This window comes from Myodes glareolus, chromosome 4 (genome assembly GCF_982192425.1).
Source record: "Myodes glareolus chromosome 4, mMyoGla1.1, whole genome shotgun sequence".
Taxonomy (NCBI): domain Eukaryota; kingdom Metazoa; phylum Chordata; class Mammalia; order Rodentia; family Cricetidae; genus Myodes; species Myodes glareolus.
The window spans coordinates 47,301,904-47,373,992 of NC_142029.1; the positions used below are offsets into that span (position 1 = coordinate 47,301,904).

The 72,089-nt window shown below is 43.2% G+C and overlaps 1 long non-coding RNA gene and 1 other non-coding gene across 2 annotated transcripts; both read left to right on the forward strand.

Annotated features, from left to right (window-relative positions):
- The first annotated feature begins 2,619 nt into the window (after positions 1-2,619).
- On the forward strand, positions 2,620-2,723 carry LOC125401490 (U6 spliceosomal RNA). Its single transcript, XR_007232371.1, has one exon. It is a non-coding gene; the product is annotated as a U6 spliceosomal RNA (small nuclear RNA).
- A 39,437-nt stretch (positions 2,724-42,160) lies between these two features.
- On the forward strand, positions 42,161-51,781 carry LOC125401435 (uncharacterized). Its single transcript, XR_015001818.2, has 4 exons — positions 42,161-42,856; positions 47,859-48,150; positions 50,066-50,468; positions 51,420-51,781. It is a non-coding gene; the product is annotated as an uncharacterized LOC125401435 (long non-coding RNA).
- Positions 51,782-72,089: the final 20,308 nt, after the last annotated feature.

Here is a 72,089-nt window from a genome sequence, read left to right on the forward strand (position 1 = left end):
TAGTACTATAGTTAATCGACTTTCCCTTTGACCTGCAGCTCATTTTGCCAAAATAAGATACACAGAATAGTCAGGGAGACCAAAGTTCTACTCATTGTTCAACATTATAAATCCTTGCTCCCTGATGACTGGGGATTAAAGTCGGGTCGTCAGGCTGAGGTAGCAAATGCCTTTATCCACTGAGCCATCTCGGCAGCCTTTCCTTTGTGTCTTTGAACATAGTCCCAGCTGTCTCAAACTCCCAGTCCTCTGACCCCACCAAACGCAAGAATTATAGATATTTGACATACTTTTGTTTAACCTGCAAAGCTAACTTTCTGAGGCTGTAAGGTCACTTAACTACTAGTTTTCCTCTGCTAGACCCTCCTATGGTGTCTCCTCCACCGTGCCAGCTCCACCCTCACACTTCCTGGTAAGGCCTCTCATGCTCTGCTAATAGTTGCCCAAAATTTGCTTTCCTGCTCCCTTCTTATTCCTCCACTTTCTAAAGGAGCTGGGTTTACTTTACGTTAAAGGGCATCTCTGAGCCTCTACCAAGTCTCACATGATCGTGAGTTACTAACAGGCATGCAAGTGCAACCAGAGGATCCCTGTGGAGCCCGATGTGATATGACACTGGACATGAAGCCAGAGGTGTCCACTCATCTCCTGTCTAGTGGAATGAGAATACATATGTGGAGACATTGGATCCCATATGAGGAACGTCACCTTACATGAAGAATGTGTAAGCGGGTAGAGAAGATGAGGACAATGGAAGAGAGGATGTAGCATTTGCTTGGTCATACCGACCCCTGAAGAAGGAATGTCCCCTTTCCTAAGCAGTGCTTGACTGCAGTAAATGCCAGGGGTCCCTTGGAGTAGACAGCTACAAGGTAAATGATAGGTTCCTCCTTGCTCTCCTTGATTTACCTCATGAGCAGGGAACACCAGCAGAGTTTCTGGTGGCAGGGGGAGGGAGCTGTAGGAGACGCCTGTGTCCCCAGGAACTTAGAGAGAAACTCACCATGGGCTTCCCAAAAGGAACTGAGAAGTGGTGGTCCCACCTCATGGGCTCCCCAAAAAGAACTGAAAAGTGGTGGTCCCACCTCATGGGCTCCCCAAAAAGAACTGAGAAGTGGTGGTCCCACCTGAGCAGATGCAAGCAAGAGACCAAAGATCGACATTCCAGTTCTTCCCGTGGAGAAGCAAAGCTCGAGGACATCAGTCTAGGTTTCCGTCATCCACTCATCCCACGTAGAGGCTCATCCTCGTGTTTCTAATGATCTCCTGGGAAGCAGAAATGTGAAAGGGCATAGCCCCACTACCCACCCTCTTCATTCCTCCCCCTACCCACCCAAGAAATGGTCCAAATAAACACACGCCCTGTCACTGGGATGTCATGAGATGGGGAGAGGACCTTGCACACCGTGGAAAAGCCTTGATGTGTCCAAATGCCAGAGTCATCTGTGACTTTTCCTCTCAATCTAGAACAGTAGTATCTAGATGTTTTCTTATCGTTACTTTCCAGGTGGAATTTTAATGTCATAGGTTTACTGTGTGTGTGTGTTGTAGGTATCACTGGACTTCATGCATTTTTTAACCTTTTTTTTATTCCTCTAAGAACTAATATTCATGCCTCTTGGAGGGGGGAGTGTTGACAATTCTTACCCCACAGGAGTAAGAATACAATAATAACTAGATTCCTTTTTCTCCCACAGAAGCTTGGGGCCTGGCCCTGCAAGCCTGTACACATCTGAGGCTCATATTTTCCTCTGCTGGCACCTGAGGAGTGTATACCCTTACAGGCCAAAATGTCCCATACATGCAGCTGGAGTGATATCCACTTGATTACCGCATCTTCAAACCAGCTGGCTTCTGACTGGCAAATTGCTCCAAAGTAAAGTCAGCTTTGTTTTTTGTCTAACCCATACATGCCTGCTCAAAAGCAAGCACAAGTGTTTATTTCATGTTTAGACACACAGCGGGCTTCTTGGGACACTACAATCTAATCACCAAACAACAAACAGAAGCTGGTCATTACAATATCTCAGAACTTCATGCTGGAAAGCAAAGACACAGGGATAAATGAAAGAATTTCAGAGTCTTATATTTTAAATGAACAAAGAGATCATAGAAGACTCAAGTAAGCAAAGAAATCAATTCAGGACCTAAACCCCTCCCAGAAAAAAAAAGGTAACAAAATAGATTAAACAATAAGCAATTAAGAGGAGAAATTCAGAAGCATGGAGAGGAAAATCCAACAAGGAAAATCAACCAAAGAGAAATTCTGGAAATGAATCAATCAGTGAGTAAATAACACAATGGCCAGTAGCATCAACAGATTGAGAGGAAGAAAGAATTTCAGGGGCGGAAGACAAGGTTGAGACGATACATTTAGAAACCCAGAAAAATTAATAATCATGACTGAACCTTCTGAGAACCCTGGAAGACATTCAAAACAGCACGCCTAAAATTCATGGAGTAGAAAAAGGAACTGAGATAAAATTTTTAAACACGAACAATTTTATTTAATTAAATTAAAGCAGAGAATTTCTAAGATCTGGAGGAGGAATGTGAGTACAAGAAGTATTGAGACTCCTAAATAGACAAGATCAGAGGGGGAAAAAAAGTCCCCATGACATGCTTTGACAGCCCATATACTAAAAATTGGAATGATACAGAGAAGATTAGCATGGACCCTGTGCAAGGATGACACACAAATTCATGAAGTATTCCATATCAAAATGCCCCCATGACATGTAATCAAGATGTCAAGAATACAAAGCAAAGAAACAATATTAAAAGCTGCTAATGAGATCCTTATCTTCCTGGCTACTCCAAAGGGGCAGCTTCCCCCAGCTAATCCCTCTCTCCTGCTACGCCATCCCAGCTTTCGACCTCGAACCCCTCTCCTCCTCTCTCCCTTTTTCGGGGCTTAAATTCCTCCATCTCAGCCGGGGTGGGCACCGCGGGCCGGGGCAGGCGGTGCGTGCAAAGGGACAGGAGTCCCTTTGTTCTGATAGCCGGCCTGCAGCAAGCTAAGACCGCAGGCAGGGAGTCTTCTGACCAGCAAGGGGCTCTGATCCTGTGGAGGGGTAAGTGTGTTGACTGCCATACAAGTCCGGTTAGGGAACACACAATATTCCCGGCATCCTTATCTCCCTGGCTACTCCAAAGGGGCAGCTTCCCCCAGCTAATCCCTCTCTCCTGCTACGCCATCCCAGCTTTCGGCCTCGAACCCCTCCCCTCCTCTCTCCCTTTTTCGGGGCTTAAATTCCTCCATCTCAGCCGGGGTGGGCACCTCGGGTCGGGACAGGTGGTGAGTGCAAAGGGAAGGAAGTCCCTTTGTTCTAATAGCCTGCCTGCAGCAAGCTAAGGCTGCAGGCAAAGTGATTCCTGGATAGCAAGGGGCACTAATCCAGTAGAAGAAGACCCAGCGGAGGGAAGAGCCATTGGAGAGCATCTGAAGGAAGAGATGGGCAGGCGCCAAGGCAAGAATTCCTCCAACAATCTGAAAAACAACATGAAAACACCAGATCCCAGCAATCTTACGACAGAAGTACTTGAACGCCCTATTCCGGAAGAAGTGGAAAACAGTGTCATTATGAAAGCAATAGAGTCTCTTAAACAGGGTATGAATAACTCACTTAAAGAAATAGAAGAGAAATATAACAAAAAGATGGAAGAAATGAGTAAAGAAATGGAAGACAAATATAACAAAAAGTTTGAAGAAATGAGTAAATTCGTAAATGATACCCTGGGAAACCAAGAAAAAGCAATCAAACAGGTAATGGAATCAGTTCAAGAATTGAAAACTGAAATGGAGGCAGTGAAGAAAACACAAACCGAGGGCCGGCTGGATATGGAAAATCTAGGTAAATGAACGGAGACTACAGAATCAAGCTTAACCAATAGAATACAAGAGATAGAAGAACGAATCTCAGATTATGAAGACACCATAGAGAAAATAAACGCCCTGACCAAAGAAAACAGCAAATCCAACAAATTCTCATCACAAAACATTCAGGAAATATGGGACATAATAAAAAAAATCAAATCTAAGAATAATAGGAGTAGAAGAAGGAGAAGAATTGCAGATCAAAGGTCCAGAAGATATATTCAACAAAATTATAGAAGAAAACTTTCCCATCCTAAAGAGGGATATTCCTATGAAGGTGCAAGAAGCATACAGAACACCGAATAGACTGGATCAGAAAAAAACATCCCCTTGCCATATAATAATCAAAACACAAAGCAGTCAGATTAAAGAAAGGATATTAAGAGCTGCAAAGGAAAAAGGTCAAGTAACCTATAAAGGTAAACCTATCAGACTTACACCAGACTTCTCTATAGAAACCATGAAAGCCAGAAGGTCCTGGATAGAGGTACTGCAGAAATTAAGGGACCATGGATGCAAGCCCAGACTACTTTACCCAGCCAAGCTTTCATTCACTATCAACGGAGAAAACAAAATATTCCAGGATAAAAACAAATTTAAACAATACGTAACTACTAATCCAGCCTTACAGAGAATACTAGAAGGAAAATTACATCCCAAGGAATCCAACATTGCCAACACTGTCTACAATAATTCAGACATCTAGCAACCCTTCACTAGCACAATTCAAAGAAGGAAAACACATACACTCTATTACCCCCCAAAAAAATGACTGGAGTCAACAACCAATGGTCATTAATATCTCTTAATATCAATGGACTCAATTCACCTATAAAGAGGCACAGACTTAGAGACTGGATACGAAAACAGGATCCAACATTCTGCTGTTTACAAGAAACACACCTCAACCACAAAGACAGACACCTACTCAGAGTAAAGGGTTGGGAAAAGGTTTTCCAAGCAAATGGACCTAAGAAACAAGCGGGTGTGGCCATTCTAATATCTAACAAAATCGACTTCAAACTAAAATCAATCAGAAGAGATGGAGATGGACATTTCATACTCATAACAGGAACAACTCATCAGGAAGAAGTCTCAATCCTGAATATCTATGCCCCTAATATAAAGGCACCCACATATGTAAAAGAAACTCTTCTAGAACTCAAGGCAGTCATTAAACCACACACGCTAATAGTAGGAGACTTCAACACTCCTCTCTCACCAATGGACAGGTCAATCAGACAGAAACCAAACAGAGAATTAAGAGATTTATTGGAGGTATTGAATCAAATGGACTTAACAGACAACTATAGAACACTCCACCCAAATAGGAAAGAATATACCTTCTTCTCTGCAGTTCATGGAACCTTCTCAAAGATTGACCACATACTCAGTAACAAAGCAAACTTCCACAGATACAAAAAAATATTAGTAACCACCTGTGTCTTGTCAGATCACCATGGATTAAAATTAGAATTCAACAACAATGCTAACCCCAGGAAGTCAACAAACTCATGGAAGTTGAACAGTCAAATACTAAATCACCCCTGGGTCAAGGACGAAATTAAGAAAGAAATTAAAGTCTTCCTTGAATTTAATGAAAACAAAGACACAACATACTCAAACCTATGGGACACTATGAAAGCAGTGCTAAGAGGAAAGTTCATAGCAATAGGTGCCCAAATAAAGAAAACGGAGAAAGCACACATTGGAGACCTAACAGCACACTTGAAAGCTCTAGAAAAAAAAGAAGCTGATTCACCCAGGAGGAGTAGAAGACTGGAAATAATCAAACTGAGGGCTGAAATCAACAAAATAGAAACAGAGAAAACAATTCAAAGAATCAATGAATCAAAAAGCTGGTTCTTGGAGAAAATCAACAAGATTGACAAACCCCTATCCAAACTAATCAAACGGCAGAGAGAGCACATGCAAATTAATAGGATCAGAAATGAAAAGGGGGATATAACCACAGACACAGAGGAAATTCAGAGAATCATTAGATCTTACTACAAAAGTTTATATGCCACAAAGTTGGAAAATGTAAAAGAAATGGACATTTTTTTAGATAAGTACCATATACCAAAGTTGAACCAAGAACAGGTGAACAATCTAAATAGACCTGTTAGTCGTGAAGAATTAGAAGCTGTTATCAGAAATCTCCCTGCCAAAAAAAGCCCAGGATCAGATGGTTTCAATGCAGAATTCTACCAGAACTTCCAGGAAGAGCTAATTCCTATACTCCTTAATGTATTCCATAATATAGAAACAGAAGAGTCATTGCCAAACTCCTTTTATGAAGCTACAGTTACCTTAATACCAAAACCACGTAAAGACACAACCAAGAAAGAGAATTACAGGCCAATCTCACTCATGAACATCGACGCGAAAATTCTCAATAAGATCCTGGCAAACTGAATCCAGGAACACATTAGAAAAATTATCCATTATGATCAAGTAGGCTTCATCCCAGAGATGCAGGGCTGGTTCAACATACGCAAATCTATCAATGTAATCCATCATATAAATAAACTGAAAGAAAAAAACCATATGATCATTTCATTGGATGCTGAAAAAGCATTTGACAAAATTCAACACCCATTTATGATAAAGGTGTTGGAGAGACTGGGGATACAAGGATCATACCTAAATATAATAAAAGCAATATACAGCAAGCCGACAGCTAACATCAAATTGAATGGAGAGAAACTCAAAGCCTTTCCACTAAAATCAGGAACACGACAAGGCTGTCCACTCTCTCCATACCTCTTCAATATAGTGCTTGAAGTTCTAGCAATAGCAATAAGACAACATAAGGAGATCAAGGGGATTCGAATTGGAAAGGATGAAGTTAAACTTTCGTTATTTGCTGACGATATGATAGTGTACATAAGTGACCCCAAAAACTCTACCAAAGAACTCCTACAGCTGATAAACACCTTTAGTAACGTGGCAGGATACAAGATCAACTCCAAAAAATCAGTGGCCCTCCTATACACAAAGGATAAAGAAGCAGAGAGGGAAATCAGAGAAACATCACCTTTCACGATAGCCACAAATAACATAAAATATCTTGGGGTTACTCTAACCAAGGAAGTGAAAGACCTATTTGACAAGAACTTTAAGTCTTTGAAGAAAGAAATTGAGGAGGATACCAGAAAATGGAAAGATCTCCCTTGTTCTTGGATTGGGAGGATCAACATAGTAAAAATGGCAATTCTACCAAAAGCAATCTATAGATTCAATGCAATCCCCATCAAAATCCCATCAAACTTCTTCACAGACCTTGAGAAAACAATAATAAAGTTTATATGGAAAAACAAAAAACCCAGGATAGCCAAAACAATCTTACACAATAAAGGAACTTCAGGAGGCATTACCATCCCTGACTTCAAACTCTATTACAGAGCTACAGTATTGAAAACAGCTTGGTATTGGCATAAGAACAGAGAAATCGACCTTTGGAATCGAATAGAAGACCAGGATATTAACCCACAAACCTATGAGCACCTAATTTTTGACAAGGGAGCTAAAGGTATACAATGGAAGAAGGAAAGCATCTTTAACAAATGGTGCTGGCATAACTGGATGTCAACCTGTAGAAGAATGAAAGTAGATCCATACCTATCACCATGCACAAAACTCAGGTCCAAATGGATTAAAGACATCAACATTAATCCGTCCACTTTGAACCTGATAGAAGAGAAAGTGGGAAGTAGTCTACAAGATATAGGCACAGGAGGCCTCTTCCTAAGTAGGACCCCAGCAGCACAGACAATAAGAGAAACAATGAATAAATGGGATCTACTGAAACTGAGAAGCTTCTGTAAAGCAAAGGACACTGTCAGTAAGACAAAAAGGCTGCCTTCTGACTGGGAGAAGATCTTCACCAACCCCTCATCAGACAAAGGTCTGATCTCCAAAATATACAAAGAACTCAAGAAACTAGGCACTAAAACTCTAATTAACCCAATTAAAAAATGGGGTACTGAACTGAACAGAGAATTCACAACAGATGAACTTCGAATGGCCAGAAGACACTTAAGGTCATGCTCAACCTCCTTAGCAATCAGGGAAATGCAAATCAAAACCACTTTGAGATACCATCTTACACCTGTCAGAATAGCTAAAGTCAAAAACACCAATGATAGCCTATGCTGGAGAGGATGTGGGGTGAGGGGAACACTCATCCATTGTTGGTGGGAATGCAAACTCGTGCAGCCACTGTGGAAATCAGTGTGGCGGTTTCTCAGGAAACTGGGAGTCAACCTCCCTCAGGACCCAGCAATTCCACTCTTGGGAATATACCCTAGAGATTCCCTAGCATACTACAAAAGCATTTGTTCAACTATGTTCATAGCAGCACTATTTGTAATAGCCAGAACCTGGAAACAGCCTAGGTGCCCCTCAATAGAAGAATGGTTAAAAAAGGTGTGGAACATATACACATTAGAGTTTTACTCAGCGGTAAAAAATAATGACATCTTGAATTTTGCATGCAAATGGATGGACATAGAAAACGCTTTACTGAGTGAGGTAAGCCAGACCCAAAAAGAGGAACACGGTATGTATTCACTCATAAGTGGATTCTAACCATAATTTAAAGGTCTTTGAGCCTATTATTCGTGATCCTAGAGAAGCTAAATAAGAAGACGAACCTGATGAAGATTATTTAGCTATCCGCCAGGAGGTAGGAAATAGTCAAGAGTCCCAGGTAACCTTGGGTGCATGGGGGGGGGGTGGGGTGGGAGGGTTGTTGGAAGGGGAGAGGGTTAGAGAGAAGGGAGTAGGGGAGGAATGGAGAAAGCTCGGTTGACCGGGATGGGGGGAAGGGAGAAAGGATGAATATGGGATCAGGGAAGAATATATTTCAACTAAGGGAGTCATTTTAGGGTTTATAGGAAACTTGATTATATATGGGATCCCAGGTCCAAGGAGAGATCCCCAGATTGTTCTCTGGACAGAGGAGAGGGTGCCTGAACCGGCCTTGGCCCATAACCATACTGATGAATATTTTGCTTATCACCATAGATCCTTCATCTGGCGATGGATGGCAATACAGACGGAGACCCACATTGGAGCACCGGACTGAGCCCCCCAAGGTCCAAATGAGGAGCAGAAGGACGAAGAAAATGACGAAGGACTGCGAAGGATGCTATCACCCACTGATACAAGGGGTCGGATCTAATGAGAGTTTACCAAGGGCAGTTGGACTGCGACTGAACGAGCACGTGATCCAACCAGATTCTCTGAATGTGGCCGGATTCTCTGAATGTGGCTGGCCCGGAGTCTTTCTGAGAAGCCATTGACAATGACACTGGGACTAGTTTCCTCTGCATATATTGGATTTTGGGGATCCAGTCTGTTTGGATACTCACCTTCCTGGACCTGGAGGGAGGGGGGGACGAACTTGAACTTCCCACAGGGCTGGAAACCCTGACTGCCCTTAGGGACAAAGAGGGAGGAGGAGAGGGAGGGGGAGGAGTGGGAGGGTGTTGGGAAGAGGGGCATAAATGGAAACTTTTATAATTTAATAAAATTACTTTCAAAAAAAAAGCTGCTAATGAAAATAATGTTAATTGTCAAAGAGAAACATCAAGGTAATATGTGATATCTCAGCAGCAACAAAAAAAGACAAAAAATACATATTTAACATATTTCAAGCCATGAAACTAAATTCCTGCCAAGAAAGATTACTATATTCAGAAAAGCTATATTTTATTTTTTTTAAATTTTTTCCTTTAATAAAAAAAAGCTTTACACAAACAAGCCATTAGCTTATCTCAAGAAATAAAACCAAAAATTAGTCTAAGGTCTTTGTTTTAAAACAGCTTAAGTTATATGATGTGTGTGTGTGTATTCAAAAACAAAAAATAAAACAAGAAAACACACTACATCTTTTTGCTATCCTCTTCTGCAGCTTTTGGATCCACTCAGTTCACATTCTAGAATACCTGTATTAGCAGAGTCTTCACGTAGCACCAGTTAAATGAGTGCTGTGCAAACAGTAATAATTGCTGGCATGCATATAAAATGCGTCAAAGATTGATATATGTAACAATGAGATCAGCCATCCCAACCTGCCCCACTGAAAACTATGTAACCTCTTACAGGTGTTAGTGTTTCAACTCTTATATTGTAGTATGAGGGGGCCGGCTTGTAGTGGCCTGCTTGGTCCCTTTCAGTTTGTTTGCTTATTAAGGGTTCCGTTGTTCCTACTTTAAGAGGCAGTTCTCTGTCAACATCTCAATATGTTCACTTCCCACTGAAAGATGGGATAGGTAACTATTTCCCGTAAGTCTGATTGGTTTTTTTTTATATGCACAATTGTTTAAAGACCTCCTCTGGCTTGTTGTTGTTGTTCTGGTTTTTCTTATAGATATTTTGTTTTTATTTCTGTTTTGTTTAGTTTTCTTGGGTTTTTGTTTGTTTTTGTCTTTTAAGACAAGATTTCTCTGTAACTTTGGAAACTTTCCTGGAACTAGCACTTTTAGACCAGGCCTCCAACTCACAGAGATCTGCCAGCCTCATGAGTGCTGGGATTAAAGGCGTGCACCACCACCACCTAGAGAGAAAATCTGTCTTTTAAAATTGATGGAAAGGAAGGATGAGATGGCTCTTATCTCTTAGCCTGACAACTTGAGTTTCATCCCCAGAACCCACATGGTGGCAAGAGAGAACAAACTCACACAAGTTGTCCTCTGACTTCACCACATGTGCCCATGGTGCATATATGCACTCAGGTACATGTGTGTGCATATAGACAATAAGCAAAATAAATAAATAAATGAGTGTAAAAATGAGCTGAAATTGATGGGTAAATAATAACATTTCAGGACAAGCACAACAAATCCAATTCATGGCTATAGAAAATACTTGAATAATATACACAGAGGAAGACAATCTCATTCATGAAAACACAAGAAAGGACAAATTTCATGAAAGAAATAGATGAGCAAGAGAGTTTAGGAGAAACACACCACATCCAATACAGCAAACCAACAACCCCCTAATACTTATATGGGAGGGAGATAAGAGCTACCAACATTGCAACCAGTCAGAAAACCACTGGGTGAAACATGCTATGAAATAGCAAACCACTGGGTGGGGGAATGGGAGGAGAGGAGAGAGGGGAAACTGCAGTCAGGACGTAAAATAAATTAATAAATTTAATTAACAAATAAAAATAACCTTAAGGGCATGTGGCCTTACCTCATCATTCAAAGGAGGTAGATGTCTCAACGAGAGGGTTCAGCAGGTGAGAGCTAAGTTAATTCCCAGGACCCACATCGTAGAAGAAGAGAATCAGCTCCCACAAGTTGTCCTACAACCTCCATGTTTGCTGTGGCATTTATGCATACAAACACATACGCGCACACATGGATAGTAGTAATAAGTAAAATAAATTTCAAGCAAAATTATGTGTTGTCTCCAAAATAAACTCTCCCTTCCTTAAGTTGCCTTGATCAGGTATTTTGTCATAGGAACAAGACAAGCCTCGAGGACAACTTTAACAAGTACAGAAGAATTGGAAAAATTTCTTGGACCCTATTTGGGATAAGCCTGAAAATTAATAGCAAGAAAGCATTGCTAGCACATCAGCATTTGGAGACAGAACAATGTAGCTGAAGGAGCAGTATCTTTGGAGAAATCATAGAAGAAACTTTTTTAATTTTCTGTCAGACTGGAGAGATGGCTCAGCAATCAAGTACACTGTTTGTTTTTCCAAAGCATCTAGGTTTGATTCCCAGTATCCACAAGGTGGCTCACAGGCATCTACAACTCCAGTCCCAGGGAATTCCGTGCCCTCTTCTGGCCTCCTTATGCACCACACACATAGATGGTGCATAAATATACATGCAGACAAAACACTTATACACAATAAATAAGTAATTTAACAAAATGCACTTCTAAAATCAAATGAAAATTAAAGCACGATTTTCCAGACCCTTTGAAGCACCAAAGCCATTGTAAGAGGCTAAACATGATCATATGAGAAACCTAGACAGACATCAGATAAGCAGCTAATGATGGACCTCAAGGTCCAAGGAAAACAAGAATAAGTCAAGCAAATGCAATGCATGGGAAGAAATACAAATAGCAGATCAAAAGTTAATTACTAACTTTTGGAGACTAACAAAACAAATATATAGACTAATCAAACAAATATTAATTCTTTAAAATTATTAAAATTAAAAAGGGAAACAAGATTGACAAGTTCTTAGCCAAATTTAACCAAGAAAGAATGAAATAAAATGACCCAAATTAATACAATTAGACAAAAAGGGGGAGATGCTATGACAGACTCCAATGAAATTTAGAGAAACATTATAGAATATTTTGAAAACTTATAAAATCACAAAAACTAGAAAACCTAGAAGAAATAGATAAATTTCTAAACATACATGACTACCAAAATTAAATAAAATGATATAAACAACTAGATGTGGTGGCAAACACCTTTAATCTCAGCACTTACAAGGCAGAGGCAGGTGAATCTCTGTGAGCTGGAGGCCAGCTGCAAAGTGAGTTCAGGACAGCTAGAGATACATAGTGAAACCTGTCTCAAAAAAGAAGAAGAAGAAAGATATAAATAACTTAGATCTATAACAAGCAGCAAGGCTGAAGGAGTAATTAAAAGTCTCCCCCAACCAAGAAAAGTCCAAGACTAGAGGAACTCTCTGTTGAATTCTACCAAACTTTAAAAAAAGAGTTAGCACCAATATTTGTAAAACTGTTTCACAAACCATGAGGGAGCAACATTGCCAAACTCACTCTACAGACTCAGTATTGATCTCATACCGTGACCAGAAAAGATACAAGGAAAAAAAAAAGAGGCATCTACAGAACATAGACTTAAATTTTCTCATTAAAATATGTGCAAACTGAATAAAAGTACACGTTAAGAATATCACACATCAGGACCCAGATGTTTCATCCCAGAGATGCAAAGATGGGTTCAGCACAAGCAAACCAATAAATATAATACAACACATAAATAAATATAAGGACAGATGTCAGCTGATTGTCTCAATAAACATAGAAAATTCATTTGATAAAGTTTAACATACTTTCCTGACATAACATACTTTCCTGTTTCCTGAAGAAACAGGAAAAGAAACCTCAGCATAATGAAGGCCACACAGAGGTGAGGCTTTAATCAGGGCACGGAGGGAAGGTGATGTTGACACTATTCCAGAAGAAATATGAACAATTAGCCCCTCACCCCAGACAGACAGACAGACATCCAACAACAGACTAAAGTTCAGCCTGATGAATAATGAGTTTTACTAGGGTTATTTATAGGAATGCTGGTGAGAGGGTTCCTTACAGAGACAGAAACGACTCAAAGACAATTGTTTCACCAAAGCCCAGCCCAGTATGGGTGGAGCACACTGCACAGCCTGTAGGTCATTCAACAGGCTGGAAGTGTCCTTTCCCTGTGGCTCCATCCATCTGAGCCTCTTCCCAGCAACTCACTGGTCTCTTCTTCTTCCAGGCTGCTGGGTTTGTCTGAGAGTAACACTCATGGGTCTTTACTGTTTTAAATACTATTGGGGAGGGAGGTCTAATGAATCCAATCAGTTTGGTGGACTTCCTGAAGCTGTTTTGAACTCTTGACTTCCTTTCTTAAGAAGTTTCCCTCTGAGATGGAAGATTTTAGTCTTCCAGGAAACTGATACACAACAGAAGAATACCAGCAAAATAGAGCCAGGAGGATGAAGAAAGCATATGGGAAGGGGGAATGAACGAGAACAAAATTATGTATGAAAATACTGTAATAAAACGCGTTATTTTGTATGCTAACTTTAAAAGGCAATAAAAACAAACAGATAAATACCAACAACACATAAGTCAGTTCTCTAAACTGTTCCTTGAAGGTCATTTCTTAAAGTTGCCAAAAATTCTAATTCTTTATGCTTTCATAATCTCTACTAACTGTCAAACTGTTGAAGGTGGCAGGAACAGTTCACACGAATTTTTAGCAACTCCCCACTCACCACTCAAAGAAAGTAGAGACAACATTTACCTTTCTTGCCACGGGCTCTAAAAGCCCTCAAAAAAGCGAACTTTTTTTTAATGGAGAAGGTGTTTCCCAATTATGTTAAGCACAGGGAATCATTAAGCAGGCACCTACCACTCCAGGGAAAAGTCTACACGTTCAACTCTAGTCACCATAAAATAGAGGTACTGTAAACAGAACTCTCGGGCCACACCACGGCACCTTCAGCCTTCATTTGGTGGTCTCACCTTCTCAGTAAGGCTATTCCAAGGCTGCTGATAGCATCCAATTAATCAGCCAGTATTAGACTTTGTGATACAGAGCAATGAGGTGCTAACGAGGACCACGTGTGGTTGTGAATGGCCTCCGTGTGACCAGCCATGCTCAGCCCAGTAGAGAGGAAACACTCAATATGAAGGAGCCACCAGGGGTCTTAGAAGTGGTGCCAAGTTGCAACACTCAGCATGTGTGGGATAGCATGGTCCTCAGGAAGATCCCAAAGGTACACTGATGCTTTTATTCTATTCAGTATCAAAATATTTTCAGGGTTCCTATCTACTCAAGATAATTGTGGGCCCATGACATTTCAACACTTAACAATCAAAATCAACTCATTAGGGACATTGAGTTCTTTGGAAAAATAAACATGTTAAATTATGCCATCTATCAGCTAGTGGATTGTAAACAATCACAGAGAATTGCTAGTTTGTGACCATCTGAAACACGTTTTGGGGAGCTTAAGTTCCAGACTAACTCCAAGATTCACACATTTTCATATCTTACATTTACATCAATATTTTATTAACTCAAAACCAACAGCATATTGATATTAGTGGCCCATGTAGAATTTCTGACTAAGTGTCTCTTAACCAGCTGTGTGTCTCTGAGTGGCAGTCTTTAATCATTGATGCTCATAGGCTAACTTCAGGGTCTGAAGTTGGGCTCAGAAATTCTTTTTATTTCTCTTTCTCATCCTATGTATGTATATTGTTAATGAGAATGCAGTGCTTACATCTGTAAATGGCACCCATACTTCGTTTGGCAAAGAGACGTGAGTATACATTAGGACTGGGGGGCTTGTTAGCCCACAGTTTGTTCTGCACCGAAGTTTAGGAGTGAGCACATTAGTATTTTGAGATATGATTTAATTAACATTTCACTTATAGACAAAAGAACACACACTTGTTTCTGTGAACACAACTCTAAATTGTTCTGTTGTGTAGGATTTTTTTATAACTTCATATTTGTTGATGCGTTCCATTCTGGTTATTATTGCTATATAACAAAGCACTGCAAAATCGGGGTTCTGAGTTGGTGTGGAAGCACATTCCTGAAATTTTAGCATTGGGAAGTGAAGACAGGAGTATCAAGAATTCAAGATCATTCTGGGCTAGATGATGAGCTCAAGGTCAGCCTGAGTCACAGGAGGCTCTGTGTCAAAACAGAAATGAAAGGAGGAGGATTTGAAGCTCATGGTTTCTGAAGGCCACGGATTCTCACAGACACAGCACAGATACGTGTCATTTCTCCGTGATGTCTATGGCCTATAGATGCTCTCCTTAAGCTATGGGTAAATCAAAGCCTGGGGCATCATGAACCTTTGTGTAGTTCTTTACTCACATGCCTGACACCTATACAGGGATATAGATGTTAGGTAAGACTGTGGACCAGCCCACCTCAGTCAGCCTCTCCATGGACACCTCAAGGGAGTCCATTTATGCAGCTACTATTTTTTTAATTAACTTATTTATTTATTAACAAATTCCACCTCTTCCCCGCCTCCCTTTTCCCTCCCCATCCCCACCTTCCCCTCCCTCTCTAGTCTTAAGAGCAGTCAGGGTTCCCTGCCCCGTGGGAAGTCCAAGGTCCTCCCAACTCCATACAGGTCTATAAAGGTGAGCATCCAAACAAACCAGGCTCCCACAAAGTCAGTCCATGCTGTAGAAACCCAGTGCCATTGTCCTTGGCTTCTCAGTCAGTCTTCATTGCCAGCCACGTTCAGAGTGTCCATTTTGATCACATGCATGCCCCATCACTCCCAGTCCAGTTGGCCTTGGTGAGCTCCCATTAGATCAGTCCCACCGTCTCAGTGGGTGGACGCACCCCTCGTGATCATAACTTCCTTGCTCACGTTCTCCCTCCTTCTGCTCCTCATTTGGACCTAGGAAACTAAGTCCAGTGCTCCAATGTGGGTCTCTGTCTCTATCTTCATCCATCGCCAGATGAAGGTTCTATGGTGATATGCAAGATATTCATCAGTATGGCTATGGGACAAGGCCAGTTCAGACACCCTCTTCTCTGCTGCCCAAGGAACAATCTGGGAACCTCTCCTTGGACCTGGGAACCCCTCTAGAATCAAGTCTCTTGCAAACCCTAAAATGGCTCCTTTAATTAAGATATTTACTTCCCTGCTCCCATATCCATCCTTCCTCCATCCCACCCATCCCATTCCCCCAAGCTTTCCCGAATCCTCCCCTTCTCCCTTCTCTCTACCCATCTCCCTTTACATCCACCCCCCACCCCACCCCTGTGCACCCAAGTTTGCCTGGCAATCTTGTCTACTTCCAAAATCCAGGAGGATAACTGTTGTTGTTGTTATTATTATTGTTGTTATTATTTGTGCACGATGTACATTGTGGGTATATGTGCCAGGATGCACATTCTGAGGTCAAAGAACAACTTTTGTAGAACTGCTTCTCTCCTTCCACCTTTTTGTGGGTTCTAAGTCATACTTAGGTTACCAGACCTTTACCCTGTGAGTCATCTCACCAGCCCAAAAGTCAATTTTTGTCTCCACTGTGAGTATTGGAGGTGACAATAAAAAAATAGAGGGGTTTTATCACCACCTTAACCCCCCTGCTCTGTGCAAATGCCTAAACTGAAAACAAAAATAACAGCAACAAAAGATTCAGTATCATTGGGAAGTGATTTGGCAATGGGGGACACTCAGTGTTTTACCCATTTCCACCCAGCTTTGGTTTAAGGCAAGCTCCGGAAGTTTCCTCATAGCATTCCTGACACCAAGCAAAAGGGAACACACATGCACACAGAACCTTTGCAATGTCTATCAAACTGTGGGGGACACGTGGTCAATTTTCCCACTAAGGTGGAAATGAGCAAAGGAGACAAACCCGAGAGACAAGGGGGAATGCCCTTTTTACACCTGCAAATAATTTTCACCTTTCTGTGCAGTGGTCTGTTGGGTTGTAACTGCATCAAAACTGAATTTCTACAACGCCTCAGTTTGCAGAGAGTGTTAGCCTCTTGAGGCACAGGTAGCCCCTAGAAAGGAACGGTGAGTTTTAATAGTTCCATATTGCAGATGTGGAAACAGACAGTTAATGGCATGAAGTAGCCCGTTTCCAGTCACACTGCTAGTATGTGGCAAAGCCAGGACTCACTGGCACCAACCCACTTTTCATTCCACTGGGTTCATCTCATTATCTTCACTAGCAACATCGTGCAGACATCGATGTGTGCACCTCAGCCACTCTACTGAAAGCACCTGAGCCATCAACTCAAAAAGCTGCCAACTTACATATCAGTAGTTGGAATTTATTGAGGGCTTCCTGTGTTCCATGTCCAGCAAGGCCAATTGCAAAGCTTATCTGTTATGTGTGAATTTATTCATATCAAGTAAATAAGTGAAAGTATATGTACAGTCATTAAAATACAAACAAAGTCATGATGGGCCATATATAATTTTGCATAAGGTAATGATGGTATGTCCTCTACTAGCACTGAGTAAACATAAAAATACAAAGTACAGGACTAGGGGAATGGCTCTGGAGTTAGGAGAGCATACTGCTTGTGCAGAGGGTGTGGGTTTGGTTCCCAGGACCTGGGTTGGTGGTTCATTAACTCCTGTAACTCCAGGTCCATGGAGTCCAACACCCTCTCGTGGCTCCCTGAGATACTCACATACATTTTTGTCTCACATGCACGTGCGCGCACGCACGCGCACGCACACACACACACACACACACACACACACACACACACACACAAAACTAGACCTTTATGACAAAAAAAAATGTTGAATTCAGTGCTAAGCAGGGTGTTCCTTGCCTATGACCTACCTCATCATGTGAGGCCATGCATGCAACTTCTGAAAGAAAGGGAGAAACAGAAAATCAGCAATGGCTTAGTTTCTCTTTCAAAGCACAAGGAAAACAGAACCAGCAGCAGCAGTCCCATTGCTGCCATGCTCCAGCCTACAATGGCTTCCTTCTCTGTGGCTTAGAAGCCCCCCTCCCTTGCAATATATGACCTTATCAAGCAAACTTAGGCTTTCTCTATGTATCATTGTAACGATGAGGTTGTTACTGTCATTATTGCTTTATTCTATTGGGGATTTAAGGTGTTTAAAACATCTATTAACATTTAAGAAAATGTTTTGCTCCACAATACAGGTGTTGAGTGGTCCACCCAATTCTATTTTTCCCACAAACCCGGTTATTTTGTTGTATGACATTCTGTAACGCCTTGACTGTGAGGAGCGGATGTGTTGCCCTGTATGAGAAACAACTGTCTTTTCACTGAGCCCTCATCTTAGCCTTTTACAAGAGAGAACACTATGCTTTTCCCTCCGCATCAAAACCCCACGCTCTGAGCATTTCCTAATCTGTGTCCCTCTTCTTTCTTCTGTTATACTGTTAGCCAAGTTTCTGTACCAATCAAAAGTCTTCTTCTAAGACATCATCCCAAAAGAAATTCCACATAGGGAATAACCTGCAGGGTTGATGAAAGGAAGCAGAGCACCCAGGAACCAAGTGGAGACCAGTTACGATTGTTTGGGGCAAATGTTCATAGGCACACACTAAAAACAGCCCTCAAGAAGTTCTTAAAGTTAAAAGAAAGAAAACAGAAGGAATTTCACGAAACAGATCCTAGGAGGGAAATTTCATTGGCAATCTGAACACCAAAGGCAATTTTCCTAAAGTGGCAAGTAGCCATTGAGTCACTCTATCTGAGGTCAGCAGCAGAGAAAGGATGAGAAAGACCAGCTTCTTTGCAGCCTTCTCTACAGCCTCCCTGTCGCCTGGCACATTCATGGTCGTGCAAGGCCCGCTTTGGCTTCACGTCGGAACAAGGCCAGTGTTTGTTTGGGCTGGAGTAGGGGTGTGGTGGTGACAGAAAATAACACACATGCACGTTCAGCTCAGAAGAAAGGCAGCTACCGTTCTTCTCTACATAAACTCACAGTTCGGGAGAGTCTGCCCTGTAAAGCCGTCAAAGGGAACCCCTCCCCACCTGGGGGGCTTAAAGTGGACTTCATCAAACCACAAGATCCTCTTGTTTCAAGCAAGAAGTAAGTATCTATAAACGGGGGTGGGGGTTCTGTAAGACTCTTGGATTTGGGGTTTGTTGGGGTGTGGTAATATTTCTTGTGAAGTGAATTTTAGGTGTTAACAGAGAAAATAAACTAAGTTGGCGGAATTGAGGGTGGAGGTTAAATGAATAAATTCCAATAATTACATCCGTAAGACCGTGGACTGGTAAATTTTCTCCTTTGCTCTGAGTGTCCAAGAGAGACTCAGAATAAATGTTTCGCTACCCCTGCCTCTTCAGCATGTCCTGCTGCTGTGAGTCACCACAACCAGCGAAACTGACTAAGAATCCTTATATACAGGTGTGAAAATGCCAAAGAATAAAAATAAGTCAGTAAAAAAGTTTCTGCATGGCAGAAGAATGCTACTGCCTAGGTGAAGAGAATAAATTCTGCTTGACTTTTGAAACAGAAACAGAGTAAAATGGACCTCGTAGCACATAGCAGATTCTATGTTGTGTTTGGAAGCAGGCAGGAGGTAAGTAAGGAAGTCGAGCACAAAGTGTCCAGTTAGATCCTGTTTTGTTTCATCGGCAGCCATATGTGTCTGTCTAATCTTGACCACAAAATCAGGGTGCTGCGAAGACTTTGAGGGTTCATCAAATCCACACCCAAGCCTGTGGGAAGACCTCCCACCAGTCTTCCAGTCACGTGGGGCTTGCCCTGTTTCTAAAGACCTCCACGAAGTCTCACAGTGTTCAAAGGCCAGCTCTCCTGCCAGCACTCCACTTGGCCTGTTGAATTTGCATTGGCTCTACCCCCTTTAATGAGTCCCACCAGCTCCTGAAACAGTTCCCTTCCCTCTGCTCTGAATATCCCACATCTGCCTGCAAGGGATATTTGTAGTCTTGCCTGGTTCTGGACACCAAGCCAGCAGGGGCCTGTTCTCACCTAGGCCTAGGCTGAAATACAGGTGCAGGACTCGGGCAGCTGGGACCCCCGCATCAGCCCTGGGTGAACACTTTCAGCTCTGTAGCTCCTGCAAGGCTGGCAAGGGAGAAGGTAAATTTCTAAACACTCAGAAACTTTGGAGGGTTTTCTTCTTTGCAAGGGAAAAATAGTACTTAATAATCTCATCTCAGGGATGCCATAGTGGCATCTAATATGAAATCCCTCCCTCTTCCTTACAACAGTGAATTGATAATTATCTAGTTACCTCAAATCAAACATGTCTCAAAGTTTGCAGGGCCAACATGCACACTCCACTTGAAATAGCAAGGAAGTAAACTTTTTCCCCCTGGTAATGTAATAGAATTTGAGATGACAGCCCCAAGAATACAGAAACGGTTCCTAAGAAGGTTTTCCTGAACATGTTTGTGGTCAGAAACCAGGGTTCTACATGAGGAGCCCTCTATAAGTATGGCCACAGTGTGCCTTCTCTCATACCTCCTGATCCTCCACAGAGCGACTCCTTTTCATCTCCGAGGAGAGTTCAGAGTCTTCACCAGTTAAAGGTAAACGTCCCTGAAGAGGTTCTGGGAGAGTTATCAGTAGCTGTTCCCAGCAGCTAACCGCCTCAGAAGAACTAGAAACTAAACCGCTGCAGCTTCCAGCGGATGAACCACTGGAAACAGGGCCGCCATCCCATTAGTGGTGGGATGACGTGAAGGGCTGAGTCTTCGTGCCTCGCTGCTTTGATTTCAGCGTGAAGGGCTGAGTCTTCATGCCTCGCTGCTTTGATTTCAGCAGTGCAAGCAGAGAAGCCTCACGCCACGGAGACACCATGAAGGTTACCGGCATGACTGCTTACTTCAGTAACAGTGACTCAGCCCTAAGTGGGACCAAGGTCACAGGTGAAAAAAATGAGGAGACCATTGCATCCAAACTCTCCTCAGGTGGTGCTGAGGTTCATCAAATCCAGGACAGCATCCCAGAGGCAGCACCTGCCCCACATGTAAGGAATGGTACTTGCTACCCTCAGTCGTTTGCTGCCTGTGGGCTCTCCCTAAGGTCTCACTTGAACTGAAAGCAGACTTCGACATTCCATGTAAACATTATCAAAGATCCCCTCACATGTTTATCATAAGCATCTTTCGGGCCACCGTGCATCTGCACTGACTGAGAAATCCCAGCCAAGCTCCTATGACCTCTAAACATGCAGATGACCCTGAGGTGATGTGTGAATTTGGAGCACATTAAATCAATGTGTCAAAACTCGGGTCATGCTTTATTTTCCAAGGCAATTCTCCCCAACCAAATGGAGACTTCCCTCCATTCTACCCCTGGGCCAAACAGATTGCTAAAACAAACTAGCTTCATGTGATTTTTTTTTTTTTAAGAAAGCATGTCAATCACACTATCATAAACCTTTCTCTTTTTAGGTCCAGGGCTGAAGCGTCATTAACATCCAGCTTGATCATCTTTGGTTCCCAGTCCAGATGTTTCCGTCTTCAGGAGAAAACCAGACACTTCTTAAGAAGGGTAGTAGTGCCCCCTGCTGGCTTCATTTGCAGGCTGAATTTCTACAAGGTGGAAATTTTGGGCATGAAGTCTTTTGATTCTAAAAAGCCCCTGTAGTTAAGAGGGGAAATGAGATTTTTGAATGCGACATTCTTCATTTCCTCAGCAACATACACCTCAGCAAGGAGAGTCTCCAATTTCTTCCATTATTATTCCTAGTACTTAATACAGCCAGCCAAATTAGAATTGACGGCACCCCCACACATTGTTCCTCACCACCAAGGTATGAGGCAAAGCCATGGAAATAGAAATAGTGGGGGTCAACTCTCTCTATCTTTTTTAATAGTCCCACTCATAGACAATAGGCCAGCACCATGGGCATTCTTCAAGATGATCCCTCAGGAACTACAGTAAGACAGGACAGCCACCTGAGACCGTGACCCTCCTATTTATGGGATTCCATTTGGTCTGCTATTCTGAACGTTGAGTTAAGCTTGAATCTGCAAGAAGAAAACCAACAACCATCAAGCCCAACCAGCCTGACCACTCACTATCGGAAGAATCTCTCTGAGTCCAGATAACCAAAGTCCCTCTGGATGGAAGGATATGCTATTTAGCCAAAAAGTCACTGTGTTAAACAAATATTTAGTTAGCAAATAGACTGTTTTTGAACCACATAGATATCAAAGATGATGTAAACAGAAAACAATACTTTCAACAGAATTTATTGTTGAAATTTAAGGACAAGCACTGGAGACATACAGATAAGTCTGAAGATGATATATCACGATCTACAGCAAAGGTCCTGAGAGACAAGTCCACCGTGCCCTGGGAGACACCGAGTCTAGGAAAATATAGTTTTCCTGAGGAGGTAACGTTAGAACTGATGCCAAAACTCTGGTCACGGTTCTCGAGCTCCAGGGGGAGAGGTACTCCCACAGAGCCATGAATGAGAAGGGCAACTGTCAGTCAGAGAGGCACAGTCACTGAGTGTGAACTTTCATGGTACGCATGTCTTTATGACCTTTTTTTTTTAATTGACTGCAAAATAATTACAAAGCCACATAAATCTTTCCCAGGAGTTGAACACATTCCAACACCAAAATGAGCTGCCACCTTCTGTGGGGGAGTATGAGAAAGTGACCGCGAGGCCATCCATAAGGCAGGCATTCTGGCTTCATCCCCCTACCTGGAATCACGGATCCATGGAGCTCTTGGCTTCCTCCTGGCATGCTTTTAACACGTTGTGCCATACACGACCCCAACACCAGAGTTTCGCGTTATATGGACACACTCTCCTATACTCTTACCATCCTAGGCACCAATATTCCTGTGCTTAATAGTGACCCCACACCAAAAGTCCTGGAATTTTACCCACTCTTCTTGACAATGCCTCAGAAAGATGTTGATCTTCCCTTAGACAAGCATCATGGTCTCTCTCATTTGTAGGACCTAGATTTAAATATATACATACTTACATAAAAGTAGAAGAGGGCTGTGAAGAGAAGAAGCAACCTAAAGAAAGGAGGGTAAAAGGAGAAGAGAGGGGAGTAGTGGCAAGAAATACAAAATAGTCTGTGTTTTCTTTTATATGCAGGACACAAATCTATATATGATATATGACATGAAAACAAAAAGGAAACTATTGTGGAAAAGGTGAGAACCAGTGATGGGGGAGGAAAAGCAAAAGTTGGGAAAAGGGTAGAGATGAATAGGGTACAATGACATATATGTATAAAGATGTCATAATGAAATATTGTGTACACTCAAAATATTAACGAAAGAAAGGTGACTTGCAACATTATTTTATTTCTGCTGTTTAAACAGTGCTTAGACCTTCATAATATGTGTTAATAAAGTTCCCAGTATTTACCACATAGTAACTTATTTAAGTCCGAAATTAACCCTTTAAGGTAGTTGCTAACGTTATTCCCTTGTTACAAATTAAGGAACTGACCCACTAAGAAGATAAGAAACTTTCCTGGGATAATTCAGCTGGTATGCGACCAAGCCACTCTGTGGGTGTGGGTGTGTCTGTCTGTCTGTCTGTCTGCCCAGACAGAACCCCTTCATTTATACAGCCTGATCTCAGCACAAATAAAGGTTCATCCAGAGTCGCCTTTTAGGTAATTGTAGTCTTTATCAAATGGGTGGAATCCTATTAATTAAACAGCCAACTATATATCTCTAATCCTGCTCACCCCACTCCTCTTGGCTTTCCACTCAGAATCTTCACTTCCTTATGAGTGCTGTGAACCCCACAATCCTAATGGATTTCCAGAACCCAAGTCCTTCCTTCTCATCTATCCTCCCCTTCATGTAGCTAGGAACATGATTAGTCCAGTTTGTAACCTCCATTGTCCCACCATTGCTGAGCAGGCAAAGTGAATTACCACAGCAGGTTTTAGGTGGGCTGGTCCAGATCTCCCTTTTTGGTCTCATTTCTGAAAGTTGCACCCCATCCCTCACCCCAGGCTCCAACTTTCTCCTTCCACAATCCTGACTTGCCTGCCGTCCCTTTGGGGCTTGGCTTAGCTAGGGTTTCTATGGTGTGGGAGAATTATCTGTATTCTGCCAATCATATTTTAATAAAACACTGATTGGCCAGGCAGGCAGTATAGGCAGGAAAGCCAGACAGGAAGTAGGGGTGGAGCAAAGAGACTGGGAGTATTCTAGCAAGCAGGAAGCCGCCTCTGCCAGTTCTGCCCAGACCACTGGAGAGAAAAGATGTAAGCTGCCCAGCTGAGAAAGGTACTGAGCCCTGTGGCTAACATAGATAAGAATAATGGGGTAACATAAGTTATAAGAGCTAATAAGTAGCCTGACCTAGTGGGCCAATCAGTTTATAACCTAATGTAGACTCTGTGTTATTTTCTTTGGGGTTTGCTGGCAGTGGGGTACTGGGTGGGACAGATACCCCAACAAGCCGGCCCACATGCTACATTTCTATTGCTGTGAAGAGACACCATGACCATGACAACTCTTATAAAGGAAAGTCTTTAATTGGGGCTGGCTTATAGTTCAGAGATTTAGTCTATTATTGTTATGGTGGGAAGCATGGTGGCACACGGGTCCACATGGTGCTGAAGAGGTAGATGACAGTTCTACATCTGGCCTGGAAAACAGCAGGAAGAACAAGTCACTGGGCCTGGCCTGAGCTTCTGAAACCTCAAAGCCCAGCCCCAGTGACACACTTCCTCCAACAAGAACAAAGTCCTAACCCTTTCAAATAATGCCACTCCCTGTGAGCCTATGGGGCCCTTTTCATTCAAACCACCACAGTCATATTCTACTGCGCCCGTGGAATCCACCTGCTTGGTGTTGCTCTGGGAATGTTTTCTCACTTCCCAATGCTCAGTTCAACCAGCCCCTCGCTGCCAGGTCCCCCCGATTATACTGTACCCTCTCCATCCTTGTGGCATGACTTTCTTTTTGTAGACTCTAAACCTTGCACTCAGGTTCTGGTGCCAAGAGAAAGATTGGCACGAGTGGCAAGCAGTACTTTACACAGGGGATGATTTAATGGAAATTCAAAGAACCCAATAAGTAATATTTTCCTATGAGAATATATATATATATATATATATATATATATATAGAGAGAGAGAGAGAGAGAGAGAGAGAGAGTATAAAATTCACTCTTCCGACGGTTTTATGCATGCAGTGCAGTGACATTAGCTACTCACAACTTTATGCAATTGTCACCACCTTCCTCTCCCAGAGCTTCTCATCACACCCAAACAAAAGCTCTGCGCATGAAACAGGAAGCCACCAGCCCTTGCTTTCCAGTCCTTGAAAACCATTTTTCTACATCCTCCATTTACACAAAATCACATGATATTTTTGAGGGTGTGACTGACCAAATTCACTCAGCAGAATTAAAATAAACATTTTAATAACCATAACGAATGCCAAAAATTCATGATGAGCAAAAATTTCAAAGATCAGAATCAATGATTTTTTTTTTTTACCCTTTTCCTCAGGCTCTGCTCAGCACTGATCCACCCTTTATGGAAATTTTTGAGATTTTTAAATTAATTCGGCTTGCAAAACTGTTACATTAAAATAGTTTTTTAGCTTGATTATTGTTTCTTATTGTCACTCTCTTACATTCTGCTCCCAAGGCAAAAGTGATTCACATGGGCCAGGCCCAGGCTTGGTGTTATCAAATATTTTCCAACAAAGTACAAAGCAATCTTCTCATACACAACACAACCTCTGAGCAAGTCACCTCACGGCCATCGCTGGTCCCTCTGGTGCCACTGTTGTCCTGTGGCACCACCTTCACATCAAGCACCATCTCTGGCTGCTGTCCCTAGGCCTGTGGGTCTTCTAACAGTCTGCAGTCTGGGAGCCACAAGAGGGCAGACTTTGAGTCTCATTTGCATATCCACCTGCTCTTCCACCATTGGCCTACAGGAGATGCTTAATACCTGTGTGCTGAATGAAAAGTACCTGACCCATTTTCCCATCACTAATGACTGTTTCAAGGTAGCTAAATGAGAATTCCTTGTGCCTAGCGGTTGTGTGACTTTGTAATGGGAGGAGCGCACACACATCTATTTGCCCTGGTTTGTCAGGATGTCTTACAAGGAGCGCTCTGACCCAAAGGGAACTGTCACTGAGTGGCCTATCCCAGCACAGGCCACAGCCTCCTCCACCTGGCAATTGTCCCTGCTAATATGACTTTAGGATGTGAGGTCTGTGGATCTCGTAGTTTTCAGGAGCTTCCTGGGACTTTTAAATTTCATTTTCCTCCTGAGTCAGCGTCCTTCCATGGGACAATGTTTTAATTGTGAAGAAAGAATTGCCCCACATTAACTTAATTCCAACATCCTATAATCCATATAGCTTCCAATGAAAGACTGGACAATCTAGAAAAGTCCTGGTTTTGTTGCACCTCAGAAAAGAGTATGTTAGAATTACCTGGCCTACTTCTTGCTATTGGTCCTCTGAGCAGGCACAGCCCAACTTACTTCTTTGGGCTGCCTTTACCCATGCGCTGTCTTGCCAAGCCACTGTGACAACAGAGGAAAGACATGCCCTGAAGATTAATTGTTCCAGTGTCCCTGCAGTCCTGTCTACAAGTGGCTCTGATTCCCCTGGCTGGGTCATGCCTGGCTTGCAGAACTGGCTGCGCCTCCAGCAGGATTGCCCAACCTTGTTTGGTTTCCTGGTCTTACTGCCTGTTTTGTGGTCACAACCCCAACACTAGTTTGAAGCCTCCAGCCCCAGGCTATGGGCAAGGTCCCCTGGGTTCCAGGTCTTGGCTTTATAGGCTTCTCACATTTGAATTTAGCTTGGATCTCATCGTCTGAGCTGAGACTTTTTTTTAAGTTAATGTCAGTAGAAAACAGTGTTTCTAGAGTCTGAAGTAATGGGAGTGGTTCATCCGGCACTACACTGATAGACCTTTAAGTAAAACCAAACATCACAACACCCAAGATCTGAGCTCCAGGGTCTATCACCCATCTTGGAGCCAAGCACCTTTACTCTAACAAAGTTTGCCTTGCCAGTGACCAGGGTTTTTCTTGGATCTGCTTTCTCTGTAGCTGTTGGATCACTTAACATTATAACTAGAAAATTCCTTCCTTCCTTGAAGGATGCCCGCTGCTCCCTGAGGTTTCTCCTTCTCTCCTGTTTCCATAAACAACAATAGTCAGTCTGAATGTTAGTATCAACTAAGAGTAGCTGCGATCAGGTAGAGCTCTCAAGCTCAGGATGGCGACGGTGGTCTTACAACCACCACACTGTCTCCTTTCCCGGCACTTTACGAGGAACTCTGAATTGAAAACATCTAGACTGCTCTTTCCAATGTGAGGAGTGCCAGAATTAACTTACTAATGCAAAGTAAACCTGGGAGAAGAAATGGAGGTTTGAGGAAGATGTAACACCCACATTCTGGAAAGCGTGGTTGAAAAGTCAGCTAGTTCGTGAATTTTAGTCATGGAATAAATGTCCTCAACAACCGGGCCAGCAAGATGGCTCAGCCGGTGGATGCTGCTTGCCTCCGAGTTCAACAACTGAGTTCATCCCCTGGCGGTGGAAAGCAGAGAAGAAACTCTAGCAAGTTGTCCTCTGGCTTACGTACATACACTGTGGCCCAGGTAAACACACCCTCAGCCACACACCATATGCTCTCTCTCGCACACACAGGAGCAATCAATCAATAGCATTTAAATGTTCTAATTCTCGAGAGCCTCCACAAAGGCATGGAGGTAAAAACACTACCGTTCTTCCATAACTGTTCAGTGTTCAAAGGTCAAGTGGGTTTCATGGCCCTGATCCACCATCTCTTCATACAGGTTATGATTACAAATAATGAAACCAACCATCTTCCCATTTCCTTTCATTTCTTTTTCTTTATTCTTCTCTCAACAATGCATCCCTACCACAGCCTCTCCTCCCTGTAAGGTCGTACTCTGAGGAGTTTTGACCCCAATATAATTTAGGGAAAAGGGTTAACAGGAAACTCAACTCAGCCCCTACAAAACATATTTGTGCATTCACACTTTATTTCCCTTTGGAAGGATATAATATGTATATATTATCACAAAAGTAAATTTATATATCTGCACATGCCTTAGACTAAGGGGAAACAGGGGTCCCTGCTGGTTCATCCTGTGCCCTGGACTGGTCAGAGGAACTTCAGAGTGTGCCTAGTTGAGATATCAAGGTCCAGGTAGATGCAAAAATGAAGCACAGAAATACCAGAGTGGTGATGCATCTGTTATAATAACACACCAGAGACTGAAGCAGGAGGATTACTGTGAATTCTAAAGATCAGACATTGTTCCAAACAGCTCACATATAACCACAGGATGGAAACACACATACCTTTGTACACAGGCCCAGCCTCAGACAACTTTGGGCCAGCTTTATGTGTTCTCTGTCTAGAGAACAACATGCTATTCACCAGAAGAAAGACACTTGCAATCCATTCCATTCCTGATAAGCAAAGTAGTTTGACAAAGTTGTCCTGGTTATGTGGGGTTCATTTCTTTATTTGGTAGCCCAATTAACAGGGCTGTGGAACAACTTACAGGCAAACTTTTGAGTCCCTGAGACAGTAATGGTTAGTAACAAAAGCCTAAGCATCATTAGCTTCCTTCCTCCTGCTGCTCCTTTGTTCATGGTGCTATCATGAAGTGGAGACAGTTCTGAGGACTTTCTAGTAATGAGCACCTCCAAAAGGGAGGCCATGGATAGGACAAGGAAGTGTCCTCCCTAGTTTCTCAGGCACAGATACCCATCAAATTCAGAGACTGTGTCAAGGGTCCGTATCACACGCTGTGCTTCCCTGTGTGGTTTTGCTTGTGCACTCTTATCTGAGTTCTCTGGCTAGTAAAGGAAGTATTACTGAACCAACTTGTGGCCTCCACCATTCTTTCTTGGAAATCTGGTTCTCCATTGTCATCTCAGGACAGGGTACGGAGGAACAGAAAATGAATCATATCATCCTCTCCAAAGATTCTCTGAGGTAGACCACACGTCATCATCCCACACCCTGCTCCACACTTGCTTCGTGCTCTGAATACCCAAGGCAGGAGCTGGGGTCTTCTGTCGCTGTAAAATGGTCCTTTCTCGCCTTCCTGTGTACAAAGCTCGCCACAACAGCTGTGTCCTCAGAATAAGCTTCAAAAGCAAACAGCTAAATGTCGCCTCTCCTCACACACCCCAATACACACAGCAGCGCACTAATCCCTTCTACACACCTCTGTCAGGAGTTACCCACCTCTGGGCCCAGAGAGGATGCACAGTAAATGCTAAATGAATTCAGCTAAATCAAAATGAAGTGGGACAGAGGCCAGAAGATAGAACAATAAAATGAGTGGCCACATGGCAAGGACCAAGAACTCAGAAAGACCTACATAGGCGCTCATAATTAAAGTGAATGGCTAAAGATGTAAGATGCCAGTCCCTAAGAGAAAAATCTGCCCACACTTGCCTGACATTTCAAGCCACGCCCAAAAGCCATGTAAGCCCCAAGTACATCTAGTTTCCAACATAGGGAAAGCTTTGATGAACTTGTGTAGAGTCACAAGAGAATGGGTAATTATTGAAATGAAGAAAACCCAGTACTCACAGTCTCTTTGAGCTACAAGAATAATCCTGCTTTATCCTGCGGGAATACTGGTTTCAACACTGTATAAACTGCCCAGGTCTCCACCCAGAATGAGGCAAAGTTGTAAGTCAGCACAGCTAAAGTAATAGCCATGGTGACCCAAGTAAATTCTCCTGGGAGAAGAAGAAACAAGCGTCTGGGCAGCAGACAGCAACACCAAGCTCGGGTGCAGAATCGGAGTAGGTCCAAGGGCCTGGCATTCATAATAGGCAAAGGAGGAGCCCAAAGCTAAAGAATCTGGTTCCAAGCAGACACAGTCACCTCGTAGTGCTGGGATTCAGGACCAGTAAGATGGTTCAGTGGGTAAGGGAACTTGCCACCAAGACTAAAGAGTAGATGGACAGACAGACAGACAGACAGACAGACAGACAGACAGAGACAGTTAGTTCTGGATCTCACAAAGTACAGTGAGTCACCTAACCAAAGGGCAGTATGAGGCTCCTCACCAAATTAAGAAACAGTTGTTCTTAAGTGACCCACATTTAGTGGTACCCAACAATATTGCTCCACCAATGTTGCTTTTATCTTCATTTTTATTTAAAAAAAAAACATGAAGAGTAATTCTTTAGCAGATTCTTCATACACAGGATGCCACATTTCATACGCCTTTGGCATGTCCAATGACATTGTAACGTGAGGTTGGCAGGTTTCAATATTCTGATTCTAAAGATGTTCAAACAGCCTCATTACTCAAGTCAGTTGCTGGGTTACCAATGGAGTCTGGGGCTCCTGAGCCACATCTAAAACCTCTATGGGCTGAACCCTAAAAGCCTCAATACCTGTGTGCCTGACACATGGACAGAAAACAGCATAAAGTAAACCGGTGGCTTCACTTCACGTGGGTTAGCATCCGCTCTGCTGCACTACACTAACACAGGGCTGCCTCTGCACCTGAAGAACCTGATACAGATCCACTGAGGAGCAGCACCCATCCCCACCCTCTGCCAGCAGAAAGACAGCAAAGGCGATGTTCCTGAAGGTTCATCTCGACAGTCAAGCCAGAGCTAAGGGCTTTAGGCCTCCTGTGGGGGCTCCAAAAAAAAAGAAACAAGCCTTCTTTCTCAAACAACACATATCAGAACTGAAATAGAATGTTCCTTCTTTCACAGAATAGAAAGTATGCCCCAAAAACCCACAATCCACACATGTTCCATGAAAATCTACTCACCACCACCAAAACAGAAATTCTAATTAAAACCAAGCTTTACGTGGCCTGTCTGTCTGTGTCACCCTTTCTTTAATGCTCACTGGAGTAGATACCGCCGCCACAAAAGTGCTGAGAATTTAGAGATGGCACAGTATGGCTGTCCCTGGGGTGCAGCGCCCATCAAAGATGATTCTGCTGCTTCCATTTGGCTCAGTCATTAGGAATAAATCTCTAAGTCCATCTCTGATGTCATCAAAAACAGGTTTCTCCACTGGCCTTTTTCTAAAATAGGTTCTGAAGAAAGTCTGAAACTGCCCTTTAATACTGGAAGACTCTAAAGAGGGATTGCTTTGGTAGATCAACAAATCTCTCTCTCTCTCTCTCTCTCTCTCTCTCTCTCTCTCTCTCTCTCCCCCTCTCTCTTTTTTCTCCCTCTCTCCCTTTCCTCCCACCAGTAATTGATGTTTAAAGGCAACTTGAATATATATTTAGCACAAATAATCAGTTTTTTTTAATAAACCACGGTCACATTTAGTTTCTACAGAATATTCTTCCCTTTATAACACTTTAACAACATTTTCTCTACATCCCCAGGACTCAGGGTGACCAGAGATGACAAGGGACCACTACGTTTTAGCTGTCTAAAGTAAGCATCTACTGAAAAGTTTTATTTACTACCTCTGTCACTCACTCATATTTAACACTGATAAATTTCTTTCTGGCAAAAAATTTTAAAATGTGGTATAAAAGTGGCCACTTAAAAAAGCAACTTGGCCACTGTGACACAGCTGCCTAACATTGCACTTTACTCCATAGGAAAAGGAGGCCTTAAAGAAATTCAAATTTTGGATAGATTATAAGAATTTTCTCCTCTATTTTTTCTGCTTAAACAGCTATTATTAAGTAATTTCTTAAGTGTCAACAAACAGTAGATGTATTTTAAGTTATTTGAAATGGGTTGGCTCAGAGAATATGGTTCAAGAGCTCTCTGTGATCCTTCCAGGCCCTATATTCAGTTATCATTAAAGAGTTCCCTTGAGATCTGTGGCTTTAATGCCAACCTCCTAAGCCTCCACCCGCTGGCCCCAGTCTTACTCCAAAAGGCCTGCATCATTTTCTCTTAAATATAGCAAACCATTGCCCCGGTACTCAATACCTTCTCAGTTCCCAGAATAGGCACTGGCGCTTTTCCCCTCTTGCATGTTTTCCCATGGGTTGACCACTGATAAACATCTCATCCCTTAAAACTCAAGCTTTATATCCAGTAATCATAATATAAATATGTGTGTGTATTCATATATTTTATTCATATACATATATGCAATTTACATATGCATATAATGAATTGAAATCACTGACTCATGCAAGTATTTTCACACTCACATTCATAGAAATACTATTTACAATTGGAAAAATGTGGAAACATTTTCGGAGTCCAATAGCAGGTGAATAGATCAATAAGAAATGGAATATACATGCAACAGAATGCTGTGCAACTTAAAGAAATTCTGACCCATGCAATTACATAGATAAAACTTTGGTGCATTCAGCTGAGTCACATGAACCAATCAGGAAAAAGAGCAATATGGTACCATTCTATTTGTGTGAAATACCTATGGTAGTTAAAGACATAGGAGAATCCTGGATGCCTGAGGATGGAGGGATAGGAGAAATGGGGTCCTATTTAATGGATGCAGAGTTTCAGCTTCTCACAGTGAAAGGTTTTGTAGGTAGATGATGATGATTAGTGCTTGAACTATTGAATTCAATTCAGTGGTATTTTATTTATTGCTCTACTGCTGTGAGGAAACAGCATGACCAAGGCAACTTATAACGTAACAGCATTTAATTAGGGACTGGCTTGTAGTTTCCGAGAGTTAGTCCATGATCATCATGGCAGGTAGCATGGTGGCAGGCAGGCAGGCATGGTGCCAGAACAGTTGCTGAGAGCTAACATCTGATCTGCAAGATGGAGCAGAGAGAGTGAGACTGGGCCTGATGTGGGCTTTTGAAACCTCAAAGCTCAGCCCTAGTGACACACATCCTCCAAAAAGTTCATAGCTCCCAATCCTTCCCAAACAGTTCCACTAACTGAGCACCAAGCATCCAAATATATGAACTAATGGGGGTCATTATCATTCAAATCACCATGGATGGATAGATGATAGATAGATAGATAGATAGATAGATAGATACTCAGAAATAAGGTAACTGAATATTAATCTTGAGTTTCAAAGGATGAAGAGATTCACCAATCAAGTCAGCTGAGAAGGACATGTTTGTGAGAAGGGTCACATAATTGACAATGACATTGAAAATAATCAAGATAGCAAAAATTATTATATATCACATTTTAATTTTTTTGGTAAAATGAGAACTCAAACAGCAATGTCTGTGGAAATATTCCCAACCCTATATACCATCAGGAATAAATTTGTCCTTCCACTGAGCCCCTGCTGTACTTAGCACCTTGCATAGTGGTCACTAGAATGTTCACAGGCATCTGACACTTTCCTACCTGGCACATAGTAAAATGGCATTGCCCCACTGTGGATTTCTTCAGCCAATTAGAAATGAGCAGAAATGAAGCACTTATCAAGTGCTAAGAGTTAATATAAATCACGTGTTCTTTTCCCTCTGTCAAACAGTGGCTGCTCAGTCACTTTAAGTCCCAAATTGAAGCTACTCTTCAGTGAGTAAGTAATAGCAGCAGGGGCTAAAATCTTGTTTTAGATGACCTATGCTTTAGAACTCCTTGTCACTACGACTTTACCTAAACTATCCCAACTGGCAGCTTCCTAATGCTTAGCTTAATACTTTAGCTATGAAAATTATTTGGGGAAAATGTATCATATTGATGGAGTTTACAAATTCAACAACCAACAAAATTATCAAATTTGTTTTATTCCCAGATGCAAGATGGTTCAACATACACAAATCAATAAATGTAAGGCAGCACATAAATAGAATCAAATATTAAAAACTTCATGGCTATCTTGGTAGATTCAAGAAGTGCCTTCAATAAAATTCAACATCCCTTCATGGTAAATTGCTGTAGGAGAATGCTCTTGTACACTATAAAGATTTGTCTATCGTGTTGATTTAATAAAACACTGATTGGCCAGTAGCCAAGCAGGAAGTTTAGGTGGGGCTACCAAGCTAAGAGAATTCTGGTAAGAGGAAAGGTTGAAATGCAATCACCATACAGATGCAGAGGAAGCAAGATAAGAATGCCTCACTGCGAAAAGGTAGCAAGCCACGTGACTAAACATAGACAGAGAATTATGAGTTAATTTAAGTTGTAAGAGCTAGTTAATAATAAGCTTGAGCAAATAGGCCAAACAGTTTATAATTAATATAAGCCTCTGTGTGTTTCTTTGGGACTGAAGGGCTGCAGGACCAGGTGGGACAGAAACTTCTGTCTACAGTGAGTGCTAAGTAAACTAGTTATAAAAGGACCATTGATGTAGGAGGGTCTTCTTTCTATGTGTTGCTTTCATTGGTCAAATAAAGAAACTACCTTGGCCTTTTGATAGGACAGCAGCTTAGATAGGTGGAGTAGACCAAACAAAATGCTGGGAGAAAGAAAGCAGAGTCAGGCAGATGCCATGGCTCTCCTCTTCGAGAGGGACATAGGTTAGATTCATCCCGGTACGCCACAGTCACGTGGTGATATACAGGTTATTAGGAATGGGTTAATTAAGATGTGAGAGTTAGCCAAGAAGAGGCTAGATATAATGGGCCAGGCAGTGTTTAAATGAATACAGTTTCCATGTAATTATTTTGGGTGTAAAGTTAGCCAGGAGTCGGGTTGTGGGAACGTGGCCTGCCGCTTCCCTTTTACAGACCATACCACAGCATAGTAAGAATGTCGTGCATGACCAATCTATAGCCAATACCATACTGAATGGGGAAACACTAAAAGTGCTGTCTTTAAAATCGGGTGCCAGGCAAGGGTGTCCACTTCCACCTCTCTTGTTCAATATAGCAGTTGAAATTTTAGCCAAATAAATCAGGCAATTAGGAGAATAAAAGAGACAAGTAAGAACAGAGGAAATCAACATATCACTATTTACAAATATGAGTTAATCTTGGTGCTAATATTTCCACTAAAAGTCTCTTAGAACTGATTCGGTGAAGCCACAGAACATAAAACTAGCATATCAAAACCAGCAACACAGATACTAACCTCACTGAGACAAAACAAAAGACACACACACACACACACACACACACACACACACACACCTACTCAATGAAAAGTATAAAATAATGAAAAAGAAAAAATTGAAGAAGACATTAGCCTCCCATGTTCATGGATCAGCAGATCACTATTGTTAAAATGATTTCACTAAAAGTGATTTAAAGATTTAATACACTCCTCGAAATTTCCATGTTTTTTTATTTTTTTATATATTTATATATATATATATTTATATATTTTTTATAAAATTAGAAAAAAAATCCTAGAATTCATATAGTAGCACAGAAGGCCCCCAAGCAGCCAAATCAGCCATGAGTGAAAGGTTTGATTCTAGAGGTGCCACAATTCCTAATTTCTAAATATATTACAGAGATACACTGTACTTTTGCCAAAGAAAACAAAAATGCCTGTGGAATAGAAGACCCAGAAATAAAACCGCATAAATATAGGCACCTGGTCCTCAACAGGGGGTGGCAAAAATGCACATTAAATATGGTCTTTCCAATAAAAGTTGCTGGGAAACAACAGAATCCTGAAAATAGATCCTTTATCTCACACCCAGTACAAACGTGGACTCAAAGCGGGCTCCTAATCTAAGAATGGAAACTTTGAAGCTGCAGATCGAAACCACAGGGGAAGCATCTGAAGAGACTGACAGAGGTAACGATTTCTTGAAGATGATTTCAGAAAAGGCAGAATTGGTTTATGGGATTGCATTAAATTAACAAGCTTCTTCACAGCAAGGAAATGATCGGCAGAGTGAAGAGACTGCTTACAGAACGGGAGAAAATATTTGTCAGCTGTTTAGCAGACATGGGACTAATAGTCAGAATACAAAATATACATAATGAACTCAAAAAATCCAACAATGAAAGAATAAGTACCCCCCGCCAAGAAAATAATAGTAACCCAATCTATGAATGGTAGGATGGTCTGAATAGAAATTTCTCAAAAGAATGTGAGCCAGCGAGATGGCTGGTGGATAAAGGTGTTTCTATCCCCAGGACATACATGGTAGAAGGGGAAAAACAGCTCCACAAGTTGTCTTCTGACACACACACACACACACACACACACCATCATACATTTGCATGCATAAATGTAACTTTAAATAATATGTGTAAATGGAGCTGGGAATGGAGTTCAGCTTGCACACTGCTTGCCTAGCACTTACAGGTCCCTGGGTTCAGTTCCACACTCAACCTTTATGGAGTGTCGCAGCACATGCTTGTAGTTCCAATACTGGGGAAATGGAGGCGAGGTGGTCAGAAGTTCAAGACCTTCCTCCAAATTCATACCAAGTTTAAAGCCACTCCAGACACATGAGACCCTGTATTTTAAAAAGAACTATGTGCAAATGAGCAATAAATATATCATCTTTAGCCATGAGGGAAATGTAAATCAAATCTGTTAAGATTCTATCTCACGCTGGGAAGATGGCTCAGAGTTTAAAAGCACTGACTACTCTTCCAGAGGACTCAGGTTCAATTTCCAGCACCAACATGTCAGCTTACAACTGTCTGTAACCCAGTTCCAGGAGACCTAACATCCATAACAAAACACCAATGCTCACAAAAATAAAAATAAAATATTAAATAAATTTAAAATAAATAAATAAATAAGAGTCTATCTCACTCCAGTCATGGATATTATCCCAAAGTATAAAAAATTAAAAAATGCTATTTGGACATAGGTAAAATGGAAACTTTCCTTACACACTGTGGGAAAATTATATTGTACATTAGTATATCTTCTATGGAACTCAGTCTGGAAATTCTTCATAAAACCAAAGCAAAACAATCCTATAATTCAGCTGTACCATTTCTGGGTAATATCATAAGGGAATGTGCCACGGACCGGCTCAGGGGAGCCACTCAGACCGTGGGAGAATCAGGGCGAAGGCTCAGAAGAATTCAGGAATCGGCGAGGAAATGACAGACAGATACATTCAATGTGGTTGAATATGCTGCTGCAACTTTACTTCAGTCAGCGTAAGGTTTATATTCTTTTACAATCAAAGAACTTGGTAAAGGCATACATCATCAGATCATAAAATAGAAACAGCATAAAACAGTTTACAAAGAGAATCTTTGAAAATGCTTTGAGTTGGGTACAAGGACTTTTGCTCAGTCTGTACCAGGTAGCTGGCTGGGCTAGGTGACCTTGTGCTCAGAATATCTTGGGTGGGAGAGGGAAAGGCCACTATCTTCCTGGGAAAACTTTCTGCTAGGAAATTTCATGATCTCAAACTTCTCTGAAACTTATCTTACACCATTAATCTCAACTCTCCTCCCTCCCCGACTCTCAGGCTCAGATGTTGTTATCAGCCTAGGTCTTTTCGGGTCATAAGGAAGGCTTCATAGGCCTCCTGTTTGTAACTGCACGTATCTCCCCAGGCAAATGCCTAGTGGGGACTGCTGCAATTGTTTTTCTGCAGAAGATTTCCAAGGTTTCTCCTAGTAAGATTAACTCCTTTTGCTCCACATCATTAAGAAATTATCCTAACGATGACCCCCAATTCCCAGAACTGGCTACTTCTTTAAAGGCTTTAATGAATGGTGGGGCAGAGCTCAAAATGTCCTTAGCAGTCTTGTTTGTATCTGCAACTTCCTGGAATAGTCTGATCTGTTGGCAAGATGCAAGAATCACAAAGAACAGAAAGACAAGGAAAAGACAGATATATCGGCGCCAAGGGCAGCGAGGTCGAGTCAGTGCAAATGGCGACTCAGGTGGCATCATGACCACAGCTGATTGCCAAGGAACAGCCTGGGACACAACTCCGTGGAGCGCTAGCCCCAATCTTACGGCAACAGTTCGTCCAGTCAGCATTTCTGCTACACTGGCGTGACAGCCATGGATGTAGCAGGAATGAAAACAATCTCCAGGAGAGATACATGCAGATGGGTAGGGTGGTGCACACTTTTATTACCAGCATTTGGGAGCCAGAGACAGGAGGCTCTCTATGAGTTCAAGGCCTGCCTGGCTACATAGCAAGCCCCAGGACAGACAGGACTGTTTCTATAGTGAGCCCCTGTCTCGGACAGAGAGGCAGAAGGAGGGAGCTTCAGTATGGGCTGTTGTAGCTCTAGTCACCATAACCTAGAATAGAATCCTCCAACTTCTCTACCAGCGAACGAAAGGAGAGAGAAAAGATGAAGTACGCAAACACAGTGGTGTATTCTCCAGCTGCCCAGAACAAAGCCATGCAATCCACAGGAAAGGGGGGTAAGAAAGTCATTTGGGAGGTTGGACCAAAGCAAAGCACACATCTATATGCACGGAAATGGCACCATGAGACCCACTAATATGTACAACTAATTACATTTTAGAATATAACACATTGGTGACTTAATTAAACTTGATTTGTGAGCAAAGGTAAACACTTGTTGGTCAAGAACAATACAACAGTGAATCTTTAGTACCAGCTCCAGCCCTTTCTAACATTACTAATTAGAATAATACTCTGTGTTCTTTTAGCTACTAGAGTTTGTTATACACTTTACACGAGTGATTTTATTTAATAATTGCAATAATTTCACAGCTGGTAAACCTAAGACTTAGCAAAGAAATGAATGTTACCAAGACCATAAAGCAAGAAATGGGCGGAGGCAGGATTTAAAACAGCTTTAGTCGTTTCCAAGGACTAAGCCTGTAAACCAGAGCCCAGGAGACTTTCCAAGACCTAGGAACAATTTTAAAGGTTAAAATGAGAAAAACAAGTGAATTCGGTGAGGCAGAGGATCGTTCTCTCATGCGGTTGGCAAGATACACGGTCATGTGTTTGGAAAGTAACTGGAAATACGATCTATGTGTATGTTCTCTCCTGCCAATCAGTCCCTCTGGGGAATCTACTGCTACAAAAAATTAAAGACACTGGTAAGTACAAATGTTTGTACATGGAGATTTTTAATAGTAAAAATCTGGATATGAAAGCTCAATATTTTAGGGGGAATAATGTTCAATGGATTCCTACAAGGGATGGTTAGGTGGCGATTAAATGCAGTGAACGTGATCCACATTCATGTTGCTCAGACATCCAAGAAGTACGGCCGAGTAAGCACAATTTTTCCGTCCTATTTGCAGTATAATTAGTATTAAACACGTCCAGAGAGCTCAATAGCAAGGACAGCAAATGGGAACGTGGGTTCCTATGTGGACAACGGTTACTTCCAAACACCCGTACAGATCACCCTCCCGCCCGCGGGAAGGGCCATCTGTTCCTGCCTGTCTGCACAGCTGTTGGTGCCAAGGATAAACAGCAGCCACCGTTTACTTGGTTAGCTTGGGGGGAATGAGAGAGCAAGGGTAAGAGAATATCCTTCACCTGTTCTTAAAAACAGATTTAGACTGTTTGATAGGATTTCATGACCTAGACATATAGTTTAGGGTTTGTTTGTTTGCTTGTTTTTAAGTGGTATAATGGTGACTAATTGCCTTTTCATTCCTCTCCTTAGTACAATGATTGTTGCCGGACCAGTTCAGCCTCACTCCCGGTCCCCAGTATTAGACTCTGCCCTCCGAGGAGGACAGTCACTTCGGGAGGGGGTGGTTGCTCCTCCACAACCCCCCAGCTCCAGTTCCTGACACTAGGCCTAGGTTTTCTTTGTCTTGCTCTCCCAGATAAGGCCCAACACTTGCTCAAAATCAAACCAATCAGCATTCTGGCTCAAAGAGAAGGGCTCCTAAGGCCCCACCCCTAGCTGAAGAATTATTGGCAATTGGCTTCCATGTGAGAAGGAGGTATTTTTCTTCAAGGGCTTGACCTCTGGCAGGTGCCCACGCTACGATGGAGACCTCCACACTCATGCACATGTAGGCAGAACTCACTGCGTTGAGAAAGAGAGAGAAGAAGGAGGAGAAAAAGGAGGAGGGGGAGAGGATAGGGGAAGAAAGAGGAGAGCTGGTGAACTGGCTTGGTGTGTAATGGCACTTGTCACAAAAACCTAGAGACCTGACCCACATAATGCCCCAGACCCACATAATGGTGAAGGAGAAAACCAACCCCACAAAGTTGTGTTATATTCTCCACACAGGCATCACCCAGGCCCACACACTCATGGTGCACACAAACACATGCACACACGCACACACACACACACACACACACACACACACACACAGTAGCAATAAAGAAATATTTCTAAAGAAGAGATGTGAAGAGGAAAGGGGTGTGTTGGGGACCAGAGTGAGTGGGGGACAGGGATCTGAGGTAGATGAGATCAAGATACTGAATTTATAAACTATTCAAAATATAAAGTAAAAATATTCTAAAATGTCAGGGCTAGCAAGACAGCTCCCACCTGGCAACCTGGGGTCAAGCCCAAGACCTGTATGACACTAGTCGCTGAATCTAGACAGATTTCATCTCCAGATTCTCAGCTAACAGTTTGTTTTATTTTATAATGTCTGCTCCACCAAGCCCAAATATGTTGTCCTATGAGTATTAGTGTCTTCTCTTTAATAAGTAAAACATTGAAAATACCTCATCCCTGAGTCTGGTGTGTACAGGTCCTGTCTATGCTTTTGTATTCTCTCATGATTACCTGTTTGCTATCTAATGCCCTCTATAATTATAATTATATGATACAGTGCGACTATTTAAGACGACAGAAGCGACGGGATTTTATTCTCTCCACTGTGTCTTGCTTGACTGGATGGAATTCTGTAGTGCGGGGCGTGATGAGACAGAAAGCCAGGTCTGTAGCCGGGCTGAATTCAGCTCACCATGCAGATACATCATCGTACCAGCAGGGGGCGATAATGTCTAGTACAAAGAGTGAGCGTGCCTGGGTGAGGAATATCGAGGCACCGCTGGGACTTCCACATCCTAGAAGGTAAGATTAGAAAACATAAGCTTGATCTCGTGTTTCCGTTGCTGAAGCTCCCAAGGCTGGTTAATATTCACTGTGTTTGCTCGCCCCCGCCCCATACTGGGCTGTGGCAGTCTCTTAGCAATCCTGCTAATGAGATAGCAGTTTCAAATTGGCCTAATTCAGATGGCATTTGCCTGTTTGATTCAATTCCCCATGATTCTCTGGGGGCAGTTTCAAGCCCTCATCTTAGGCACTTCAGTTATCACCAAGATGTTTCTGAGGCTGGAGGAAAGAGGAAGCCACGAAGAATCTGTGTACGGATAAAATTATTTTTAAATTACCTATCAGTCCGAAAGACAGGGTTGCGTTTTTCTACAAATATCTGTGGTAGTGTAACTTGTACTTGAACATTTAAGGTAAGAAAACCAGAGTCATTTCCAAAAGTGACAGAAAAGGTCCAGCTCACCCAACCTGCTCATCAACGAAGGGAAATAAATGGTAGGGGATGTCCCTCTCTTCCTCAACAGCACACCCTGCCCTGTCGAGGCTTGACTTTCTCTCAAAGTCATGCCCATATGCCAAATGAAAGTGATTATGTGGATATGTCCCGTGAGCTGAAAGTGAAGCAACGCCCTGAACTAAGGGACAGATCGATTGATGGACGATGACTTCCGGGATGGAAAGGGGCAGAGTTAGGAAAATGTGCTGAACAGATCGCCCTCAGGCACAGCCGCGAGCTGGCACTGGGAATCTTCAAAGAACGGTAAATCCTTTCGGGGGGGGGGGGGGGGGGGTCTAGAAAGTGTCCCAAATGGTGAAGGCTGAGTCATTGCTCTCCGAAGGCAAGGTAAGTTCTTAGGAGTCCCTGGTGTTAGTATTGCCATTAGCCAGCCAACCTGGCACCTTCCTTCCTCTGAGTTTCTGTGCAAAAACGCCTTATTGGATCTATAGCAAGGATTCAGAGACTCTGAACTCATCCAACAGGGTGGGAGTCGTGCCTGAACAGACTAAGTGAATACATATTTTCTCAGGAAGGCGTGCCACGGGGTAAGTCGAGCACTATGCTAATGTGAATACAGTACTTGGGGGGTATTTTAGACAGAAAAAAAAATCACACTTATAAAGCAGAAAACATGGCACTAAGCAGACCAGAGAAGTTCCTTCATTTACAGCGTGGGAACTAAAAGAAGGCGGAGGATTTGACCTCCTAGCAGCCCGTGTGTGGGGTAAACGCTTTGCCACTCGGTTTATGCACATTTTCTTGGAAAAATTCCCAAGTGCCATTGAGAAGAAGGTTCTAAATAAATCTTGGAAAGCCGTCGGATTTGGAATCCAGAAGTAATACAGATGAAAAATAACTGAACCAAATAGTAAATGCTGGGGCGCACCGTTGTTTGGGAATTAAAGGCAGAAATGGAGTTGCCAAAGGCCAGAGTCAGGTCCTGAGGCCCGGTCTCCTAGCAGGGAGGTATTTCCGGGAGAGTGCAGTGAGTCACGGAGGACAGTCCTGTACCTGCAGCCGAGATGTCTCATGTGCGCTGACATTTTACAAGCTCCTAGGGAAGAAAGCAAAACAAAGTCACTTGCGATATTTTTGTGCTAACATTAGAAACTTCGCGCGAACGAGGGGAACACTGAGTGTGGTGGCGCAAGCAGATCCTCAGCGGCAGCTTGAGTGGGCTGCCCCAAGGTTGGTGATGGCAGCCACCCGGGAAGGGGACCCCACAGATGCCAACCGGAAGACCAGAGATGGCTAGTGACCTCAGTGACTTTCAAAGGTTGGGTCTTAGTGGTTTCTGGGACTTCTGGGGCTTTTGTCTCTGTCCTTGATCCGGCTTCCGGGACTCGCCTCAGGGAAGCCAGGAAGGAGTACACACCCCTGCTGCTGCCCCAGGAACCACCACAGACCATCTGCCAGCCTGATGGTGTCTGAAGAGACAAGGCTGTGACGAGACAAGGTTGGTATCAGTGCTGCTTTGGGTCCGTCCATTTCTGGAACTTGGGGGTTTCTTATTTGAAGCCTAGAGTATGGGGGAATAGCAACATTACGGATTTTAAATCCCCAAATCCTGAGTCTACAAGTGCCACTGACAGACGAGAATGGCTTCTCAGATGGAGTTCCACAGACCTTATGTGAGGGCGATGCAGGAGAAGCTTGAATTGGTAAATTGACGCCATAAAGGATTTGGTAATAAACTCGCTTAGGAAATGTTAAGTTCCACAAAGTACAGTCTAACTAAATGCCTGTGTGATTCGTAGTACCAGAACCAGTCTTGTTAGGAACTGTGGGAATGAAAGTTTTGTGTCATAATTAAAGTTCAGGGTGTTGAGAAGTTTCTGCTAACATTTGTTCACCAAGACTGACCTCCAGTTAAGCTTTATTTCCAGAACAAAAAGAGACAATCCTGATTTACCACCTGCCATTAGGTTTATCCCGTATCAAAGAACACAGCTCTGAGGGGAACAGCTCAAGGGGACGGTGCAGGGTCACAGGCACCATTAAATCCCTGTGCTCTCTTTCATCAGGAAAACCATAATTCCGCCAGGTGGGCAGGAAGACCCTCCACATCGAACAACACTGGTGTGGTTCAGAAAGAATTCTGACAATACCTTTGCTGTGCAAATCTCCCATCTGCCCAAGTGGTTAAACTTGCAGCCTCCTGCCGCAGTTTAAATTGTTCAGGACCAGAAAGAGATTTAAGGATGACAGTGTATGAGGAATGCAGAAGCCTTGGGTCTATACAAGTTAGTAAAACTCTTCTATTTGAGGCCAACTCCTCTTTGGGTATTAGCCAGAGCCTGGCACGAGCTATTAAGTAGAGATATTTTTCTTTATTAATCTTGAAGTACTCAGAATGGTTTTGTGCTGCAAAGGCATATTAATTCTAGCACAAGGAGTACTGGTAGTTGTCTAGGGGTTTGCAGCGTTGGCTTCTCGGCTCAGAAAAAGAAGTGAGCTTCTGGGAAGGATAGAAAAGCCAAACAACCGCAGAAGAGAAAGTGAAAGTTTTATCCCTCCAGGATGTGAGAGACCTGAGGCTGGAAGTCCACTAAGAGGATGCTGGCTTGGGTATTCTGTAAGACCCCTGGTCCGCCCCTTTCTCCCAGTGGTCCTGTTTAAAAACTACAGCTGCCCCTCTACCCCACATCCCATTCCCATCCCCCACCCGACTCCCACCCCTGTGCCTTCTTGCCATTTCTTCCCAAATGTCTTCTGGAAACAAAAAGTGACCAGGCCAGGGAGCTAGCTCACTTTTGCTTCCTTGTCACCTATGTCCCTGCAGCCCTCCCTCACTTAGATACTGTTATTCTTTTGGTCTGGTCCCTTTAAGGGGCAAGCCACGCCCACTCCCAGCCACTTCTGACCTCTCCGTTGCCATCTTAACCTTCCTTCTGTTCCCCCACTTGGCGCGTGCACACGTGTTTTCCCCTCTCCCTCTCCTTTTCTATTTCTGCCTTTCTTTCTCTCCCTCTTCTTTAAGTAATAAATGTTCACCTTTATGTTTCGCCTTTCGTCTATTTACTATGTCCTGTAAGTCTTTTATCCGCCACCTGATCACCTGCCCGCCTGACTCTCCCGGCCGCATGGCTGGTAACAGCCTGTCCAGGACGCGCTCCCACCAGCTCTGCTGCTCGCCGTGGGGAATCTGCACTGCTCTAGCAGTCTCTGCCTGAACTAGCGGCTGCGGTCACCCCACATTATTTTTTAAAGAACAAAAGATACATCTTTTCTTCCTTTTTCCAAAATATGGATTGATTGATTGATTGGTTGGTTGATTGATTGATTGATTTTTATGTGTGTGGGTGTTTTGCCTGCCTATATGACTGTGACCCATGTACATGCATACAGTGCCCACAGAAGAGAGTACCGGATCCTTTAGGAGTAGAGTTACAGATGGTTATGAGCCACCATGTGGGTGCTGGGAAAATGAACGAATGTCCTTTGGAAAATCAGTCAGTGCTCTTACCCACTGAGTCATCTCTCCAGCCCATAAGTACCTGTTTTAAATGGCCGTTGGCTACCAATGTGTGTAGGTGTGTGGGTGTGTCTCCTGTGTGTGTGTTTGTCTGTGTGGAGGGAGTCTGTGTTTATATTTGTATTTTTGAAAAGGAAGACATTGAATACTACCAAAAGCCTGACCCCATCTGTATAGTAGGAACAAAGCAAAACAAAACAACACTTTTTTCCAAAGCTTCACACCTATGCACCAGGCTCCGGATACAAGAAATTCAGAACTCCTGGTAGAATCGCCTCAGGTTCTCAACCTCTCCACAGGAGGTCGGATGTATCCAGGCCACAGGAGACCTAACCAGGCTTGGACTTGCCTTTGTCTCCGCTGGAAGCCAAGGTGAAAGACTGACTCCAGTTCTTTTTATGTTCTTTTTATGAGAGATAATGGTAATTGGATACGGTGGATGAAAAGCCAAGAAGAATCATCTTGCCTCAGATTTATGAATGAGTAACCTAATCTGTCTTTTTAATCAACACAAAGTCAAAGAAATACAAGGGTACGCGTTAAAATAAAAAAAGTCCAAGCGGAAGAGTCTCGGAATTGTCTGACCCAAAAAGAGATGGCGCCAGTGACACAGCCACACTCAGGAGAGAGGACAGGTGTGTAACATGCACTGTGTCAGGCCCCCACCCTGCACCAGAACATCAGTCACAAGCTATCTGACGAGCATGCGCCTCTCACAGCCAGAGTCTGTGCTCTGAATGGATGCGAATGTGTACCTAGAATTCAGCAGGGCAGAAATTCAAGTTCAACAACCACATGGAAGAGACCTCCCACCTTGAAGAGGAGCACAGAGTGTTAGATCAGAACTGATGAACGTAGGTGGAAATAAAAAGGTAGTGGAGACTTGCCCTTTACAGGAGCAGAACTGTTTTTAATTAGAACAGTTGAAGATGGAGATCACGCACTGGGGCTTGAAGTTTTATGGCGCAGAAAGGGAACTTAGGGGGAGTACTTTCATCTGCAGGTCTGTTTTCTGCTTTCTCAAGCTCATACATTTTGGTGGGGGTTCTTATCATGTTGGCATCCTCGCCTTGAGTTATCCTGGCATGTTGACTCCTAGTTTAGTGGTTCCCTGACTGCTGATCCTGCAGGGAGTCTCTGTCACCCAAGCTATTAACCCTTCAGGAACAATATTATTTTGTATTGATGAAATTCATTCTTTTTAACAGCCACTTAACAAAGGGCTATCCCAAATGTAAGTTGCAGAAAGTATAGGCAATCTCTGAAATTAATATATGTATAATTTTCCTGCAGTGAGATTTTGCAGCTTTCAATAGATTTTTTTTCTTTTTATTTTAACATGAGAAAAGAGTACAGTTTGATTGACTGTTTTTTGAGACAAGGTCTTGATATCAATCAATTCTTCAGTACTGAACTTACATGGAATTAGACTTCATCTAGTCAAGGCAGACCTACTTATAGAAAAGAGACAGAGTTTGGACCTCACTGCGTACCCAGGAGGTCAAGAACCAAACAAATTAGAGTGTTGATAAGTAGACTCTCAGCATCAACTACAGAGTCCAATGGATGCCTTGACACAAACTCCCATCATCCCCTGAAATTATGTGAACAGGAGCCAAAGAACCTCTTCTTGTCAACAGACGTCCTGTAGACAGTGACTCAAAGAAACAGAGATGATGGGAAAGTGGGCGTCACTTTTTCAGAGAGGGTCAGATTCAGACAGCAATCATTTCTACTTGTATGTCTGCCGTGCTAGAAACCTTCCTCCCAATGCCTCTCCTGGTGTCACCAGATAGAGAAGTGTCGGCACCAAAAGGATTCTAGACATTGTTGGCTCCAGGCCCTTGCCTTACAGGTGTGGAAGAAATCAAATGAACGCTCTCAGAGTTAAGTCAAGGCCGGCCTTGCGCACCAGCACCCTCCTCTCCTGCATCCTTCCACAGCTGTGATTTTTTCTAATGAGCAGGTGGTTCAGCATTTGGCTTTCATTTAGCCCTTCTTAGCGAAGTCAGAGTATCAACTTCTAAAGTGAGTTCTCTGGCGGTTTTGCTCAGACCATTCAGAAATTGTCTGAGCAGGTCAAATTCCCACTTCCTGGGGGACTCTGGCAGGGACATGGGGGCTTGTTTTTAGGAAGGACAGATTCAGGGTTCTAGGTTTTCAGATACTTTCTTCTTAATGTAAATTGCTAAGTCAGCTGTTTACCAATAATGTTCCCTAAAATGTAGCTTTGGCTGAATAATACAATGTTTCAATAAAACCAAACATGTAGCAAGACCAAATCTGGGCCAGTTGAACAGTGGTTCCAATTACAGGTTTTCTTCAGCAGACTGGCACAGGGTGGTTTCCACCTCACTGGGCACCATAAGCAGCGTTTTCCGTGCAAGTCAGGGAGTGTGTGCACCAGGAAAACCCACAGCGTGTGCCAAATGCTACAACTTGCACATTTTAAGTCTGTCTTTCTTTCTTTTTTTCTCTCTTTCTTTCTTCTTCCTTCCTTCCTTTCCTTCTTTCGTTTCTTCCTTTTTTCTTTTCTTTTTCTCCCAATGTAAATAAAACTGCTATCCTCAGTGACACAATTTGCTGGACTAGACACCTTGAACAAGAGAGTATTTTGCCTCAAGAGAGGAGTCTGCAGCCCCTTCCTAGTTAGCCAGAGTTCATTACCCAGGACCCAGATTTGTCCCTGAAAGCTTTATTGGCGTTCATTTATTCATTCAATTTTTCAATAAGAATTTCAATGAATATTTCTTACAGTTAAAACTATTCAAGCTAGGACTGGAGAGAGGACTCAGTCATTAAAGGCTAGGCTCACAACCGAAAGTATAAGAGTGCCTACTGCAACTGTAGAGGACCAGCCTTTATTTCCGAACACCCACTGCGTGCCAGAGTATTAAGTGGGAAACGCTGTTTTAAAGGTCAAATCCCCTTAAGGAATTATTTGACTGGAATTACTAGTCCTTCCTTTTTTTTTTTAAACCAGATTCCTCTGGTGGGAGACGAGCCACAGCACAAGGCTACACACTCCAGACTGTCTTGACTTAAGCTACAGAAGCCACCAACTCACCAAAATCTGGGGAAAGTAGCCCAAAGCACCGTGGAGCCAATTAAAGCCACACCCTCCCGACCCACACTCCAACTCCAAACCCAACCCCCTGTAGACATATCTCTTCTCATCAACTAACCAAGTCACACCCTGTCGGAAGCTTTCACTAAGTTACCGTGTGCAACCACAGAATTGAAAGAAACGCCGGAAGCTGTCCTTCTCTGAACAGGTGTGGAATGTTCTCAGCGTGAAGGCAAGGGTGGCCTTCCACGTCATGGCTTCCTTCCAAGCATTCTTCTACAGTTGTGTTCTTAATTCTTAGGAGTTGCTCCTTTCTGCTTTGTGATGTCTTCTTTAATTAGCAAATGTTTAGGTGTTTGGCTTTCATTTCATCTCATAGTTAAATCTTAGTATCCTCTCTCTCTCTCTCTCTCTCTCTCTCTCTCTCTCTCTCCCTCTGTGTGTGTGTGTGTGTGTGTGTGTGTGTGTGTGTGTGTGTGTGTGTGTATTGCCTATAGAGGTCAGAGGTCCATGTTCACTGTCGTCTTCAATCAACACTCCTTTTTTTTTTCAGGCAGGGTCTCTCATTGCACTGAAGCTCACTAATTGGTTAGACTGCCTGGCCACCCAGCCATAGGGAACCTTCCTGTCTCTACATCCCAAGGGCGAGAATCATGTAGGCATGATGTCAAGTTCTGCTTCTCACATGACAGCTAGGAACCTGAACTCAGGCCTCCATGCTCCTAAAATCTTGGACAACACACAAACCCTAAACTTATCTTCTACCATAATGAAGAGAGGCTGGAGCAGAGCAGTGCTTTCTTCTGCGAAATGTACAGGCCATTGCTACACTCTTCTCTGTCCTGAGCCTGAACAGTCAAAATGAGTTTTCTGTATCTTCTAATAAAAGCAAGATGGATAATGGGAATATCACGCATCATTAATGTCTTTCATTAAATTCTCAAAGCACTTTGTATGAATACCACTGCCACTGCCTGGCAAGGCGGTGCATGTCTGTAAGCCCAGCAAGACAATTCTGATTCAGGGCAGCCTGGGCTACTTAGAAAGACCCTGTCTCCAAAACAAAGATGTTAAAAATCAACCAAGGTCCGATGATAGATAGATAGATAGATAGATAGATAGATAGATGACAGAATGGTAGCTCAGTGGTGAAGTGCTTACCCAGCTTCTGCAAGGCCCTGGGCTTTGATCTTAAGGAAAAGACATTAATTATAAACATTTAAATTTACTGCTGTCTAATATGCTTATATATGACAAAAGACTGATCTTGTCATTTTCAAAAGACATTCTAATTTCTGATTGCTACTTTACTGATACCAGTATTTTGTTTTTGAAGTAGATTATGGCTTGGAGAAGAAACTTGGAGTAATCTAAATCAAGCGTGGAGTAATCTAAATCAAGCGTGATCTTTTTATCAGTGTTTGAATTGTGGCCCAGAAAGACAAAGCAAGTTTTCTAAACAACCTACTTTTATAGTTCCTGGTATTGTACCAATTCATTCATTTATTCCAAACAATTCAATAGTACTTGAGAAATTTAATACGTGCTTTAAAAATAAATTCTCTTTGCCCAAGTTTAGAATAAAAGACTGGGAACAAAGGAGAAACTTACCAGATTTAGACTCTCCTTAGACCTCCGGCTATGGGCTGACTAAAAATATTTTTAAATGCAAGTAAGACCTGGCATCAAAGGAAAAACTAAAAGGCAATGCTACCATTATTTTTGACAGGACTTTGAAACACCAGTAAATGAGTCTCTATGATGAAGCCTCCCAGCCCCAACTTACATAAGTTAGCAGCTTGTTTAAAAGCAAGATTTCATTTTAATTGGTTCCAATCTCCATCAGCATGCTGTAGTTGGAATGCCTCTAGCCTGCTTTCCATAGCTTCTAGCCAGTAAGTTGGTTCAATGCATCTGGCAGTTTTTAAATTGGTTTATTTGCAAAGTTATTACACAACTTACACATCTCTTCTCTCCTCTTCTGCCCCCTGCCGTGTGTGTGTGTGTGTGTGTGTGTGTACAAAGTCTCACTGTGTACCACCATTCATAGTGAAGATCTATAGAGAAAGGAAGCTGGAAAGTTGGGAGCATGAACTCAGACATTGGGATTCCTTGTGTTCCAGGCAGTTCTTCCCCAAGCCATGCCATAGTCCTCCTTGGTGGAAGAAAACACAAAAGAAAAGCGTGTGCTCTTAGAACAAGGCATTCAACTTAGCACTGGACAAGAGAAAGGGATTCTTCATTGTCAAGAGGACGAATTTCATGAGTCCCATGGAGACAAACTCTGTAACACTACCTAGAGTTGGGCATTCCTTTGGCTCCTGACCACAGCAGCCCACAGCCTTTATCCTTTGCCACCTGAATATAATTTTTCTTGAAACCTGCGCTTGTTTCCAGACTTTATAAAAGATTTGCAGCTGAGACTGTGCTCTGATACCTTCAGCTCTCTTCCAGCAGCCCTGAGTTCCTGCTCTTCTCCCAAGACTACCTCCTTGGTCAACATTTAATGGAACCGTATTGAAGAGGGTAAGGGAGGACTAATGTGAGAACCGTAGTCCTGGGTGAGCATGCTAATGCCTTTATTTGAGCATTTAAATGTACTCCATGAGAAAGCTGGAGCAGCATTCGTAGTTACAAAGTTATACTAACTCTTAGTGGCTCGATTTAAAACTTGTTCCTCCACTTCAGAATCGCATTATGCAGTTTGAAACCCTCATTCCAACGCACCCATTCTCCTGGGGGTTTCTCTAGTCCGGCTCTCTCTGGGGTTTGACTTTTTAAGGCTCTGTTTGAAACCACATCAGAATGTTTTGAGACTTGTTCATGCTTTGGTTCACGAGCTAGAGCTGAAATAATCTTTATTGCCTTTTCTACTTCAGATTTCCAAGAACACCTCGCCTTGATCTTCAAATAGGTTGGCAACCCCTCAATTTTAGGTTTCAGAAACCGTAAGCAGTTAGATTTGAATCTCATATAAGTCTCCTAAGCTACACAATTCAATCCTCCTAAATAATGTCCAGTCAGAACTTAAAACTCTTGTGGACTTACAAAGATCTATTGATAAGTAGAATTTATAAGCATTGTCTTTGGCTGCCAAGATAGCTCATTGAATAAAGGCACTTGCTGCCAAACCTGATGACCTAAGTTTGATTCCTGGGTCCCACATGGTGAAGGAGAGACCCAGTTTCCACAAATTGACCTCTGACTCCCACATACACATGCACACGTGAGCACAAATGAGTAAACAGATGTAACAAACACTGTCTAGATCTTTTATGAGTTTTAAAATTTTCTCTGTTGATATTTGGAACAGATTTTCTAGGAGTTATATGTAAGCACAAGTAGAAATTTAAATTATATTAAATATGTTATTTATATCATATTAATTGGTTATATTAAGTTAAATATATTATATTATATTGGTTATATTTATATTATAACCTGTTTTTCCTAATGTGTATTTGCTTCCATTCACAGGAGCAAACCATTCGTTTTTCCACTTGCTTGTCAAACAAAGAAGAATTGATTGCTGTGGTGTACTGGGCAGAACCTACTGTGGCACAGACAGGCTTCTGATTGACGGATCTTTGGAGTCCATGAGTTTTGAACTGAAATGTAGAGAGGACGCATCTAGAGGGTGGAGAATGAATGCACATACAGTAGTAAACAGAACCACATGTTGGAGAAAGTAAATGATACCAAAGGGGCCCTAGTGCTTCCTTTCAAAAGGTAACAGAGATAAACAGGGAATCCAGAACCGTGTAAGGAATCAGGTTTTGAAATCACACAGACTTTATCCCTCTGGTCTAGATGGGAAATAAAGGAGCGGCACTAGCTGATTCCCCGGGTCCCGTGGTTCTCAGAGGGTGTGTGTGTGTGTGTGTGTGTGTGTGTGTGTGAGATGGATACCTTCTCTGCCCGGGAGAGAACACTTCTGGGCCAGAGAACAGAGCTCCCCTCAGTCCAGACACGATAATGAGCTTGGGAGGGAGAGGAGACAAACAGCTGCTGTCTGTGCAGCCCAACTGGGCTAGAGTCAAGGGCTGGTTCTAGTGGGATTTCACAATAAGGTTGGAATTCACACATAGAAAGATCCTGGAGAGTCCGATTGGCAGTTGCTAGCAGAGCACCTCAAACGTTAATGTCTTAAAAGCAACAGCCATTTTATATACTCACTATTTTGCAAGTTTAGATACCAAATTCTTCTGCTTGCCTGGCCTGGGGGTGCACAGCTGAGGGCCTGTGAGTGTCCACCTGCACTGCATGCTGTCAAACAGCCTGGTACCACTTCGGAATGCTGGCGCTGTCTGTGGGGTTGCCTGTCTGTCTCCTCACAGCCAAGCACACACGTTTGCCAGCAGCATTTGGAAGGATTGCATTTTGAGTCATAGTGTCCCTCTCCACCACATTCATACATCCAAGAGTTAGGGGGAGAAGAAACAATCTCTATTAACTAAGCAACAGAAGAGGGAACCATACTGCAAGAATGTGGGCGTTTATGAATTACTTATTTACCACACTGCTTGAAGGCACCCAACAACCACTTGGGGGAAGAAAGAATATATATCCTTAAGTGCAGAGGCTTATTAGTTATTCTTCTCCTAGGAGCAAAGCACAGTTCTACAGATCAGAAGTTTTGACTAGTAGGGAGTACTGTGAGGCACGAACCCTAGTGTGTGCCTTGAAGGTCTGTAGAAGGTTTGGTTTGGGTTTATGTTTCAGTAAGATTACCATCCCCATGGTGACATGAGCCTGGAAGGGCTCAGGGGGTGGGAAGCCTAATAAGCCTGATTTAACCTGAGTTAAATCCCACCTGAGCTCCATGTGGCGGTGCACACCTGTAATTCCACCATGCCTGCAGCCAGACGGACTGCGGAGAAACTTTTCGACCAGCTAGTGGGGAGTGCAGAGGCAGACACGCAAGAAAGACCTTGCCTCAAAAATGAGGTGAAAAACAAAAACCAATTCCCACAAGTTGTCCTCTGACTGCCATGAAAGAGTGCTGTGGCACATAACACACACACAGAGAGAGAGAGAGAGAGAGAGAGAGAGAGAGAGAGAGAGAAATAAAGGAAAAGAAGAAAGGGAAGAAGAAGGAATCCTACAAGAAACACCATAGATAAAATTAGATTTAACCACAGCCAGGACACCATACGCTATCTTTTTCATACATTGAAAAGAATCCTATCAATTCAATCAAATTCAAAAGTGTACATAGAATGCTTATTTGGTTTGGGGCACAGTCCCTTGGCTGATGTGGTATCCCCTCTGTATGCTGTGAATACCATTGGTGAACAAAGAAACTATTTCGGCCTGTTGATAGGGCAGGACTTAGGTAGGCAGGAAAAACTAAACTGAATGCTGGGAGAAAGGAAGCGGAATAGAGAGGAGCCATGTAGCCCTACCGGAGACAGACACCGGAACTTTAGCTGGTAAGCCACAGCCATGTGGTGATACACAGATTAATAGAAATGGGTTAAATTAAGATGTAAGAGTTAACAAATAAGAAGCTACAGCTAGTGAGTCAAGCAGTGATTTAAATAATATGGTTTCTGTGTGATTATTGCAGGGCTGAGCAGCCGGGAACCAACAAGCGCCCTCCTTACAACACTTGACTAGAAATGATACTTAAAGAAAACACATGCCCTGTTTCCAGCATCTGACCCAGCCCCACCTAGATTTACTTATATCCCAGAGGTCCAGAATAGCATTTACTGTTCGTACTGCAACCTCAAGACTCACATCCAACCAGGCTTGGTGACTCCAGCTGCCCCACCCTTCCCATGGAGCACTCTGAGCAAAGCTGGGTGAGGTGCAACCCACCTGTAACCTCAGCACTCACACGGCTAAGGTAGGAGTAGCTTATGTTTTAAAACTCACAAGGCAGAAGCAGCTGGGTCTCCATGAGTTCAAGGTCAGTCTTGTCTACATAGAGAGTTCCAGGCAAGCCAGAGTTATATAGCAAGACCCTGTTATAAAAATCACAACTTTTAGGGACTTTGGAGCACTTGAACAAGCTAGCCCTTCAGAGTGATATGTCTTCTCTTCCCTGCCTAGCTTTTAATGCATCCTCTAAGCATCAGCCTAGTGCTTCCTCTCTGGGTAAAACACAGTAACCCAAACAGGCATGACTTATCCATGCTCCCAGCTCCTCCTTTTCCTGGCAGATCTCCCCACACATCCATCCCATCTCCTATCACCATTAGTTCATGTATTCATCTTATCCAGGACTTTGAACTTCTGAGAATGAAAACAGATAACCTCTTACTTATCTCTATTATGCTAGGCAAATCCACAATAAATGTTTAATAAGCAACTTAAGTAATGAAAGAAGGAAGAAATAAATGGAAAACAAGAGAGAATAAAAGGAACTGGCTTGCAGCAACATTAAGTGTAGGGGTTGCTCCCGGGGTTCATTTTGAGAGCAGTTTCTGGCCAGCCAGCAATTCCTGTTTGTTCCTGTGTTCCCTCTGCCCTGCCTGGTGATTAGCTATAGGGCATTTACTCCACCTTGGGCCTGGTAATTTCCCACCTGCCTGGGGGTAATCCACTGTGCAGCAGGGAGGTATTTAATGATTTCCCCAAGTTTGAATAAACGGCATTTGGCTGATCTCCCTTCAAATGACCTAGGTCTCTTGTGTGGTCTTTCAATCTCCAGGCCCTTGCCTGGCTTGCTGTGGTACAGTGGTGCGTGAACTGTACCGAGAGTAACGCAGACGCAGCAGGTGTTACAGTTGGAGACCCCAGCGAGATCGGGAAGTAGGGGACCCCTGAGAGATCGCCCTCAGAAGGCTGGCCAGTAGGTAAGAAATTGATTGGTGAGGGTGAATTGAAAATGGGTACAAGTAATTCTGTTCCAGTGTTAAGGGGATGATTAGCAGGCCAATTGTTAGTTATTTTAGAGAAACAAGGCACCCGTATTAAAACTGAGACAGCACAAGAGATCATTAAGACAGTTTTAGAGTTTAGTCCCAGGTTTCTACACGCGCGGGGGCGGGGGGGCTTTAATATTACCGATTGGGAGCAGGTAAAGGCTGACCTTCAAAAAGCATTGAAAGAGCGAGGGCCAGAAGAATTTCCCATAGCGATATTTTCACTATGGCATTTAGAGATGCTCTTCTCAGTGATGATGTAAAAATAAAAAAGCAGTTAGAGAATTTGAACAAAACCTTTGGGGAGATTCAGGATGTAGAATCTGTGAGTTCTAGTAAGAGTTTTGAGGAGGGGGGAGTTAAGAGTACTAAAAGGGATATCGAAGAGGAAGAAGAAATTTTAGAAAAGGAGATTGCACTGATAAAGACGTTAGAAAAAGAAGAAAGGAAGGGAGCAAACAGAGATGTCTCCACGAGACCTCCACTGCAAAATCCATTCCTTGCCACTTCAAATCCTTTTGCTGCTGCTTCCTCTCCTATAGACTTAGAGGTGGAATTCCAAGAGATCCAAAATAGAGTATATAATCTAAACAGAGAAAGGCAAATTTATCCTGTTGTGGAAGTTATTGATCCGCAAGGACAGAGGATCAGGCAGCACAACCCTCTGACCTGTAAGGACAGATGATCAGGCAGCACAACCCTCTGACCTTTAAGGACAGGACATTAAGCAACTACAAGAAACAGTCATGGCCTATGGAACTCAGCCCTGTTCACTGTGGCTTTAATAGAATCCTTTGTGGAACTCAACTTTATACCCAGTGACTGGATGCAGCTTTGCAGGGCTTGTCTTTGCGAGGGAGGTTATTTGTTATGGAGAGGTGAAATGCAGGAAAATTGCAAAAATACCGCACTGAGTAAAGTCACTGTGGGTTTCCCCCAGGATAACTGGCGCAGGACTTAGCAGCACAGATTGGTTATGACCCCACTGTTTATGCTCAGAGAGCTGCCATAGCCGTTAAAGCAGGGAAAGCTTTACCTAACAAAGGGGCAGGAGAACAACTGTCTAAGACCCTTCAAGAACCCTCAGAACCTTATCCTGAGTTTGTTGACCATCTGTTATAGCTGGGAAGTAGCATTTTGGGGAATGTGGACTCACCTATGCCGGTCATAAAACAAATGAAAATGCTAACAAATGCTGTCAAGAGGCTATACACCCCAATAGAAATGGGAGTTTAAATGACTTTATCTGGTTATGCAGGGACATTGATGGCACTCAAGTGATGGGTCAGGTAATTGCTTCTGCTCTTAGGGAGAGTAAAGGTGGAGCTAGATCAAGGAATTGTCTTCAATGTGGAAGGTCAGGACATGTCAAAAGGAATTGCCCTGCAGGTAAAGGGGCAGTTAATTAGCCCAGGGTATGACCAGTAGTCCTGTTCTCTGCCAAATGTTTGTGACCCGGGTTATTGCCCTGATAAGGTATAGTCCTTGAGGTTTTGCTGACTTTCAGGAATGCCTAGCACATGCTGGGTTCATGATTGCTTCTGAAAAGGTACAACAACAGTTTCCATATCAGTACTTAGGGCATCAGCTGTTGCAGACAGGAGTAAAACCACAGAAAGTTACTCTTCGCTTAGATAAACTACAAACTTTGAATGATTTTCAAAAATTGCTTGGAGACCTCAGTTGAGTCTGGCCCAGTCTGGGAATTCCTACTGGAGTCTTAAAACCACTTTTTGACATTTTGCAGGGGAATCTAGATCCAACCTCCTTCCGTAGGTTGACAGCTCAGGCAAGGCAATGTATTACTTTAATTGAAGAAAAGCTTGCCTCTGCTCATATTCATTATATTAACTATAGTCAGCCACTGTTGTTGATAATTTTTCCCTCTCAGCATAGTCCTACTGGAGTTTTTTGGCAGCAGGGACCCATCCTATGGGTACATGAAAATGTGTCACCTGTAAAAATTGTTATCTCGTACTCATCAGCTGTGCTATGTGTTATTCAGAAAGGGTATAAACTTAGTTTGCAAACCTTTGGAATGTTACCTGATAAGGTTATCACACCATATACCGAGGCAGAAATAACTTGGCTGCAGAATTTTGCTGAGGATTGGACCTTGTTTTTATGCACTAATCCCTGCAGGTTTGATAATCATTATCCTTCTGATAAGTTGATCACCTTTTTCAAAAACTATCCGGTATGCTTCCCTAAAGTTAGTTATTTGAAGCCTCTGGCAGGGCCACGGAATGAGTTTACTGATGGGTCTTCTACCGGGAGAACTGTGGTGGCCTCCCGTCCTGATTTTGATATTCAGCCTGGTAATGCTAAATCTGCTCAGGTGGCTGAATTGATCGCTGTACAAATGGCCTTAGAGAAGTATGCTGATATTCCATTTAACCTTTTTACTGACAGTCAGTGTATAAGCAAAATTCTTGCACCTTTGGAAACTGCAGCTTATATTGCCTCTGTGTCTTGAGTCCAGAGGCACTTATTGGCTATTCAAACTTTGCTTTGGGCCCGATCTGTTCTCATTTACTTAGGGCATTTGTGGGCTCATACTGACCTTCCTGGTCCCTCGAGCGAAGGGAATGCATTGGCTGACCAGCTTACTCTCCAAATTTGTGCAGTTAGTCAAGAATCTTAGGAAGCTGCAGAAAAAGCTCATAATCGTTTTCATCTCAACGCTGGGTCTTTAAGATTTCATTTTAAGATATCTCAAGAGCAAGCCACTGATATTGTTAAAAAATGCTCTCTGTGTTCAGAACTTTTTAACTGTTCCCCATTTGGGAGTTAATCCTCGTGGGCTTGCTCCTAATCACTTACGGCAAATGGGTGTTACCCATGTTCCTCCTTTTGGGCTTATGCAATATGTTCATGTAACCGTGGATACACATTCTATTCTTATATTTGCCCCAGCCCATACAGGAGAAAAAATTATGGGATATTAGAAGTCACTGTCTCCAGGCCTACATGGGAGTTCCAAAACCTGTAAAAACTGACAATGGTCCAGCCTACACCAGCACTGGCTTTGTTAAATTTTGCTCTGAGTTCTCTATTTCTCATAAAGCAGGAATACCTTATAATCTTCAAGGACAAGCTATAGTGGAACAAGTGCATCATACACTCAAAGCCAAAACCATAAAGGGGGAATACGGTTCTATCCCCAGGGACCATTTATCTTTTATTTTATACATTTTAAATTTTTTGACTGTTGATGCTCAATCTCGTACTGCTGCTGACTGGCATTGGCGGCCAGTTTCTTCCAGGATGCCTCATGTCAAATGGAAGAATCTAGCAGATGGCACTTTGTGTGGTCCAGATCCCATACTGGTGTGGGGAAGAGGAGCTGTTTGTGTTTTCCCGCAGGATGCTGACAGTCCAATTTGGGTACCTGAGTGTCTGGTGCGTGCTGTGAATTTTCCTGTCCAGAAGCCTGAAGACAGGACAGCGAGTGACAAGAGACCAAATAGACACTGGCTTGTCAACTGAAGAGTTACTGGGATCCTGAGAAGCTGGCTACAGTGGTCTGAGTGCCAAGGATTGTTCCTCTACCTATCAACCCATCCCATGATAATGGCAGCCATTGCTGTGGCTGCCAGAGAGGCTAGGGCTGCTGGATTTTCCATTAGTCAGTCAGTTGCTTCTGCTATCACAATATCAGGGCAGGTTGCAAATACTTTGGCCACTCATATTGAGCTAAATTTACAAATGAATATTGCAGTTAATTTTGCAATTGGTTTTGATTAAAGACCACGGCTAGGTTACACAGCAAAAGGCTTATTGCTGTTATTCATGGACCCTGGAATGCACAATTTACAAATTGGCTCCTGAGATTATTTTAGTTACTGTACCAGGGTTTCTCCCACCAGCACTGAGACCTTACTTAAAGGGCTCCAGTTTGGGTAGACTTATTAAGGATCGAGCAAGCACAGCCTCCTTAAGGAGTGTTTGTATGTGCTGGAGCATCATCTTCATGGTTTCATGGTGCCAGAGCCAAGGCAAGTTCAGGTCAATGTCTCCACTTGGCAAGTCCTTTTAGCTATTGCCCTGGAGGATCTTTCAGCACGAATCTGGCTGAACTTGGTGATGGGTGACTAGTGAACCAATGACGGGAAAGGTTTTTGGGAGGCTGCCCCAACTAAGGCAGGAAATGTGTTTTGACCTGGATGCTTTCCCATGATGAGTAAGGGGTATTGCCTGACATCCAATGCCCCTAAGACAGACCTAGTCATATAATTTACATAAAAGGGGGACCTGTAGGGCCCATGGGTCTACCCCTGCTCCCGGGGTTCATTTTGAGGACAGTTTCTGGCCAGCCAGCAATTCCTGTTTGTTCCTGTGGTCCCTCCGCCCACCCCTCCTCCTACCTCCACTCCCCCCCCCCCCCCCCCCCGGGAATTAGCTATAGGGCATTTACTCCACCTTGGGTGTGGTAATTTCCCACATGCCTGGGGGGTATTCCACTGTGCAGCAGCGAGGTATTTAAGGTTTTCCCTAAATTTGAATAAACGGCATTCAGCTGATCTCCTTTCGAATGACCCAGGTCTCTTGTGTGTTCTGTCAATCTCCAGACCCTTGCCCAGCTTTCATATGGTACTGTGGTGCGCGAACTGTACCGAGAATAACGCAGACGCAGTTGTTACAATTAAGCAGCCCACAGCACAGGCTGCCACCTTTGCCTGTCACTCAAAGCAGTAGGCCCTGCTGCCTCCTCTGCTAGTGTTCCTCTAGATTTAAAATACATTAAAAAGTCATCATCAACATTCATGCTGCTCTCGAGATAACATAGATTAGTAGCTTTGCTTTTAAAAGATTCCTAACCTAGCTTGGTCTTTTTTTTTTTTTTTAATCAAGAGATTACGTTTCATGTTTAAACATCTCAGACTACACAAAAATGTTATCTTTTGTTTTGACAGTAACTATTGGTTTTGCTTCAGCTGAAATGGAGTGTGACTTCACTCGAGGCCTGAAATATTCCGGTAAGGTTGACTCTGCCCACTACGGCACACACAGCTTGTATTCTAGGCTCCATCCAGCTCTACTCCACCACTGCTGCTGTTCTTGGTGGTTATCCATAGTACTGGCCTCTCTGAAACTGCTGGGGTCCCTTGCTGCAACTGGGCTGCACCTCCACCAATGGCCCCTCTTTGGAGAAAGAGGCAAGCAACAGCTGTTGCTTCGTGCCTTCAAAACCAATACCAACTGGGTGACTCTTACACTACCAAGTTCGGCTGCCAGCATGAGGCACAACCTTGGCTACCTCTGGAACACAGCCTCTGTGTGTTGACCCTGAGGAAACACTTCCCAGAAGACTTCATCTCAATGGTCCTGGTCTCTTTTTTAAACACAGCTGCTTCGTCATTCCCAGCCAACCAGCATCCATCGTCACAGCAAAGCAAGTGGTTAGTGGTTCTGGCTTTAGCTGACCAGACATTCCACAGACTCTTCACCCAAAAGACCCATTAGAGCCTTTACTTCTCTGGAACTTATAAGCCAGGCCCCCATTGTCTGTGCTGCACTCAACATTTTCTCTTCCAAGCTCCTCCAGAACAGTTCACTGAGCTCTAAAAACTCAATGGCTTTTCTAGTCCAAAGTTCCAAAGCTCTTCCACTGTCCTCCCAGAACAACATGGTCAGCAATCCCCCTCTTGTCTTTGTTAGGGTTACTATTGCTCTAATGAAACACCTTGACTGAAAACAGCCTGGGAAGGAAAGGGTCTATTTCATCCATAGTTTCATATAACAGTCATCATCAAAAGCTGGGAGGGCAGGAACTCACACAGCTCATTCTGTTGACCAAAAATCATGTGACAGAATAGATCAGCCGCAGTTAAAGAAAAAGAAAAGGAGCCGTGTTTTACTGGAAGGAACCTGCCTAATAGAGCCCGTACTCCCTCCTTCCTCTTCCATACTGTGTTTCTATGGTTTTCTGAATCCCAAGGAAGGACGATTGTTTCCTCGTCCATCGCCCATCACTGTTCTTCACTTCAAAATTACTGTGCTACCAGGAGCACAGGGGTGGGGACCTGAGGGAATTGAGAGGGAAAGGTCTGTCCCCCGTGAATAGCTAACTAAATGAAAAACCTCCTTCTGGAAAACAATTTAGTAATCACTTTGGCTTTGACCTAGTGGTACAGAAAGAACAGATTTTTCTAATTATGCCTGTTCCTGAGTCCATGTTTCACCATCAGTGTTCTGTTGCAACTCTGTAGACAAGACTCAGCATTCTTGTCTATAAAATGGATTTATCTAAAAACAGGATATCCATTCCTAAACAGCTCAAAACGGCCTTAAATTCACTATGTGGCCCAGGCTGGCCTCAAATCTTTGATCCTCCTGCCTTTACCTCCTAAGTACTCTGATTGCTAAACCTGAGACACCATGCCTAAAACCAGGAGCTAGGCTTTCCACACACAGAAGGCTGAAGAATTTTCAGCTCCGTCTTCTCATTACTATTGAAGCAAGAAAATATCGAGATTCTGAGTGTATGCTCTGAGCTGATTGGCTGGTTTCATCCCGAAACCACCTGAGGCTAATACACATATCCTAGCCTCGACTTCGCCATAGACACCGTCCTTAGAAGAGTTTCTAGGCCACATGGGAATTCAGTAAGTGCTGGTTACGAGTCTGCCTTCTCTAGGTGTTCCCACCAACCACGCTGAAGCCTTGAGCCTTCCCTGTCCTGCTGCTCCCTCTCCTGACCCTTCCTTTCCCACAGGGACTGGAGAGCCAGGGAGAGCTAATAGCCTAACTTTCTCAATTGTTTCTTTTGTTCTTAATTAGGTAGAATTCTTTGAATTGAAAAGTCTCTAGTCAAATAATTATCAGCATTAAGCTCATTTAAAAACAAATGGGAATCATTTGAAAAGCCAAAGAAGCATAAAATTTGAAACTGCTGGTGGAGAGAGAGCCTCTGGCTCCCTTCCCTCTTTAATACTTATTGCCTTCCTTCTTGATATTTTTTCTTTTCTTTGCAGCTTCTAAATTAACACAGGCAAGCTTAGCCTTTCAGGTTTTTAAAATGCCTATTCAGTAATTTGTGTTACTCTGAATAGCACCAACTGTATCCCCCCCTGGGGGAATTCTAATTGTTCTGCAAATATGTCACAGCCATCAGTATTCTCTGTTAAAGGACTCGAGACTCGAGAGCCAAGTTAATCAAACAGATCAACCCCATCAAATTCACTGTACCCATTGATAAAACAAAATGTTAGCAGAATAGTTCTTGTGAACGCAGGCATGAATTGATGAGTGCCAGCTTTCATTTCCATTTAAATGAATGGTTTACTTAAATAAATAAACCAAAAAGTGCTGGTGCACACCTCTAATCCCAGCACTTGGGAGGCAGAGGCAGGTGGATCTCTGTGACTTCGAGGCCAGTTCCGGTCTACAGAGCAAGTTCCAGGATAGGCACCAAAGCTACACAAAGAAACCTTGTCTAGAAAAACCAAAAATAAATAAATAAACGAACAAAGATAAATCAAAGTTCTACTTCACTATGCACCCACTGAGACATGAATGAACCCTTCACCCATCTCAAAAGGATCACAGCATCCTAGAACTGGTAACCTCAATTCTCGATCTGGACCTGTCACCTGCTGTAGACTCCTGATTTGAACTGGCTCGGCTTGATTTGGTCAGGCAATCAGTCAGGGCACGGCAGGTGAGAGGTGGGGCAGGCAGATGATCAACTTCACAGGGGGAGTCTCAGCCCCGTGGATTCGGCTTCCTGCTTGCTCTTTTGGTGTCGGACCAGCTGTGTTTGTAGGCCGTTCCCAGGCTTGGCCCCATACAGCCCTGCATCCTAAACCTGTCAATCTCCACCTGATCCTCTCTGAGCCAACCAACTCAACTCTCTCAGTTACAAATTTTTGTTCTGTGACTTTGGGTAATGGAAACTTCCTCATGTATGTGGGATAACAGTAACATCTGTACAGTTTACGATGCTCCAGTGAGTGGGAATTTTCATCCCCAAATGCTATGTCCACATTAGGACTGCAAGCACTGTTCGTCTTGTGTCACCTGAAAACAAACCTTTCTTTGCCCTCTTTCCTTTCTGCCCCTCCTTCTCGAACCAAGAATCTGTTTCCCATTCCAAGACCACAAGTTCCATGGTATCTTACAAAACTTGTAGGAAAGCATTTCAATTCCAGTCCATCCTGCAGGTCCTCGTTTTAGTCTGCTTCCTCCGTTTTCCTGTTCATACCATATAGATGACTGTTGTTTTTGTTCATCCATACATAGACATGTTCTGCTGGTGGTCCATTTCTACCTAGTCCCTTCTCCATCTCTACTTCTAGATGCTTGAGTTTCTCTGTCTAGTGGAGCTACAATCATACTGTATGGTCATATTGCCCTAAATGCAAACCCTGCGGCAACCCCAGTTGAGGGAGTTTGTCAAGAAGGTTCCAGGAAATGCAAGTGAGGATGAGAGGACTGGGGTAAAGAGCAGGTGAGTGTTTGGTTGCCAGTGAGTACTGCAAACTCAATTCCCAGAGGAGTTTCCAGAATCACCCTGCTCAATGTCACAGCAAGGGATGGAGACGGTTGGAGTACTCACTGGCTCCTCCTACCTCGACTAAGAGTTGATGTGAAAATTTCTTCCCTAAGGAGCTGTAAACAATGTCTACCCTGATTCATAACGTCTCCCAAACAAACCAAAGTACAAGTCTCCCGCAATTCATCCTGAGGAAACAATGAGTTTTTTGGGTTTAGTCACAGAGTATGGGTGAGGCAGGCTGAGTAGGTGTGTGGATGACCCTGTGGCAACTGCGCTAGGTCTGTGCCAGACGGAGGGTAGGCTCCTCACGGCTATATAGGTAGAGCCCCCTTCCCCTAACCTTTCTGGTCCTTACTCCAGCCCCTCCAGAAAGCAACGCGCGCGCACACACACACACACACACCAGTCTGTGTGCAGTTACTGCAAAATTGCCAGGACAGTGACTTGGAACTCAGATGAGGAAATGTCCACAGTCCACAGTCTGGCTCCTTATGGAGTCTCTCAAGGAGATGTAGCCGACCTGATGAAAGGAGATGTCATTTAGCTGTGAGGATGACAGTCTGTAAGGGCTGCCCCCTGAACACCAATCTCCAATGCTTTTGGTAGCCCTGCTCCTGGCAAAGCTTGCCCGTTAGGTTGCAGGGGAAGAAACAGAATGCCGAGGACACCTGAGATAAGAGATAAACAGTCTGCACCAGAGACCTCTGCTGCAGGTAATCTCAAAGTGGGGCTCTCCATCCCATCTGCTGTGGTGCTTTTGAAAGGGGGAATGGAGTGCTAGTGAGACAGAGAGGTGTGGTGGTATAGGCCTATTATCCTAGCATCCATGAGTCGGAGGCTTGAGGACAGAAACACCGTCTGCGATGTGACACAAAGTGTTCTTGGCTACAGATCGTGATTCTTTTACTGTTTGGTTGTTTGGGACACTGTGGATGTTTGTGTATTTCCGTAAAAGGGACTGTAAACCATAATGGTTGCTGACAGCCCTACCCAGCCATTCCCACATATTTTTTAGAAGTCATACCGTGACTTATCCAAGGCCAGAGAGCAAGGTAGTGTTCAATGTGGATCAACAACTTTTGGAATTTCAAGTTTTTCAAAAGCCGGGTGAATAGAGACAAAGAACTGAGTACTCTCGTACAGCCAGCATCCTGGTGCCCCACCCAACTGCCACTCCACAGGGCCTCCACCAAGACGGAGCTCCTCCCTCTGGGTGCCACGATGGCACGTTTCCAGAGAGACGTCACCCTGGGACCCCAGGCAGAACATAAGTCTTCCCGATCCTTCATACTTTCCTGAGCACCGTGGGTGGTAAAAGAGTAGAGGTTGAATGCCGGCGGCTACCATTTCTAATCAGACTACAAATGTACACAGGAACTTCTGGAAGGGGACATCAAGCTCCACATCTTACATTTCCCTGGGTTAATAATAAGATTCGCTTAAGATCAGCAAAGAAATGTGACTGCGCTGGCAAGCCCGGAGCTGCTTATTAATTCCTACCAATTCCTGTCCTGTTGTTCTACAATATCTTTAACACCCTAGGTTAGAACAGAGATGATTCTCAGATCACACTCAGAGCCTTTATGGATTCGTTAAGATTTGATGAGTTTAGCAAGCCAGGAAGCCGCTAGTGGGCTTGAGCAGTCCTGAGAGCATTGTAGATAGTCTCAGGCAGATGTCTCAACCCAAAAAAAAAACCGCAATCCGCAGGAGTAAATATCAAATTAAAACGTCAAAAGTTTGCTCAATATTAGACCCATAAAATCATTTCTGCCTGAGCTTCCTCCCTCCCTGACAACCTCTCTCCCTCTTTTCTTCCTTCTTGACGTCCTTCCTTCCTCCGTCTTAAGCATGGTGCTGAACCAGAAGATCATTTGACTGAGGTAAGTAATGATCTCCTTCCACTATGATTTGTAAATATAAAATGACTTGCATAATTCCAAATATTCTCAGTACCCAAGTTTTACAGCTACCTGTAAAAGGACAGAACATTCAGAGCCACCAGATAATCCGGCAGTCCCAGCGAAACACTGAAAGCTGTGTCTTCCTTTGGCTCTGTTGGTAAGAAAGAGAAGAGGAAAGGAGGAGGACCCAAGAACATTGAGAAGAAAATAAAAACATCCAGAAAAAAAAAAAATGTGTCCCGCTCAGACTGACAAAGACCACACTGTCCAGGAGAAGGTCCACAGAATGTCATCTGGAGAATTTGGAAACAGGCATGTGGGCTAGGGCTGTAGTTCAGTGCTGGGACGCGTGCTTGACATGCTTGGCACATGCGAAGCTTTGGGTTGGATTGCTAGCACCACTCTCCTCCACTCAAACAAGCTGTGGCTCCTAAAAGAAAAGATTGCGTTGAACAGACCTGGAGTCTTATACCAGCAGCTTGTACATCAGAGGAACTTCTCTGCTTAGGAGATAAGTTCAGAGTCACTAACCCCCAGCTTATTAATGGTTCAGCTACCCATCTAGGGACTTTCCTGAGTAAAAAAGGAACAAAGTCCGAAGGAACTCCTCAAACAATCCCTCCTGTAGGACTTTCCAAGAGAAGGGGAGGGCCAGGAACTCCCAGTCTTTTCCTAGCCTCTGAAGAAGGGGCACCTGTGGGCTTTCTCTCCTCACCAACTAGGACCCTAGTGTACGAGTTTTACTTGTAAAGTTGGCAGCCACGGGTACATGCTAAATGGTTAGCTTTCCTCCTTGTTACACTGTTACTAGCTTCCTTCCTTCTGAGCATCTTCCTACAAGAACATTTTTGTGCATAGAGGAATGAATGCTATGTGACTCCCACCTTGAACCCAACTGCAATCTTTCCCTTATAAAAAGCGCTCCAGGCACACACTATTTCTGGAGTTAGGTGTTTATTATTTTCTGTCAGACTGCAATGGCTACAGAGAATGTCCTCTAAAACCTTAGCTCCCAACATGGACAGTTTTGCAGAGTGTTGGCTGATGACCAGGAAACCCCAGAGCTATCTCCTTTATTACTGCGCGTCTAGCAGCAGCTGAGAAGAGATTGGTGAAGTAAGCATGCATACTGAAGTCAGAGTGATCGTTACTAACAGAGGGGACAGATGCAGGCTCAGGTCCAGGCTCGCAGTAGCCCCAAGGCAAGGCCTTGCTCTGCCACTGCAGCCTAGTTTTCTTTTTGCAGCCAATGATCCTCTGGGCTGTGCTGCCCAGAAGATAAAGCTGGAGTTTAGGTTGAAATCGAATCATGCTTTCTCACAAGAGCATGAAATCAGCACGTTAACACAAGATATATGTCCCCTAGCAGACTTCCTGAGCAGAGGAAATAAAAGACTCTATGGCACAGGGGCTACTCACAGAGCTGGTGTGCTTTTTTTTTTTTTTTTTTTTTGGCAGTATCTGATTTTATCAGGTAGTGCACAATCTCTGTATAAATGCTAACATCTTACAAATGACAACAGATAGCAACAGTAAAGCACTTAATATGTTCCCAGTTCCATTCAAAGGTATTAATTAACCTACTTCATCTTTACAGTAAAATAATGAGCTAGTGTATTTTTAATCTTCATTTCACAGATGGGGAAACTCAACAGAGGGAGGTTAAGCAAGATACCCAAGATTTTGTAGCTACTAAGGTGGGATTTGAACCCAGGTTATTTAGATTCCAAGCCTACACTTCTAATTCTTAATCACTGATCTTTTATTGTGTGATTGTAGATTGACTTAATTATTTTTAACCAGGCATCCAAAATCCTCCCTATTGTATCACCCACAGTTTGTCTGGCAGTCTGTCCAGTTAGCCTGTTCTTAGACTGCCTGTTAACACAGGTACACATCTTATCATCTGGTTCTCTTCCTTCCTCTGCTTACAATCGTAACTGCCTTTTTGAACCATCAGTTCAAACATCAAAGTGGTTTCAAACCTCATCCCAACTCATCCTCATCATGTCTTTGAAGACAACTCTGCCCCATGAGGAAGAATTGTCCTTCTGAATCAGCTTGTAGCAGCCTTTGAAAGCTATTCACGGGCCAGTGTAGGCAGATGTTTTATCCCTGTGGAATAATTTCAATCCCACTAGCCTTTTTCAAGGATTTCCACGGTAAACTGACAGCAGCCTGAGGATAGGTAGGTCTTAGATACCTTTGTGTTCCCCTCCGACCTCTTCGTACTTTAGCGTGCCCTGAAGTTTTTAAACAAAAGGCTAGAGATACCATTCAAGAGAGGCGCCAGGAACTGAAGAACCTTCAGTATAAAAATAGTAGTAGTAGTAGTAGTAGTAGCAGAAGGAAGAGGAGAAGAAGGAGGAGGAGAAGGGAAAAGAAGAGGAGAAGAAGAAGAGGAGGAGGAGGAAGTGAAAGAGGAGGAAGAAGAAGAAAGAGGAGGAGGAAGAAGGAAGAAGAAGAAGAAACAAAAGTGGATTGAATTCACCAAGAAGCAATCAGCCAGGGAACTAGATTCCTATCCCTACAGTGAGTCTCCTTGGAATATTACTAGATCCCCATGGCCAGCCTTGGAGCAAGGCACAGAGACGTATCTTTGGTCTTTGATCCTCAGCTCTGCAGGGGACACAGTCCTTTGCTAGATATGAATGAATCACATCCTGAGGAAATGACAGCTGTCTGCCTAGCTCAGTCTCTGGAAAGTCTAAAGAAATTAAGCTAGCCCACTGGATGGAAGCAGCTCCAAACCACACACCCTTGGGCTCAAAGCCTTGAAAGAGGTGTGCCAAGTCTCTGGCTCAACATGGGCAACAGGGGTGCCCAGGTGTCTGTTCTAGCAAGGGGTAACCCCACCGAAGGCAGAGTCCTTGGTCGTCCGGTTGACAACTTCTTAACTTTTTACTTCAACAAACCAATCTTGAGGAACACTTCTGAGGCAAGTCGGTAAAACTGCAAGCTGGAAACCCAGTTTTAGGAGTGAGAATATCTGATATCACACTTCCCATTTTAAGAGAAAAAAGATACTTTATTTTTTCATTTATGTGATGGGTGTGTTTCTCTGTGAGTGAGGAGACCAGAAAAGGGAGCTTGAAGCGCTGGAGCTGGATCTCAGTGAGCCTCCTGTCGCCAGTTCCTCTCCTAACCTCTGAAAATTTCGATATTTGAATTTAAACCATTTAAAATACTTCCAAAACCTTGCGTATCAAAGTTTATCCTTAGTGTGCTCGATCCATGTAGCGGGCAGACTGGAGATTCAGAACGCAAGTCTAGGGATAAGACGAGGACACAAAGACAACGCTTTCACGTTCACACCGTCTCGGCCCCGTGGGCCAACAGGGGTGGGAAACTGGGCATCACTGGGATAGCCAAGTCAGTCTGGCTGGCGATGTTTCAGGAAGCCTGGATTAGGCCTGCTTGCTGTGTGCACAAATGGAGCACTCTCCAGCACAGACTGGGCTTTTTGTTTATCTTCTAAACTGGAATGAGACCTAAAGCCCCAAGTGGAGTCAGAGTGTGATCCGAAGTAGGTCACATTAACCAGTCACTCCCCTCAGCCTTTGGTTTGCATCAGGCAAAAAAAAAGTTTGGCAACAAATCCCAGGAAAGGCTCTCAAAAGAGAGGGCATAAGGACGGTTCACTGGGGCTTCTCAGTCAAGCCAGGGGAATTACAAGTTTCAGTCCCAACAGGGCGCGGAAAGCCCTCGCGCCGAGTCCAGGTAGGAACATCCCTTTGTTTCTCTAAGCTAAAACAATATATCCTTCCAGGCCACAGTTCCCAAAATCTCATCCCAGACCATTTCCTTTGCATCTGGTACAAACATGTGACTGTGAATTAAAAATAAACGGAGTGTATTTAGCGAGCCACAAAGATTTACAGAGAAAATTGGAAAACCCTTGTTACTGTTAGCAGGAAAACCATACACATCTGTGACTCAAATCGGAAGAGAGGTGGAACTAAAAGCTAAGTGATTTAAAATCTGAAAGCTTCTTTCCGAAAGATAGGCTTGCCTTACTAAGTTAATGTTTAACGCACTTGTACAAAGTCCAGAGTACATGGCTAGTCCCTAGCTCCTAAGACCCTTGTAGCCCTGCCTGGAGATAGCCCCTAGATACCCTGCTATTTCCTGTCGTTCTCCACTTGAACCACCCACTCTCAGACCCCTTTAGTTGCCTCTTCTCTTCTGTGAGGGCTTCCCTTGTGCATCTTCAAGCTTTGAACAGAGGAAGAGACAGCACAGGGACATAGGGCATTTACATTGGCACAGCTACAGCACCACTTAGAGAAACGCTTTGGAAACCTGTATCTTCTGGATGATATTAGGCTCCATTGGTGGTCATGAATCTTAAATGTTTAAATACAGGGAAGTGCATATCCTTAAGTAGACCTAAAGACCTTTATACACAGAAGCTGCAGAGATTGCTCAGTGGTTAAGATCACATACTGCTCTTAACGAGGATTTGAGTTCAGTTCCCAACAACCATGTTGGGTAGATCACAATCACCTATAAATAACTTCAACTCTAGGGAGATCTGGCGCCTCTGACCTTCAAGAACATTAGCACTCTCCTGTATATATATATATATATATATATATATATATATATATATATATATATATATATATATGTGTGTGTGTGTGTGTGTGTGTGTGTGTGTATATATGTGTATATATTTATATGTGTGTGTACATATACATATATAATTAAAATAATAAAATAAACCTTTAGGGGGTTGGAGAAATGGTTCAATGGTTAAGAGCACCAGCTACTCTACCAGAGAACCCAGATTCAATTCCTGGTACCAACATGGTGGCTCATAACTCTTTGTTACTCCAGTTCCAGGGAATCTAATGCCTTCTTCTGACCTCCCTGAGCACCAGGTATGCATGTGGTACACAGACACACAGGCAAGAAAACTACCTGTGGTGATTTTAATGAAAATACCCCACAAGGATCATATAATTGAATACTAGGTCCCCAGTTGGTGGAACTGTTTGGGAAGAATTTGGAGGTGTGGCTTTGTTGGAGGAGGTATATCACTGTAATGGTCTTGGATGCTCCAAAAATCCACATTTTCAGTTAGATCCTTGTACCTCATGGTTGTGCCTCAAGACAGGTGCACTCAGCTACTTCTCCAGCACCATTCATGCCTGCCTGCAGCCGTGCTTAAAGCTATGACGGTCATGGATTCTCATGCTCTGAAACTGTTCGCAGCAAATAAACTCTGCCTTCTGTAAGTTGCCTTGGTCATGGCATTTTATCACAGCAATAGACGAATAACTAAGACAGAATCCTTACACATAAAATAAAATAATCTTTTTAAAAAGATTTTTACAATCAGATGAAAACCAGAATTAGAGAAAAAGTGTTAGGAATAGGTCAGCCAGAAGAGTGGGGAGATCCAGCTAACACATCATCTTTGCTCTTCTGATCTTCAGCTATAGCTGTGGCATATCTAGACTGAAGACAACTGGTGCTGGACAGAGGAACCTGAGCTTTTTATCACGGCAGCTAGGTATTTTGGGAATAAGATGGTTGGGTTGAACACAATCAGAGTGCAGTTGTAAGTGATCTCCCTTTTTCCTGGGTGAGTAAGCAGATGATTAAACATCCACGTCACCATCCTTAACCACACTCAAATGAGCAACGTTTAGCTACTGCCTCTGTTCAAAGGAGGCTGCGGTTTGACTGTGGTCTGAAACATTCAAACACAACAGAGTTGGTAAAGTGTTACAGGTGGAGGCTTGCTTGCCTACTCTCTCAGTCACCAATGGATGAATCCAGAGGTTGTGGTGTTTTATTTTAGGGGAAATTTCCGTGTGTGTGTGTGTGTGTGTGTGTGTGTGTGTGTGTGTGTGTGTGTTTATAACCAGTTTTAGCTGATGCTCATGAAGACATCGAATACTTAGAATTGTGCCATTACTGGAAAGAAATTCCGTAAAAGAAAATGCCATAATAGTAACAAAAGAAGAAAGAAGGGGAGGAGGAGGAAAAGGAAGAAGGAGAGGAAGAAGAAACAGATCCCTTGTGAGGGAAAGCACCAGCTATTCGGCCCTGTTGTAGAAAACATAAAAGGTCTCTCAGAGCCCTGCTGTGGTGGATTATGGTTTTGGCCAACCCAGAAGGCTCACCTCATTTTAGGAGGTTGTGTATTAGCTCAGTGATAAAAACTGTGGCCTTGTTATTCTCTTCATGAATTTACACCTCAACATGTGAACACCCTAAGTGTGTCCCTCATCACCTGGAACATTATCACCTCCAGAGAGCTGTGGGTGGCAGTTTCCTAATCTCACTCTTGTTAGGATGCTAATAAATGGGGCCATCCATAGCTAATAAAAAGGGTCTTGCTGTTTGTGCTGCATGTTGACTCTAAAAGGACAATCTGTTATTGAAAGTCTGAATGTCCCAAAACTTCTCCCCTTGCCCTGTGTGTGAGTCCCTCTCACCTAAATTTGGGATAAAACTGAATGAATGTAAGTGTTGTACTCTTTTGTATGGTAGACTACATTTATTTCCCGCAGAAGGTCATATCCTTTGAAACATCAAATGGTCGCATAACATCCCCTTATATGGAAGTGTCTTAAACATTCAGCACACAAGGTCTGTATGTGATGTGCTCATTTATGCATTATCCATTATGGAACATGGCAAGGTGCAAACAAACTGGGACTAGCCCTTCCCCACCCTTGACATGGTTTAACACGCTCTTTCGGGGATCACTACATCTTCCAGATGAGTCAGGAGGTTTTAGTTGTGCTGTACTGAGAAGCCAACAGGAAGCAGCTCCGCGCGAGTACCAACAGCTCCCCTGGCTGCCATGGATTTGGCTCCGCTGCCCATCAAAGGTCTCACTTATCCTTTGCTGAAC